Source organism: Podarcis bocagei (genome assembly GCF_964188305.1).
Source record: "Podarcis bocagei genome assembly, chromosome: 15".
Lineage (NCBI taxonomy): Eukaryota > Metazoa > Chordata > Lepidosauria > Squamata > Lacertidae > Podarcis > Podarcis bocagei.
In genome coordinates, this window is record NC_138141.1 from 7,502,734 (window position 1) to 7,574,306 (window position 71,573).

General features: G+C 44.4%; 2 protein-coding genes across 3 annotated transcripts; one reads left to right on the top strand and one right to left on the bottom strand.

Annotated features, from left to right (window-relative positions):
* Nucleotides 1-7,712: 7,712 nt before the first annotated feature.
* Nucleotides 7,713-23,550, bottom strand: EIF4EBP1 (eukaryotic translation initiation factor 4E binding protein 1). The gene is made up of 3 exons (XM_081171892.1): nt 23,347-23,550; nt 9,740-9,913; nt 7,713-8,732 (listed from the first exon to the last, which is right to left on the bottom strand). The coding sequence occupies exons 1-3, from the start codon at nt 23,504-23,506 to the stop codon at nt 8,701-8,703; spliced, it is 366 nt and encodes a 121-aa protein (XP_081028018.1). The 5' UTR covers nt 23,507-23,550; the 3' UTR covers nt 7,713-8,700.
* On the top strand, nt 13,335-54,338 carry LOC308574184 (neuropeptide FF receptor 1-like). Of its 2 annotated transcripts, XM_081171754.1 has the most exons (6): nt 13,335-18,290; nt 41,229-41,315; nt 47,292-47,638; nt 47,841-48,163; nt 49,348-49,447; nt 50,930-54,338. In XM_081171754.1, exons 4-6 carry the CDS (start codon nt 47,866-47,868, stop codon nt 51,819-51,821), a joined length of 1,290 nt encoding a protein of 429 aa, XP_081027880.1. In that variant the 5' UTR covers nt 13,335-18,290; nt 41,229-41,315; nt 47,292-47,638; nt 47,841-47,865; the 3' UTR covers nt 51,822-54,338. The 2 variants fall into 2 exon arrangements, with proteins under 2 accessions (XP_081027880.1, XP_081027879.1); XM_081171753.1 differs by lacking the exon at nt 13,335-18,290 and having other exon boundaries at nt 41,111-41,315; nt 47,292-47,460.
* The last annotated feature ends 17,235 nt before the right edge of the window (nt 54,339-71,573 follow it).

A 71,573-nucleotide genomic window follows, 5' to 3' on the forward strand; every position in this document is an offset into this window, starting at 1 on the left:
GAAGTAGGTTTCATTGAATTCATTGGGGGCTTACTCCCAGGTAATTAGAGTAAGGATTGCAGCAGCCTAAAGTTGCAACTGCAGCTCCTTCCAAAGGCATAGATGTATCAAAATGTCTTCAACTTCTGCTGGAATTGGTTGATTTTCACTGCACTGTTGCAATTTGCTAAACTATAGCCTTGCTCATCTCAACCACATTGAGTCAACAGCATTTGGATTTAAGCCCTGTTAAGTCCCGTTGAATCGGAATAATCCAGTTAAGCTAGTTTGTGGTTCGGATTGATAGTAAATCCCCAGTTTATTGACCAATCCATGCTTAAATCCCAGTGAAATGAATGGAAGGCGCCTATCAGCCATGATTGGGTGGAAAACACTTCACGAGGGACAAAGGAGTCCCATCCTAATGTAACACAAGCATTGTTGGTTTGGGGTAAAGCCATTAGCTTGGTGGTAGAACATCTGCTTTGTACACAGAAGGTCCCAGATTCAGTCCCCAGCAGCCCTTGATAGGGGTAGGGAACACCCCTGCCTGAAATCATGGACAGCTAGAGCCAGCCAGTGCTTTGGTTTTTTTAAAAAAAATATTTTATTGATTTTTCAAAAATAACAGAAATAAATAAAAACAAACAAACAAAATAACACAATACAAAAACAAAACAAAACAAATTGACTTCCCTCTAATCCCTTCCCTGGTTCCATTATTTGTCAACATACTGCATGCCCATTGTTACGTCTGTAACATATTTAAATCACCTATTATCCATTCATTGTAAAATTACAAGTACTTTTAAAACCCTGCTAATGTATTAACCTGTTAATAATAATAATAACAAACTATTTATATCCCGCCCTCCCCAGCCAAAGCCGGGCTCAGAGCAGTTAACAACAGTAAAAATAGTACAGTTTACATAAAATCACAATCAATTAATTGAAATACATTCTAAAATCAATTCAGAATCAAATTACAGTGGTGCCCCGCAAGACGAATGCCTCGCAAGACGAAAAACTCGCTAGACGAAAGGGTTTTGCGGTTTTTGAGCTCCTTCGCAAGACGAATTTCCCTATGGGCTTGCTTCGCAAGACGAAAACGTCTTGCGTTTTTTGCAAGTTTGTTTCCTTTTTCTTAACACCGTTAATACAGTTGCGACTTGACTTCGAGGAGCAACTCATAGAACGCGGTGTGGTAGCCTTTTTTGAGGTTTTTGGTGATTTTTGAAGCTTTTCCAAAACTTTTCCGACACTGTGCTTCGCAAGACGAAAAATTCGCTAGACAAGAAAACTCGCGGAACGAATTAATTTCATCTTGCGAGGCACCACTGTAATGGCAACCATTGGGCTAGAGTTCCAAGAAGATTACAGAAGGAGACAATGCAATAAACACCTTCCATTCTTCCTTAAATTCTTTGTCATCTCTGCCTCTTAATTTCATTGTCAGTTTTGCCATTTCAGCATATTCCATTAATTTAACTTGCCAATCTTCTTTAGGAGCCAGCCAGTGTTGACAATCATAAGCTATAAAAGCCACTGGTTTGCCTTGATCATGTCGTCCTATAATACCTTGACTGGAACCAAACATTCATCAAGAAGACAGCAAGCTTCCCAGCTGATAAAACCTCTTCCTCCGGCTGGAAACCCACAAGCAGAAAACCACTTGTGAGAAGGAAATGGGGAGAGAGAGAAGAACCACATACAGCCCCCTTGGAGGACAGGGGAGATAGAAGTGGAGCAAAAAAACCAAACCTGAGCACATGCTCAGCGCATAAATTGGTATTCCAAAGCTTGCACACTAATCCTCCCAGATGGAAAGTGGTTGAATGAGCTGCTTATAAATGATGCTTAATATAAAGGTAAAGGGACCCCTGACCATTAGGTCCAGTCGTGGCCGACTCTGGGGTTGTGTCGCTCATCTCGCTTTATTGGCCGAGGGAGCCGGCGTACAGCTTCTGAGTCATGTGGCCAGCATGACTAAGCTGCTTCTGGCGAACCAGAGCAGCGCACGGAAACACCGTTTTACCTTCCTGCTAGAGTGGTACCTATTTATCTACTTGCACTTTGATGTGCTTGTGAACTGCTAGGTTGGCAGGAGCTGGGACTGAGCAACGGGAGCTCACCCCGCCACGGGGATTCGAACCACCGACCTTCTGATCAGCAAGCCCAAGAGGCTCAGTGGTTTAACCCACAGCGCCACCCACGTCCCTCCGATTCTTAATATACTGCTATGCAATTCTGCAGACTGTTTGCTTTGGATGCAGAGGAGAGGAAACCGTCACAGGGGGTGAGTGTGGGGGCAGTTTCCACTGATTCTGTTCAGTTATTATGGCATTTTGAGATAATTGTATTTTGAAAATGACTTTTGTCCATAATTTTTTATGTTTAAGAGAATTTTTGTTTTCCTGTTAATTAAATCCTGCTTTAAATGTGGGTTTCTCATCTGACCATTATCTGGAATCTTTTATTTTGATACAGTGGTACCTCAGGCTACATACGCTTCAGGTTACAGACTCCGCTAACCCAGAAATAGTGCTTCAGGTTAAAAACTTTGCTTCAGGATGAGAACAGAAATCGGGCTCTGGCGGCGCAGCAGCAGCAGGAGGCCCCATTAGCTAAAGTGGTGCTTCAGGTTAAGCACAGTTTCAGGTTAAGTACGGACCTCCGGAATGAATTAAGTACTTAACCTGAGTTACCACTGTATTATGTAATGCTTTTTGGATGCTTTAATTTAGGTCATAAACTGTTTTGAGGTATTTTTCTTCTTCTAAAAAATATAAAGCAGAGTCAAAATTCTATCTATCTATCATCTATCTATCTATTCCTGTTTCTCACCAACCTTGTTGATTGAAGCAGCCTCATTTAGAAGGGGAGGCAAGCTTTGTTTTTGTTGCCATTGTTAAAACATAGGGAGCTGGAAACCTTTGCAAATCATCCTAGAGTTCTCCCAGTAGATCCCTGATCTGCCTTCTGACCTCCCCTGATTTAGCATACCAACTGGAGCCCTGCATATCTTAGTGTGTGTCTCCCTTCCTCATCATCTTAACCCTTTATATCCCTGCCAGATCACTTTGGGGGAGTCTCTTTGGGTGATCCCCCATGGCTCAGGCGCACAGGTTGTAACTACTAGAAACTGTGCGTTCAGTGTTGTGGGCCCAAGCCTGTGGAACTTCCTCCCACTTGAACCTAGGCAGGCACACTCCTTGATGAACTTCCTATTGCAGCTTGCATTTTAAGTTAGCATTTGGTGTGGCTTTGTGACTAATTTTTATTGCTCTTATTCTCTTTCTCTTTCTCTGTGTGTTTGTAGTTTTATATACATTGCTTAGAAATGTTAATGGAGCTAATGAAGTTCTAACAGTGGAGAAGGGTCCATGTGGGTGAATGGAGCCCTGCGCCACCAAACTCAGTCTGCCTTCAGCCAGTGCCCATCTGCCTGTCTTACCAGTCCAAAGAGCGGAGGGTTGCCTTCCTTCTCCTTTGCCTCAGTGTCGCCCTTGTAGACTTCAGCAGGGAGGGGCTCAAAAATAGAAATAGTTGGTTCCACTTGCATCAGTTCCACTTCTCATTAGCTCTGGCTCCCCCTGCTGTTGGCCTCCCTCCTTTCCGCTCTACCAGACCCAATGGGCACCAGTCACCACTGATATAACACATGATTTATACTAAGTCAGGGGTCAGCAAACGTTTTCAGCAGGGGGGCGGTCCACTGTCCCTCAGACCTTGTGGGGGGCCGGACTATATTTTGGGGGGGAAATGAACGAATTCCTATGCCCCACAAATAACCCAGAGATGCATTTTAAATAAAAGGACACATTATACTCATGTAAAAACATACCGATTCTCTGACCGTCCGTGGGCTGGATTTAGAAGGGGATTGGGCCGCATCCAGCCCACAGGGCCTTAGTTTGCCTACCCACTAAGTGGTCTCCCAATCCTCAAATCCATCTGTAGGGACCATCATCTTGGAACCTTTCCTAAACTGAAAGAGGAAAGGGATAAGAGAACACATGCAAAAAAAAAGAAAGGGGGGGGGAATAAATAGAGAAAAGACATAAAGGAAGATTTCACAGACAGAGGGAAAGAAATGCCAGCATGTTTAAGCTACCAGCCTGTAGTAAATGACTTGGGCATTATAAAATTGCATTTGATGGCTCTTTCGGACAAGAATATGTGAAGTGCAGTGTTGGAGATTTTATGGAGGTTCTTGCAACTTGCAAGCTGTTATGTTGGCATTCATCTGTCTCAAGAGATAATGGACTTCCAGGGGTGGGCAGCGTGTATGGAGATCCTGGGCTGCCCAGATCCCTCTCTCAGCCTCACTAATGTGGTCCGGAGGAAAGGAAATACATTTAGCACCAGTCTGACCATTTATAATCATTCATACTGGCTTAGCTGGCTACACCATGTGAGCATAGCCCAGGGTTGCCATATTCCGAAGAGCAAAAAGGAGCACATGTAGGTGGGCAGAGGGGGGAGGGAGAAAAATAGTTGTAATAGTGTGTGTGAAGTAAAAGATAAAAGGTGCATTGAAATATTTAATAATGGTAATAAAAAATGAAAATAAAAAATAAAAATGGGTGATAATTAAAAGATGTCAGTGAAAGTATAAGAGATGTCAGAAAAGTAGAGTAGAAAGAGAAGGGGAGATATAATTAAAAGAAGGGGATCCCCCCCTTTCCCTGGAGAAAAGGGGGAAAAAACCCAGTTTCTTTAATTTTAAGTGATGGTTGTATTACAGAAATCTAATACACTGGATTGATGCCTGTCTTTATTGAGATTGATGCTAATATTTTATTGTTGCAGCTGCACTGGAGTCTTTGGGCAAAGGGCAGAATATCAGTTTTAAAAATAAGTAACTGAATCATCCAGGATTTTGCTGCTAAATTCTTCACACTCATTTACAAATAGCATCTTACTCTATTGTCTTGACAGCTATTCAAGTGTTAACGTTGGAAGGTTTCAATCTGCCCTTTGGGCAACTGAAATTCAGGACATTTTCAGGAGAGAATGCACAAAGGCAGATAGCTCACCTAAAGCACACACACATATAGTGCTCTTTTTCTAAAAAAACATTTATGGGCACATTTTCCTGCTCATATTGAAATATTGCCCCTCAGTGAGGCCAAACTTAGATTCACAAAATGTTTAGGGGTATGCCTACCCCTGCATCCCCCCAGAAAAAAGCACTGTACATATATACAGTGGTACCCCGCAAGACGAACGCCTCGCGAGACGAAAAACTCGCAAAACGAAAGGTTTTTTCGTTTTCGAGTTGCCTCGCAAGACGAATTTCCCTATGGGCTTGCTTCGCAAAACGAAGCTTGCCCCGGGGACAGCGGGTCTTCTCTTTTGAAGCAAGCGGCGGCGGGGAGAAGCGATCTTCTCCCTGCAGCCCCAGGTCTGGGGACAGCGGGAAGCGCTTCCCGCTGCCCCCGGACCTCTTTTGAAGCAAGGGGCTGCGGGGAGATCGCTTCTCCCGGTGCTCTGAAGCCGGGCGGGGGGGAGGGAACACCTGCCCCCACCGCACGGCTTCGGAACGCTGCTCCGAAGCGGGGCGGGCGGGAACACCTTCTGAAGGTGGGCGGGGGGCGAAAGTCTTTGTCCCCCCTGCCTGCCTTCCCAGGGGCTTTTAAATCGCCCCGGACAGCGGAGAAGTCCTCCGCTGTCCCGGGGCAATTTTAAAATGCCGCCCGCCAGCATTTTAAGATCGCCCGGACAGCGGAGAAGTCCTCCGCTGTCCCGGGGTTTTTTAAAATGCTGGGGGTGGGAAGAAAAGCCCTTGTCCCCCCCCCAGCCTTCAGAAGAGGTCCGGGGACAGACTGTCCCCGGACCTGGTCTGAAGGCGGTTTCCCTAGGAACGCATTAATTGATTTTCAATGCATTCCTATGGGAAACCGTGCATCGCAAGACGAAAAACTCGCAAGACGAAGAGACTTGCGGAACGAATTAATTTCGTCTTGCGAGGCACCACTGTATCTGAAAGTTTTGTCAACTGTTGCTTTTTATGCCATTAGCAGATTAGCCTTTCTAAACTCCTTGAAATCTCTTTATTAGACTCTCTCCATTTTTGCTTTTAACAAAGAAAAAAAACAGATCACTAAAGTTCCATCTCTCATCAGTTACAGGAAACACAATCTATGGTAGCAGAATCATTTTTAAAAATGGCTTATAGAATTGTGCCATTTATAGTGTAGAGTGTGTGTGTGTGAAACTTATACGTACATTTTCCAAGGAAAGATTGATATATTCTAATTCAGGGATGGGGAAGCACATTGGGCAAAAACAGTGTTCGAAACTCCCATTGTTCTAGGTGCATTTTGGGACAGGGAATTTCATTAGCACAAGCAGTTTCTGAGCACTGAGCGCAGTACTGCACCGAAGATTTCAGATTAAAACTGCAGTGGAAGGAAAGGAGGACCTTTTTCTGTCTCCCCACTTCCAGCTACTCTCTGAAGACTGAAAAAGAGACCCTCTTAAGAATATTGGGGGGGGGGAGGGAGGGCAGAGGAAGGACTAGACCATGTGAAAAATGAACATAATATTTTAGTTGAGTTCATTCATTTTTTGCTTTGTTTTCCTGTTCTATAAAAAAAGTGCGCCCAGACAGTCCGTTGTTATGCCCATAACCTAGGTTTAAGGTGCCATTTACTGTAGCTCTTAGCTTTCATATCTCAGTTTCTAACACTGGACAAAATATTCCTGCATTGCATAGGTGACCCTCATGATCCCTACCAACTTAACAATTCCATGATCTACTATTGTAATGGGTATGGGGTTGCTCGTGCATAAGTTGCTGCCTCTCCTGGTTATGTTGCCTTGTTAAACCTTTCTGTCTGGACAGCCCTTCAATTCGTGGCTGCCTCAGTCGCTAGCAGAATCCGTCAGTGGGCGTTTCTTAAATCTTTTCCAACATAAAAGTTGTTTGACACCCAGTCTCCTCCTTCTCTCTCTGCGCGGAAGTCTTCTGCGCAGGGTGGGCGTGGGTAGCAGAGGACCCGTGCTCTCCCCGCTGGTGTCCGGTGAAGAGTCCTGGAGCCCTCTCGCCGATTCCCCCATCAGCCCCTCTATATCCCTGGTGTTGCGCTGATTTGCTTCCCCATCTGCAGAGCTGCCTCTCTCCCTGCTGGGCCGTTCTCCAGCATCATTTGAGAGCCTTCCCTCCGCCTCTAGCTCCAATGTCTTTTTTTTTTTTTTTTGCATTTTAAAATTTTATTAGTATTCCATATATGTACATTATATTCATATTGCATACATCTCATACATTTTAGACTTCCTTCAGCGTCGTTGACATTCATTCGTATTTGTTTCTTTATAGCACAGTCCAATCGTTCATACTGCCATTTATACCTCCCTTCATACATTATATCCAATAAGCAGTACCTCTTAATGCTTTACAGTGCCTCTTTAAATCCCACTAGCGTTGTGTTTACAAAACATTTGTTCTCCAGATATCCCACAAATTTCCCCCAATTTTCTCCAATGTCAGTTCCCTGACATCCATCTATGATCCTGTTACCTCCAGATGCTGACAGACTACACCTCTCACAATTCCCAAGCACTGGCCTGGGCTGATGGGAACTGTAGTCCACAGCATCTGGAGGGAACCAATTCAGAAAAGGCTCTTTCTTATGTTTTCTTTGACAGTGTATGATTAGCCCAGGCGCCCATTGGATTGGATAGTTTGTGCAACATTACTAATAATGGGAAACCATTTCCTCCAAAGCTTAGAGCAATTGTAAAGTTTTATTTCTTTATTTTTAAAGTACAGTGAATAATGTGTACATATTTCCATGAACGTGTATGCAGCCCTTTAAAAAGTAAGAAAGATAGCAGGCTACCCCCTTTCCCACAGCAATACTTTCTCATTCCAATAATTTTTGAAAATCCACGTCTCCTTGAAGCAAGTGATCTTGCCCTCTCCAACACATTCAGGATTATTTTTTTAAAAGAAGTGTTTCTACCAGAGTGAAATTGACCAGAACCTGCTGATAATGTCTTAATTAATTTCAGCATGCCATTGATTTGTATGGTACTAGGAAACGTTTCTACAGATAAGACAACAGGAAAACCGATTTAACAAGCATGGCTCTCTCTTTTTTCACTCTATTTGTAGAAGTTTATCAAGATACCAATGCTGGACTGGTGCTTGTGCTGCAAAAAAGCTTAAGGCAGAAAGTTGTTCTGTCAATTTAGAAAAACAACTCATTTGTGCACCGCATCCGTTGATCTCATTTCTTGTGAACAGTGATGAGATAACAATTGTAGAGCACGTTGCATAGACAAGTGATGTGATTTGAAGAGTGACCCACCACTGTATTAATCCCCCAGATCCGGCATAATTTTTTATCTGTCCTTGCATCCAATGCCTTGCTTGGCAGCACAGACATTCACGAACAAAGGCACTGGAACTCAAGGGCCAGAATTACACAGAGCGTTCCACCTCTCCATGCCAATGCTCTTCATTGGCCACCTTCCCACCACCACCACCACACAGAGAGGCTCTGCCAAGTGTTTTCAGTCCTTATGTAACAGGAAATCTCCTCTTCCTCCCAGAAAAGTAATAATAATTAATGGACCTTCCATCTTGGAAAGCTTTGCAAAGCGTGGGCTATTCTACGAGCCCCACTTGTTTTGGAAGCATCACCGATTTCGCGTCTTCACTGGAAAAGTGTGTCTATCTATATGCATAGATATATTTCAGGGGGCAGGTTTTCAGATATCCATGTCAAACTGGGCTTCCTCACCTGCAAAAGAAAAAGAAATTGCTGATGAATTCCAAGTTTTGCATATATTAACTTGATGTTACCTACTGCTTAAGTGTCCAAAGATTTAAGACACCTAGTTCTGGACACAATGTGTTCCTTGAGACAGCTGGAAAAAGGAATGACTTCAAAGGTTGGCAGCCTATAATCCATTTAATATTTTCAGCGTGACTATGAACAAACAAATGGCATTGCCACCTTTGATAAGGATGGTCAGGTGGTAGAAAAAGTTTTCAATGTTCTTTGCCTGCAACGGAGAACAATGTGTTCTCTCAAAAGCTGATATTCATTTGGCTTGAGCAATATTGTGCTACGGGAAAGCAACCTTGCAAGGTACCCTTAACCTTTGCATTTCCAGGCAGCTTTACCAGTTCTCATCTCGGTGTGCTGGACTACAGCTTCCCTTCATGCCTGACTGTTGGTCCTGCTTGCCTGGGATAATGAGAGTTGTAGTGCAACAATTCCCGGAATGTACTGCATTTGAAACCCCTGCTCTCACACATTTTAACACCTCTATCTCATTTTAATGCACAGTTTGAGACCCACTTGGCTCACTCAACACAGTCCACTGGCCACATATTTGGGGCCTTGCTTGATTCCAAAGCCCCCTGGACTAAGTGCTCGCTGGTGGGTTCCTTACACTGATAAGCCCCCTTACCTGACAGTGGTGGCAGCAACAGCACCCTGGAGCACTTGACACCGTTCTACTCTAGGGTACTGTGAACCATTAAAACTGGAGGCTCACAGACGTGGCTGCCCAATGTAGAGGGCTCCACTGGAGCTCTGAGAACTTTGCACTTGCCCTTGGATTCCAGGAGCTGACCCAGGCCTGGGCCTCCCTCGTTCTCCTATTTTGCAATCCTAGGCCGGCAACACCACACAGGGTTGATGGCGCTCCTGATGGACCACCATAACCGGCTGCTGGGTAAGATCTGTGCAACCTGTGATTAAAACGATGGCACTTTAGGACACAGCAAGAGATCACTCACCTGAGCCTGGTTGCTTCTCCTCCTCAGCGTGGATGAGAGTGGTCTCGGTCCCAAGGATTTCGACAGCTGGGCTTGTAACACCTGGAATGTCTGGAAGGTCACAAGGTGGTGTTTTGGCAACTGGAGAATTCCGACACTCCATTAAAAATTTGCGGTCGTATATAATGCGTGTGCCTAGGAAAGAGAGACAACCACAAATCACTGCTTTCATCCTGGGGAGGAGGTAAGGAAGGACTTTTTGGTCTGGAAACAAATTCCAGAGGGGTAGGCATGTTAAAGTGTGTTCATCATCCAAGTGCTATAGGCTATACTACACTCTTGCATTTCACGGCATCAGGTTTGCACACACTCCTCTCAAGCACCTATTTTGGCCCACCATGTTCAAAACCATTGCTTATACCAAGTATGGGCATTAATAATAATAGTAAAAAAAAAATTATTTATATCCCGCCCTCCCCAGCCGAAGCCAGGCTCAGAGCAGCTAACAACAATAAAAGTAACACAACATTCTAAAATCAATTCATTTTAAACTCAATTACAGGGAACTGTGGTTAATTTAAAACTGGAAGGAAAGGAGGAGAGGGGTGGGGAACCTTTTTCAGAAGGATGGCCACTTTCCCTTCTGGGGGCCTCTGATTCAGAGGTAAAAGTGGGCAGAACAACAAATGTAAAATATACCTTTTTACTTCTACACAAACTCTATTCAAGCTGGCATGGGGCATTATCAGAGTTCTGTCTTCACCCTTGGACAGCTTAGTGGCATTTAACAGAGGGGTCAGTTGCCAATGTGAAGTCATGAGCTGAGTTAAAAAATGAATAAATATATCCAATAAGTTGGCTGATTCATATGGTGCAAATGAGATATTTCCCCCATCTCTGACACAAATGCAATTAAATGTTTATCTTCTGCCATGTGGTTGCTTCCAGAGAGAATTAAAAGGAAGTATATTTATAAAAAGCAGCCAAATCTCAAAACGTGTGCTTAGGATTGGATGGAAGAAAGACGACCCCAAATAGTTTTAAAGAACAAAACACACTCTCCAAAAGCCACCGTCAGTCAATGAAATCTTGTTTCTGGATTGACTGTCAATACCTAGCAACAATTCGTGTAAAAATTGTAAATGTGAGCCTTGAAGAGCCCAATTCAAGTCTCACTTTGGTTCTAGCTACACTCCAAATAAGCGAATAAAGGCAAAGACGACAGGCAGGAGTTGAAGCAATTGGAGCAGGCGAAACTCAGCGTCTTTTCTTCCTTCTCGCTTCTCCATTCAACCCCCCCCCCCCGCCCCACTGAAGCAGCTTTCCCCTTTACTAAAAGAATAAAAAAGATCATCAGGGTTTTATTACACACATTTGCATTCAACGTGCCAGAAACGCTCTCAGCCAGAAACCTACACAGTGGGCTTTAGGCAATCTGCCACCTGCTCCTCTTGTGAACTGCAGGCTGTGAGAGCCAAGAATTTTAGACTATTAAGGGGGTGCAACCCTCCAAAAATGGAGGCCTGAGTGTGCTCAGTAGCTATGGAATGTTGACAGTCAGCTGGAGAAGAAAAACAGAGAAGTGGGGTAGAGACTGGCTACCCTGAACATCCCATTTGGGGATAAGGATAAGGAAGTAAGAGAAGCCCTGCTGGATCGGACAAAGGCCCATCTAGTTCCACATCCTGTTCTCAGTGGTCAAATAGATGCCCATGGGAAACACCACATACAATAGGTGATAGGATATAATGCAATGCTTTGTTGCAAGTTTCACTTGCCAGGAAAATACTGCCGTACTTTGCAGCGCTGTTGCAAGGATTATTGATGTAATGAACATGAAGTGCTCCGAACATTATAAAGCACCATGTGTCTGCTTTAGCCTGCTCAAAGCATAGTGTGTGGGCTAGGTCCTGGGAGAGCTGGGTTCAAAAGCCAATTCAGCCATGAAGATCAGTGGATCTCAGCCTAGCCTACCTCAGAGGGCTGTTGTGAGCATGAAATGGTCCATTTGTAGTCCATTTGGAAGAAAGGAGGCCTATAAACGTCACTTCTGCAATTCACTGAGCCGAGTGAAACAGACCTCTTCAAACAAAACAGAGGCTCTATGTGTATGTGTGGTGAGGAAAGGCTTTTCGAAACTCAGCATGGAAGAACTGGTGCTAAATAATCTTCCAACACAGTAGCAGTATTTCGAAATCCGGCTAGTATCCGCAGATCACGGGCAGAGTCACCCGTTGAGACTACGCCCCACATTAAACAGCCGTTAATCAAGGTCCTGGAGCCAAGCCTTGTCAGTTATTACAGCTGCCAACCGATGGAACACTTGCAGAACAACACCAGTTTTCCTAGAAGTGTTGTCAGTGTACCAGTTACCGCAGGGACATTTCATAACGGGTTCACTGGAGGACTCCCATCCCTGAGTTTACAGTCAAGTCACATATCTAAAGATCTAGTCTGCTAAAGCAAATACGGGACAGGGAGCACAACAGGCTTGTGCCATTATACAAACGGGATTGGCAGAAACCCAGAGGTTGTGTTTTGCCATGTCTGAATGTTTTCATTTTTGAAGTGGTCAATAGCACCCCCTCCCACTTAGCCCATTAAGTTTTCAGCTGTTTTCTAGGGCCAAATTTCACTGGGCATACCTGGTGGGATTTTTGACCTTTCCCCTTTGAACAACTGCTGCCACATTGGAACTGTGCTTGAAACCCACCCCCTGCCCCAGTGCCACGTGATTGGGATGTAAGCTCATACATATAGCTCAAGTCAGCCTCATCTTTGCCTAAGCTGTAAAAACTGCTTTGCTGGTGGTTTGCATGTGCTTTTACTAAATAATAAATACTCTGCCAGATAGCGTGTCTCAGGGTTACCAGGCAAGGGTCCATCAAATTTACCTGCTAACCCAGCCTTTCTCAAACTTGGGTCCCCATATGTTGTTGGACTACAACTCTCATCACCAATGACCACTGGTCCTGGTCGCTAGGGATGATGGGAGTTGTAGTCCAACATCTGGGGAAACAAGTTTGAAAGAGGCAGTCTAACAAATTATTTTGGCTGGAGATGCCAGAGATCGAACCAGGGATTTTCTTTATGTAAGGCAAATGCTCGGCAGATCAGCCTTCATTTAACAGAGAATTCTCATTTGTGGTGACTGTTTTTCTGCAAAGTGTACACCGCCCTGAAGGTATATAATGATAAGAGGGAACCCTTTTACATGAATATACAGTTGCATGAGCTTGTATGCACATGCTGGTGTGTGCATTGCAGGGAAGGGCTAATATGCTTTTCTCATTGAACAATTTAATTCTGAAACCATGTAATGGAGGTAGTATTTTTTAGTACTTGGAAGTAAGCCCCATTTAACTCAACAGGACTTACTTCTGTGTAATCAAGTACAGGGTTGCCCTTCTAAATCTCCCCCTGCCCCCAATTACTCCCTGGTCATAAAATAACTTAAGAAGAGTTTGGATTTGATATCCCACTTTATCACTACCCGAAGGAGTCTCGAAGCGGCTAACATTCTCCTTTCCCTTCCTCCCCCACAACAAACACTCTGTGAGGTGAGTGGGGCTGAGAGACTTCAGAGAAGTGTGACTGGCCCAGGTCACCCAGCAGCGAACCCGGTTAATCAGATTACGAGTCTACCGCTCTTAACCACTACACCACACTGGCTCAAGAGTTTAAGAGCTGAATAGTCCAGCATCCTGTTTTCACAGTGGCCAACCAAAAGCAGGAGTCCAGGGTAGCAGCACACTCTCCGCACCTGCCATTCCTAGCAACTGGGAGGCAGAGATGGACTGTTTCCAACAAAAGAGACAGAACCTAGCCATTGTGGCTAGTAGCAACTGATAGCTTTTATCCTCCGTGAATTTGTCTAATCCTCTTTTAGAGGCATCCCACTTTGTGGCCATCACTGTCTCCTGTGGAACTCAACAGTTTAGCTCTGTGATGTGTGAAGAAGGTGCCCTTACAATCATAAGTGGTAGCAAACTGGATGATCTCAGACTTTTAAACAATGGCATATTATCAAAACACACACACACACACACACACACACACACACACACACACACACACTGCACCATCAGTTAAAAATAGGGCTGCAAAATCTAGATACTTAAGCAGCAAGCCAATATTTTGACTTTAAAAAACAAAAAGCAACTACATTTAAAATAAACATATTTATAAAAACTGCAGAAAAGCAAACACCATTCTGAGGAATTCGCTCTTGTATGTGAAATACAAGAAGCCTGGTGCATTATATGCACACCTAAAACAAAACTTTTACTTCTTTAAAACTGCTTTCATTTTATGTGCAAATTTATATAGTTTTAATTGCTCAGATAAACCCCACACATATAATTTACTAGGATTTTTTTTACAAAACAGTATCCAAAAGCCATTCAAACAATCTGCTTTGTGACTCTTGTATGTTCCTATGGCATAATGATGCTTGTGTGCCATGATTTAACGTCAGAAACTCTCACTCTACAACAGGTGTGGGGAACTTGTGGTTCTCTGAATGTTACTGGACTCCAACTCCCATGAGACCCAGCGATCCTCCCTGACCACTGGCCATGGTGGCTGGGTCTCGTGAGAGCTAGAATCCAAGAATGTCTGGAAAATCACAGGCTCCACATCACTGATGGACAAGAACGGTGCACCATGGGCTTTCCCAACCTGGTGCCCCCAGATGTCCCAGACAACAACTCACAAGGTGCTGGGGGGCTCCAGATTGGAAAAGCTGATCTACGAGATCTCGACCTGACCCAATGGCCTTTTCCAACACAGCAAGCACTGGGGGCCTATTTCCATTAGCATTGTGTGGTGGAAGTGAGGAAAACACTTGTCCATTTCAATGCCCCTTTGCTACTTCAGCCCAAGAACAGGCTGTCATGCACACCCATCACCATGCCCAGTTTTTAGCCTTTCACTCGGTATGCTGTTTTTCAAGCGTTTGTGACCGATTGCCAAAAGCTGAAGCTGCCCTTTCCCAGAGACCGCCATGTGCTGAGATTCTGCTCTAAGGAGGCACGTCATTCAGTTACCACTTATGCAGGAACACCTTCGATGCTGGCAAGCCTCTCAACAGCAATCCGAGACAGTTAAAAACAAGCCACGAATAGGACCGTCGGCCACTCACTTGTTGCTCAGCAGCAATAAGATTTATTTTGGACTTTTGATGGGCCAAGGCCTGTTGATGTGCAACACATCTGCAGAGCTGGGGGGTCACGGAGGTAACTAAAGCCATGGAATCTAAAAGCTGCATTGGCAGGACATTGCCACAGCATTAGTTTACACCAGGCATGCCCAAAATCCGTTTCGGGGGCCTAATCCGGCCCGCTGGTCGGTGTAATCTGGCCCCTGTGGCAGTTAATTTCCTGGGGTAAAATCCTAAAAAAACCTCAACAGTTTCAACCCTAAAAAAAGGATCAACAACTTTGGTTGGCCCTTCAAAACTAGCCCTCTTTGAAAAAAGTCTGGACACTTTACACAAACCAGAATTAAACGTGCTCCCTTCCCTGACATATCAAGGGAGCCACGTACTTAGGTCAGCTTCTTGTTCTCACTTCCCCATACTGAGCTCTGCCGCAATCGACAAACAACAGTTTTGATCAGGTCAGCTGTTCTGTTTGTCCCTCTCAGTTCTCTCTCTCCCTCCCACTCTCTATAAGCCTCGGTTAGAAAGTCAAAGGTCAGAGCTATTGACACCAGCGTGACTAAACCCCTTAGTCCAGGTTACAATTTAGAGGAGTGAGAGAAGTGTTGGTCAAGGTGACATTTCTGGACTTGGCTGTAGACTTGCAAGCAACTCAGTAGATGCACTATGGCCAGCCACACTCCACGTCCCAATTTATAGTTGCAGTTCGCCTACACAACAATGGGGTGTGTGTGGAAAAGGGGGCTGTTGCTAGACTCCCATCGTCCCTGACCAGTTACCGTGTTAGTTGGGGTTGATCAGGGTTGGAGCGTAACATCTTCCCCACCCTCGCAGCAGATGAGAGCTTTCTCAACTTTTCACGTTGGCATGCATCATTTTGCAACATGGTAATTCAGTTCTATTAGCAAACAGGAGGTTAAACTAACCCCTTTCCGGCCCTGGGAGGAGCACGGGGAGTATTCGCGTGACACACAGTTTGGAAAGCTCTGCAGTACACCATCACCTCTCCTCTCCTTCCCAGCAAAGCTTTCAGGTGAATTCTGCCTTTTCCACGCTTACTCCCCAACAGCACAGCTAACAAAGGAAACAAGCAGCATTGACATAAGCACACACTTTCAGATTTAACGGTTTCTGGCCATATTCTAGGAAGGATCCAGGTGCTGGTTTGCTGGGTTTAGATGTAATGGCAGACTACCATTTGCCACCAAGTCAAAAGCAAAGCATGCAAAGATAATAGGGAGAAAAGTGTGTCATCTATCACAGGGTTTCCCCACCCAATGCCAAGCCATGCCTTGGCATAAGATTTTGAGAACTTCAATTTTAGAACCAGGGCTTGCATGTAGGTTTGATTTTATACCTAGTTCCTATTCCTTGAGAATAACAACTTCAAACCTTCCTCCAAGAAGCAACTGCAGGCAATTCATTGTATTGTATTATTTTAATTTTTTAATTTTATTTTACAAGGTTGTTATTGTACTTCACAAGATCTTAACCTATTACACTATTTGTAAGAATGGATTCCGAATATCAATTCAATTTGTCCATGGCATGTCTGCATTTATATGCACGTTGTTCATACGTTGCGAGTTTGTAAAAGTCTACAATCCAACCGTAGAAGGGAGATGCATTTTTATTTTTCCAATTCATCAGCATCAGGCTTTTTGCTGTGGTAAGGGCACGTAATGTACTGTATTATTTTAATTTAATACCAGCTCTTTATCCTCAGATCCCAGGATGAGTTACAACAATTTAAAATACAACAATAAACACAGTTAAAAAAAACTTATAATTGCAAAAGCTACTAGGGCCAAGCAAGAGACTACTAGGGTAACTCTCATCTACTTTCACAGTACATATTATTCAGCAAAACTCATTTTACCCTGTAGTCAACGCCTCAGATCAGTAGCCAGCTGCCAAACTTCACACAAGATGGCAAAGCTCAGTTTGTATGCAAAACTAAGCGTGAATGAGCAAGTGTTGTGGCTATACAGAGCAAAACTCGCAGCCACTCCTCCTCTGGTCCTGCTGCTGCTGTGCTGCCTGGAGCAAAACGATGGCTTGGCTTAGCATTATGTGCAAACTCAGGCTCATGGTGTGTTTTCTGCAAATAAACCATGTGCAGTTAGCAAGGAACAATTCTTGGCTGCAGCTCATGGTTGGTTTGGAGAAAGGCAAACTGCAAGTCCAGGTTCACATGCAATGTTAAGTCAAACCATGGCTTAGCGCTGCTGTTTGTGGCAAACTAGGATGTAGAACGCTTTTGAAGTACAGTGGTACCGCCGGTTATGAACTTAATTTGTTCCGGAGGTCCGTTCTTAACCTGAGGCGTGCTTTCGCTAGTGGGGCCTTGCGGTGCTGGCATGCGACTTCTGCTCACATCCTGGGGCAAAGTTTGCTACCAGGAGCACCTGCTTCCGGATTAGCGGAGCTTGTTACCCGAAGCATTCGTAAGGAGGATGGTACATAACCTGGGGTTCCACTGTAGCCAGAAGAGCAGTTTTGACTTTGCTGGATGTGCCACAAACATTTACAGTCGTACCTTGGATCCCAAACACCCTGGAACTCGGATGTTTTGGCTTCCAAACGTACCAAACCCGGAAGTGATTGTTCCTGTTTGTGAACGTTCTTTTGGAACTCAAATGTCCGACCGGGCTTCTGCGACTTCAGTTTCTGAACATTTTGGAAGCTGAACGGACTTTTGGAATGGATCCTGTTCGACTTCCAAGGTACAACTGCATTTCCTTTAGCCTCCAGGCTTCTAAATAACCATAAACCTGGTCACCTGAAGGGAATAAGAGTCACGTCCAGGCAACCAAGATGGATAGCCTTTGTATACAGCAATTTCCAAAGTGCTTTCCATGATGGAATCCACAGTGCACGAAGCAACTGAGTTTCTCATAGATAGAAGACAGCATTGTTGCCGTCTGCTGAAATACAGCTGAGCTGCTAATGACGCAAGCCTACGCACAATTGCTACAGAGCGAGTACCATTGAACTTACTGTGCTAGACGAATATGGGAAGGATTGCACTACAAGAAAATGTCAGATTTGTGCAGAAAGGCTGCAGAGTTATTAACTTTAAAGACTAGTTAAATTCAAGTCAAATACTTAAATCAAAAATGAGACAATTGTGCATTTAGTTTCAAATAATAATAATCCGCATAGCACTGATTAAATCAAGAACATAACTTCATGACCTCAGCACAACCACTGGGCATCTTATCTAACCTGACACTATAAAAGATAGACAAAAATAATTTGGTACTAACGTGAAGTATCTGTCACTTAACAGCAGCCATTCTATCAGGCTGAGGGACAGAAAGGAAGCAGAACTATCCCATATGGTCTTCGGAGACACCAGATGCCTTTGGCTCTCCCTCAACTCTTACCTTGCAGCAGCTGTACCAGCAGGTACCTGAATCGTTTATACGCCAACTAATTGTTCTAAGAATGCTGCAACTTTAAAAACTAGTGCCTGAATTTACTTTCTCTCCCCCCCCCCATTCCTTCTGCCTTTTTGTTGTGCTTTTTAGACTGCAAACACAAGGGCAGAGAATGTCCTTTTTTTTATTGACCCATAAGCTACTCTGTCAGGATTTTCTGCAGAAAAATGGGGTAAAAGGGCTTTAAATAAAGTAAAATTATAGTGGTGCAGTAAAATATTCTAGGTTCTAGGACTTCTGACTCTGAGCAGAGAACCCAAGGCTCTCATTTCAGGTTTCTACTAATTAGCAGACAGCAATAACTTGTTAAGTATGTTTAATTCCCAGCTTACAAACTCCAGAAGAATAGCCATGCATTTTGTAGCACCTAAAGCAGGCACCCCCAAACTCGGCCCTCCAGATGTTTTGGGACTACAACTCCCATCATCCCTAGCTAACAGGACCAGTGGTCAGAGATCATGGGAACTGTAGTTCCAAAACAATTGGAGGGCCGAGTTTGGGGATGCCTGACCTAAAGAGTAACAGATGCAGAAGGTCATTATGGCATAAGATTATGTCCAATACAGCCCACTTAGTCAGTTGCATGAAGCACCACCCTGCTCTGAATTTGAATATTTGAATTTTGCATAGAAATGTCACGAACTGTACCCGTATCTCATATTTTTTGCTTACTATTTCCCCCCTCTATGTGTACATAAGAGGTATGTACAAGTACACAGCCTGCCAATCAAGGGGTAATAGTTCATGCCTCTGACAACGTGGTCTCTACTATGACACAACAATGTGGTTTCTGGTCCACAACAACCTTTCAGTCTAGAGCAACAAGACTGTTTAAACACATTTCCAACAAGTTAAACACTGTAAGCGATGCTAACACCCAGGAAGTTTATGCACAGTCTGGAGCCTTCCACGAACCGTCACAGAAGCTTTTACATTGCTCACTAAGCAAACCACTTCTGTTCTTTGCAAGACACCTGCTCCATTATATTTGTGCGTTGCTACATGCTACAAAACAGTTAATGTTATGAAGCAGTCTGGGTGGCTGCCAAGGAATCATGCTTCACACAAAAACAAACAAAGCCAGGCATGCCTCTTCCACGCCCCATGTCCCTGGTGCGTGGATTCAGCTTGCTGATTCTTGCAAGGCCACGGCACCTGTGCATATCTCACACCAATCCTTGACCTGTGTGCTTAGCAGGTGTGGGGCAACCAAACTTGGGTGTACCATGCTGTATTTTCTCAGGCATTGCTTCCTGCCAAGTTTTGCATAAAAGCGCTAAAGCAGAGATAGGGAACATGTGGCTGTCCATGTTGGCCTACAACTCCCATAATTCCTGTCTGTTGGCCCCTCTGGCTGGGACTGATGGGAGCTGGGGTCCAATAACATCTTGAGAGCCACAAGTTCTCTATGAGCTATAGCAGGGTTTCCCAAATTTGGGTCTTCAGCTGTTTTCGGACTCCAATGCCTATCATCCCTAGCTAGCAGGAGCAATGGTCAGGGATGATGGGAATTGTAGTCCAAAAAAACTGCTGGGGACCCAAGTTTGGGAAACCCTGAACTACAGGGATGCAGGAAGCTTCACCAGTTGATCACATTTTCAGGTGCACAAGGCTATTCTAGCTACTTTACCCTCTGGTCCTCAACTACTCATATCAACAGTAAGACTTTCAGACAGAAAAGGACATGCCCAAAGAATTAAATTTTGCCTTTGCATGTCTGCCACACAGTTTAATTCGGTTCAAACAATCTATTAAAAAAACAACAATTGCTTTTAGTTGACAACAGCGTACAGATTTTAAAGCCTGGCAACATTTCTGCATGGGGAACCAGAGAAGTTTGCACACAGATGGATATTAGTCAAATAAAAGAAATTACTAGCATTCCTCAGCACGGCTCGTTCTCTTGGACTGATATAACAATAAAGCTACTGAACAGTTTTTATTCAAAAACAACCCATTAGAATTACTACATCGGCGCTTATAACAGAATGTTCTCCACACTGGAAGGATCTCTGCATTTTTTACTTCCAGTAATTTATGAACACGTATTGCTGTGGACATTTGCTCAGCAATGTTAATAAATTGGAAGGGGCAATGGACTAAAGGCTGCTCATTATCTTTTATTCTTATCATTCTGGGGACGTTTCGGCAGCCTTTGATTAAACCATTGTACACAGATAAACTCTGGAAAAAGTTATACACATGACAGCTTAGAGGACTATGGCCGTCCTTTATGTAGGCAAACATAATTTGCTGTTCACAATTTTGTATGCTGTTTTATAAACTCTGATGGTGCTCTGATGGTGTTTCCTGCTTGGCAGGGGGTTGGACTCGATGGCCCTTGTGGTCTATTCCAACTCTATGATTCTATGATTTCTATGAAACTGGAATTTAAGTCCTCTGCACTGTGCTAGGCGACTTAAGGCTGGCTTTCTAACCACGTCTACTCAGAAGTAAGTCCCATTGAATTCCACAGGTATTCCATGGTATTAGGATTGTAGCCTAAGCAAACAAATACACTTGAGCCTCCAGAACTGCTCTCCGCTAATGCCAATATAATCACTTAATATCAACTGTCTCATGCCTGACAGAAAGCGACAGCTTTTTTTCTGACAGACCCGTAGACATAATTCCACAAATCATGCCCTGCTCAGCCATCACCCAGTTCCAGAAAGTCACATTCTTTTCAAGAGATTTACTACTGTCTGACATAACAGTAAACACAGCAGTGGCGTAGCGTGGGTTGTCAGCACCCGGGGCAAGGCAAGTAATTTGCGCCCCCTAACCCGTGGATTTGCGCCCCCTAACCCGTGGATTTGCGCCCCCTAACCCGTGGATTTGCGCCCCCTAACCCTAACCCCCAGATGTTGTGCCCGGTGCGGACAGCCCCCCCTGCACCCCCCACGCTACGCCACTGAAACACAGAGAAGGCAGAAACAGTCTTTAACTGAATCATAGTGCTGGTTCAGACAAATAAGTGCTGCCTCAGCTGTTGCTTCCTTATTATTTCGAGATGTAGCCTCTTCTACTTTCAGTGCATGGTCTTGAGCAAGCCCCCAATATGAAACACAATGCCAAATTATGTGCCCTGTGTTCAGGCATTTTCACTGGTGCCTTAAGTCACTCCAAGTTAAATTCCTCACCTAAGTGCATTTCCTAGCATCTAAGAAATTCACTACTTTGTTCTCAACATCAGGGGTGGCAAAAAGCCTAATAATCTGCATGGAGTGCTGCAGGACCTGTGTAAATTGAGAGTCGCCTGAACTATGCACATGATCCCTAGCCCAAATACTTCCAAAGAACAAATATGTTCCACTCTCGTATTCTCCGGCAGTCCCTCCCCACTCCCCAACCTGGGGGTACCCATTCTCTGCCCCAAAACACAAAGCCTCTTTGAAGGCACGCACCAACCAGGCTTAATCTGCACTGTTTGCAATCAGTTGTTTTGGTTTCAGCCATTTGTGCAGTTTCCTGCACTGAAGCCAAGGACAGAAAGCTTTTAAACCAAAGACTTGTTTCACAGCATAAAGACAAAACATTTCTCCACACAATGAAGATCATTTCTGACGTTTTAGGCTTGCTCTCTTGTGTTAGGTAATTAGTTCCACGACCTCAAATTAACAGAATTATACACTATCTTCCCCTGCCCACCTTCTAAACTCAATATTTATTCCTAATTAGTTATTATAATTCTAAAACAGGCAGTATCATGATTCAAGCCTGACCATAACTATTGTCCCCTACCCCAAAATCCCCATAACCAAGGATCCTCCATTTACTGTTGGCACGAAGTGGCAGTTCATCGTTTCAGGGAATGGTTGATTTCCAATAGGAAAATGCCACGTCTCTGTGTGGGTAATCTTAGCAAAAGGACACCAGCATATTCAATCATTTCTCCCCATGTAAGGAATAGTTTGGCCTTTAGTGCTGTGGTTAAGGCAGCACTCTGAATTTCACGGCTTTTACACCCTCTGGCTCCCTATACTTACTGGCCAATCTGTTAACGGAGAATCACACTTCATGCATGTGTGACCAAGGAAATCTTGTCTCCCTCTTTCTCCGCCCGCCCCCGACTTGAATATTACAGTGGTGCCCCGCAAGACGAAATTAATTCGTTCCGCAATTTTTGTCGTCTAGCGAATTTTTCGTCTTGCGAAGCACGAAATCCCATAGGAATGCATTGAAAATCAATTAATGCGTTCCTATGGTCAAAAAAAGTCCAAACAAAGCCAAATTTGGTACAACAACAGTTTATTAACTGCTCTTTAAAGTCACACATACTGTAAAGAGCAGTTCAAAAATTGAAGGGAAAATAAATTAACTTTATAAACAAAACATGTCTTTGTTTTTAGACAAAGGAAACAAAGCCGCGAGACGTTTTCGTCTTGCGAAGCAAGCCCATAGGGAAATTTCGTCTTGCGAGGCAAATCGCGAACGGAAAAACCTTTCGTCTAGCGAGTTTTTTGTCTTGCGAGGCATTCGTCTTGCGGGGCACTACTGTACTTATGGGGTATTTTAAAGAGGGGGATGACCCAGGTCTGGCTGAAGTTCACCTTCATATTCTCCACACCTATTCTCCAGTTCTTTCCCAGGAACAGACCCTGCCCCTCCGAGGATGCCCTGGGGATCCCAGTGCTTATTGCAAAAAGGAAGTGGAGTGGCAGGGGAGCCTCGGCCCCCAATCCTTTCCCACCACCCCACTTCCCTCAAGAGCTCACACTGATAAGGCTGCTCAGAGGCGCTCTTGCTTCCCTCTGATCAAGCCGCCTGCTTACCCGCCCGCAGCTGTCACTCTGCACATGTTAAGAGGCACTACTAGAGCTTGGTCTGAAGGGGGACCGCCACACCGAGCCCTCCCTGGGAACGAGACTCTGCACATGCCCAGAGGCACTCCAGAGCTGCTTCCCACTGGAAGTGAGGGGGTGGGCGGAGGGGAGTCCCAAGAGCCAACGCCCGCCGGGGGGGGGCTGCTCAGGGGCGCTCTGCACATGCTCAGGGGCGCTCCCTCCCTCTCTCCCGCTCACCGCCCGGCGTGGTCCCGAAGAGGGTTCCTCCGGGCGTGGTGCTGTAGTCGCCGGGAGGCAGCGCGGCTCCGTCGGGCAGGATCAGCCGCTTGGCGGGGATATCCCTGCCCAGCGTCGGGCCCTGAGGCGGGTGAGGGCGGCAGCAGCTGGCGGCGGACATGGCGGAGGCGCTCGCGGAGCAGAAGACGCGCGACCAGGCGCTCGCTCTCCCTCTCGGTCCCAGCGCCCACGGCCACGCCCACCTGGCTTACGGCGCCGCGCAAAGCACGGCGGGAAGCGTAGTCCTCAGGGGCGGAGGGACGCAGGGAGCGGGCGCCGGCCCCCGCCCCTTTGCCCCACGTCACGGCGGGAAGCGCAGGCCTCAGGGAGCGGCCTCTGGTCCCGCCCCTTGGTTTACGGCGCCGCGCAAAGCACGGCGGGAAGCGTAGTCCTCCAGGGAGGGAAGGGCGCAGGGAGCGCCTTTGCCCACCTAGCACGGTGTCGTTTGCACCAGAATGGTCTCAAACTGGCATAGACTCAGGACTCGCCTCTGGCTTCCAGCGTGCAACTTTTAAAAAATTATTATTATTATTCAAAAAAATTAATTAATTTTCAAAAAAAATTAAAACAAATAAACACACACACATACCTACATCCTGTTTATAATTAAACCAATCTTGGTAACATTGTTAAGTGACTTCCTCAAATCCCCCTGGTTGAATTCCATTATATATCATTTTAACAGTTTTCTCGCTCGTTTTCCATTTTTGGGCTAACAAAACACGAGCCGCAGTAGTAACATACCTAAATGACCTTTTTTGACACATGAGAATTTCAGTCTGAATTATCCCCGACAGAAAAGACTCTGGTTTTTTTGTTTTTTGTTTTTTTGGAAAGTACTTTTAGACCCCCCCCCCAATTCATTATGGATTATTTCCCAATACTCTTTCACCCTTTTACAAGTTCACCACATATGAAAAAAACATTTCCTCTGCCTCTTTGAATCTCCAGGACTTATCTGATTCGGACTTATATATCTTAGCAAGCCTACTCAGAGTTAAATACCATCTGTGAATCATTTTCAGGTAGTTCTCCTTCAAAGAATAACAAAACTTTTATGCACATCTGAGTCCTCTACTGCTCTCAATTTTTTGGTAATGCATTCCTCCATGTCCCTTGTAATTTCCCCTTTCTTTCACGTTTTTAGACATTTCCATTCTCCTGCCCCTCCCCTGCACCAACCCTCCCCCCTCAATTCATCTCATTCTCTTATTGCTGCTTCTTTGTTCCAGGTCTTTGGTCTGTTCCGTCCCCTTGTGGCCCAGCTCACTTTCCCTGTGTTCTCCTAAGAAAAGTTTGGGTGGCCTTTGGAACCACTTGTGAACCCCATGCGGTGTCAGATTTTGCAGCTTTCCCTTCTTCTCACCATTCTTTTGCTCCACCTCTCCCCCCCCATCTCCCATTCTTTGCTCTCTGTGTGACCTTGCCATTGTGTCAAACTTCACCTGTTGGGGTGACGATCAAGGGCGTGTGGAAGAATCAAATCCTTACATATGGCCGTTCCCCAAGTCTCTCTCACACAAGAAGAGCCAAGAATGGAGGAAATATAGTATAGGGTTGGCTCACTAGTGCAGAGGTGGGGAACCTGGGGCCTTCCAGATACTTTTGGACTTCATCTCCCATCAGCCCCAGCTGGCACAGCCAGTGGTCAGGATGGATGGGAGTTACAGTCCCAAAACATCTGGAGAGTCACATGTTCTCCAATCCTGCACTAGCCTTCACATTCAAACATTAAGAATGTAGAAGCTGTTAGTTGCCACTGTTAGCTTAAGCTTTTATGAATTTGTCAAATCCTCTTTTGAAGCCATCCAAGTTGGTGCCTGTCGATGCTTCTTGCGGGAGGATCAAATGCCACCATTTAACTCTGTGCTATGTCAAGAAGTATGGGGTTTTTTGGTACCTCTCATGTACCTAGAAAAAGAAGACTCCCAAGACCCAAACCAGTTAAGAGGGGTGTGGTGATCCCCTGGGTCTGTTATACTATTTGGAAATACCTCAGGAGTGTAATTGGGTAACCGACAGAAAGTACCACCTTGTTTAAGAACCAGAGTACGGTGGTACCACGGGTTAAGAACTTAATTCGTTCTGGAGGTCTGTTCTTAACCTGAAACTGTTCTTAACCTGAGGTACCACTTTAGCTAATGGGGCCTCTTGCTGCTGCTGCGCCACTGCTGCATGATTTCTGTTTTCATCCCGAAGCAAAGTTCTTAACCCGAGGTACTATTTCTGGGTTAGCAGAGTCTGTAACCTGAAGCGTCTGTAACCTGAAATGTCTGTAACCCGAGGTACCACCCGAGGACCTGAAGTAAAATAACTCCAAATAAGCTGAGCGTTTTCCATTTAGTGTGGAAACCTGTAACAACTACCTGAAGTGTAATAATTGAATTTAAGCAACTGAAGTTTGAAAGAAGCTATGCATTTACTACCTTGTTTAGAAGCCTGTAACATCCTTTAGCTTTAGTATAATTATTAATAAGTTAACCATTTCCCGAAAGAACATTACTTCCTGATAACATCCTTTGTTTTATCTACTTTGTTCTGTAAAATATTTTTTTCTTATTTGTTCTGCTTTTGCCTGAGTTTCCAAGTATCTAAGAATTCCCTCACACAAAATCCAGAAGATAACCTGTGGTGGTTAGAAATGTATTTATGGAGGGGGGGAGTTTGTTGCAGCATCCAAGGGCCTGGTGAGGAGGGCAGTGAATCTCAGCTGGGTTGTTCCCATGAAGAGCCCTTCCAAGTCTTTGGGACCTTCAGCCAGTGCTCAAACTGGCTAACTGCTGGTGTTGGGACTAGTCTCTCCCCCACCCTTTGGCTCTTAACATCAAGAAAACCAGTGTGTTGTAGTGACTGGAGTGTTGGAAAAGGACTTGGAACACCCTAGTTAAAATCCCCACTTAGTCTGGAAGCTTACTTGGTGATCTTTGGCCAGTCACAGTCTCTCAGCTTAACCTCCCTGGCAGGGTTGTTGTGGAGAGAAGAACCATGCTCACCTTGAACTCCTTGGAGGAAAGCTGTGATATGCATGCAATTCTAAGTAAAAATAGACACTTGAGGTGCAGAAAATGGGAGTAACAAAGTTTTGTTTACTGGCTGAGGAATGTTTCCTGGCTTAATTTCTAATTTCTTTGTCCCAGACTATAGTTAAAGGCAGATGAACAGGGATGGCTAAAAAAGAAAAGAAAAAAAGTTGACAACACTGGTAAGAAATGTATGTTCTTAGCTTGGGTGGTATAAAAGAAGATCTTCATTATGGCAGTTGGCAAGCTAAATGCTGCAGCGTCCAAACACATTTAGGAGTGAGCGAGTCCAACTGGACACAATGGGACTTACTGTAGCTCCAAGTAAACGTTAACCAGATCGCACTGTAAATATGCAAAGTATATGGTAATATGCATGTGGTTGTATCTGCTTCATGAGCATGACACAAACTCTCTTTCCACTGAGATACGCATGTGCATGCTCCATTGCTGTGCAAAGGGTATTCAGGGTACCAGCGCAAACTTACAGTTTGGCTGACTCAATGTTTCTGTGAATGACGTTCTCTCTGCTGTTCCTAATAGCTGGGCAATGCTAACCTAAAAAAGAAAGAAAGAAAGAGATTTATTGCCTAGGGGATGAATTGAAGTGGGTGGTCAGCAAGACCACCTAACTGCTCTGAATCCAGTGTGGTCCATGCCTAGCCATCTGTAGGTGTGCCCCACTGTGCCTTTGGCACATCAGTTGGCTGATGAAAGCAGGGCCACATGTTTGCATTCATATCTGAAAGGTAATTGTTATATCTCTGTGACTCCGCTAGCCCCATGCTCTGCTCTGCCTCTTTCTGCCAACTTGAGTGTAAACTTCCACTGGGTAAAATGTCACTAATAGAGAAGGGAAGAGGAAACTGCCTAAGCAGTGTGTCAACTCAAAAGGATCTGTCACTGTCATTCGCTGTTGGGAAATGTCCTGACATTTTCAATGGCTATGGTTCTTGAGTACTTACTTTATTTTTATTTTTGCAGAAGGTCTGTTTATTATTGGAACAGGAAATAAGGTCAGAGTAGTTCTTTAGAAGCATTATGACGCTGACGAGTGTGAAATAACATCAGCACGAATTGCATATTTTGCTTCATTATCACATATATTGCTGCAGCTATCTATCCAACATACACATTGGTATATTTCTGCTTTTCTGATTGGTTATCCACTGGGACATGCAGATGTAGCATTAAAGTGTGAAAACTCTCTCTCTCTCCCTCATTTCTAAATTTATTTTGATATTCAATTTTACAAGGGGAAGCTTTAGATTATGCTAGTACATCAGCAGAAATATGTATCAAAAACAGTACAGTCTTCAACCACACACTGATTAAAAGCTTGGGTATTTAACAAAGTACATTACACTGCATAGATGGAGGGTGCAATTTGTGTGGATTGCCAGACAAGAAAGTAAAAAAAGGACAGTCTATTTCCATAAAATTGTTGGCGTCTTGAGTTCCATTTAAAGCTTTCATATATTTTGTAAGTTTCGCCCTTAATACCGCTGTCCATTTTGCCTTTTGTCTCCATGGAGAAAGTTGCATGTTTGACGAGCTTTTCCAGTTTTGTGCCACCAGTTTCTACTAATAGGCTGCCATGCGTAGAAATGTAATTAATTCCTTAGAATGCAGCTCCTTTTGTTCCTCATGGAAGACAGTCGGCAAAGCTGTTCGGCAAAGCTGAACTGAACTGAACTGTGAACTGTCTGTTTTGTAAAGAGACTTATTTCATTGAATATATTTCTGCTCAGAATGTTTGAACTTTATCACCACATATGAAATACTCTCCTGATCTCTGTGCCTCCTCGCCAAGAGAGGTGTGAAGAAAATGGATTAATATGATTACAGTTTTGTGGTGTGAAGCGTGGTGTGAAGTGAAGTGAAAATATTTTCCTGGCTTTTTGTGGAGGCGAATTACATGGTTTTTTGCAAGTTGCATCAGTTGGCCTTGATGGGCACTTGTAGCAGCAGGTTTCCTGCACCAGCCTTTCCTTGATGGAATCACACCCATAGCAAGTAAAACGGCAAAGAATTTCACCCAATTATTAGCTTATAGAAGCAGAAATGAGTGCCTATCTAGTTGCACTGGATCATTACAAGTGGTGCTGTGGTCTAAACAACTAAGCCTCTTGGGCTCGCTGATCAGAAGATCGGCGGTTCGAATCCCTGCAATGGAGTGAGCTCCCGTTGCTCTGTCCCAGCTCATGGCAACCTAGCAGTTTGAAAGCACGCCAAAGTGCAAGTAGATAAATAGGTATCGCTGTGGTGGGGTGGTAAACAGCATTTCTGTGCGCTCTGGCACTCATCACGGCCCTCTGTGCACCAGTAGCAGTTTAGTCATGCTGGCCACATGACCCAGAAAACTTTCTGTGGACAAACACCGGCTCCTTGGGCCAGTAAACGAGATGAGCACCTCAACCCCATACAGTAGTCACCTTTGACTGAACTTAACCATCGAGGGTTCCTGTACCTTTTACCTTTACAGCAATTGATCATTTATATTCCTGCAAAGCTTGTGTGAAAAAAAAAGAAGTGGAAGAAAAAAGACTGGTAACATTTTCTTCTAAACTGATCTTCATTTTTCAGAATCCAGAGGTGTTTACATAGCATGCTGGTGCCCTCTGCTGACCTTCCATGTGAATGCTACTTGGGCAGTCTTGTGCATTCAAGCTCATGGCCCTATAATAGTGAATAATCAAGAAATTGTGTTATAAGTGAGGACCCTCCCCCGCTTTTGGTGTCTCTTGAAAACAGGTTGTAGGGGCTGAGCTGGACTTATTCCTTCAGGCTTCAGTCCACAAGGCAAACTCACCTGGGAGCAAGTCCCATTGAACTCAGTGGGACTTAATTCTGAGTACACATGCATAAGATTGCACTGCACACCCCAGATTGTCCTGACTATGAATGCTAACTGTGAATATTCCAATTATTTATGTCTTGATTTGCACCAGCTGGTCCTCCTGGTAGTCCTCCTGGTCTTCCTGACTAGCCTTCACCTTGGCTAGAATCCAGATCTCTGTGCAAAAAGGTGTCACATGATAGTCTGTTAACAACAGAGTTATTTGTGCATGCCTTTCATGGGATTTATGGAGACATAGAATCAATCCAGAGCAGTCAGAACTTAAGGACTGCCAGGTACATCTAAAATAATTTGGACTGAGCAATTGGGCAAAATACTATTTACATGCTTCCTTGCCTTATAGCTTATTCCTTAAGCCTGTAGGAATATAGGAAGCTGCCTAACACTGAGTCTGATGCATGGTCCACCTGCTCAGTATTGCCTACAATAAGTGGCAATGACCTCCCAGGATTTCCCGCAGGGTTCTCTCCCAGAGAGATGCCAGGGATTGAACCTAGACCTACTCCATGAAAAACTGGAGTTCCTTCAATGGGCTAAAGCCCACACTTCAGCTGTAGTGCTGTGGCCTGGCAGTGCCCAACTGGCAACAAGTTCCATAACTGTGGAGGGGATATAGAGAATGTCACCCTTTTAGCTTCCTGAGATGATGGCCTCATTCTGCCTCACAGCAGGGATGGCCCTATGGCCTTGGTTAGTACATGCTGTAATCACAATGCATTGTTCCTGAGTGAAATCAAGAATCATCCCTTGGTGGAAGTTCTGGCACTGGTTCAATGGGACTTGAGGGAGTAGGCTGCATTCAGATGTCATGATAAACCATGGTTTGGTGTTACAAGAAAGAACCACAGCAAACTCTCATGCTCACAAGATTTCAAGAAGTCCTGAAGGTATCACTTCAGCTTGCCATTTCTCCTGAACTTGATCTTAACCATGAAACAAATGATGGTAGTTTTTTTAATAAAAAAACACCACAATTTGCAAATGTTTTTCATTTAATTTACAGTATATGCCACTTTTCCAGGCAAAGTCAATCCAAAGCTGTTTGCAGATGACACCAAACTGGGAGGGGTGGCTAACACCCCAGAGGACAGGATCACACTTCAAAACGACCTTGACAGATTAGAGAACTGGGCAAAAACAAACAAGATGAATTTTAACAGGGAGAAATGTAAAGTATTGCACTTGGGGGAAAAAAATGAGAGGCACAAATACAAGATGGGTGACACCTGGCTTGAGAGCAGTACATGTGAAAAGGATCTAGGAGTCTTGGTTGACCACAGGCACAGGACATTGGTCATAACATTATGTTCGCTGACTGGGAATGGTTGTGGAACACCGGTATAAAATTTACGGCATGTAATGCCTTAAAGGAAAATATCATGAAAATGATCTATAGGTGGTACATGACCCCAGTCAAGCTAGCAAAAATTTATCATTTGCCTGACAATAAGTGCTGGAAGTGTAAAGAAACTGAAGGTACTTTTTACCACCTTTGGTGGACGTGCCCGAAGATTAAGGCTTTCTGGGAAATGATATATAACGAAATGAAAAAGGTACTTAAATGTACTTTCCCTAAGAAACCAGAGGCCTTTCTCTTGGGCATTGTTGGTCAATTGGTGTCAAAGAAAGATAGAATCTTTTTTATGTATGCCACGACAGCAGCAAGAATACTTATCGCAAAGTATTGGAAGACACAAGATCTACCCACCCTGGAAGAATGGCAGATGAAAGTGATGGACTACATGACATTGGCTGAGATGACTGGCAGAATCCGTGATCAGGGGAAGGAGACGGCGGAAGAAGAATGGAAGAAGTTTAAAGTCTACCTTAAGGACTATTATAAACTGTATAAATGTTAGAATGTCGAGGTTTTGGGAAAGAAAGGGCTACAGCGATATAAGATTAGAATGAAGGAAAGTTTAAGAGGACAGAGGTTTCACAGAACCATTTAGAAGTTGCTGAAAAACTTTGGACATTGGGATACAGAAGGGGGAGGTATGGGGGAGTCCGAGAAACAAGGTTTATGAAAAAAAAGGGTATGAAACTATACATGTTTGTATGTCTTTTTATATGTTTGTATTGTTTTAAATTTTTTTTGTAAAACTAATAAAAATCTTTAAAAAAAAAAAAAGGAGTCTTGGTTGACCACAAACTTGACATGAGCCAACAGTGTGACGCGGCAGCTAAAAAAGCCAATGCAATTCTGGGCTGCATCAATAGGAGTATAGCATCTAGATCAAGGGAAGTAATAGTGCCACTGTATTCTGCTCTGGTCAGACCTCACCTGGAGTACTGTGTCCAGTTCTGGGCACCACAATTCAAGAAGGACACTGACAAACTGGAACGTGTCCAGAGGAGGGCAACCAAAATGGTCAAAGGCATGGAAACGATGCCTTATGAGGAACGGCTAAGGGAGCTGGGCATGTTTAGCCTGGAGAAGTGGAGGTTAAGGGGTGATATGATAGCCATGTTCAAATATATAAAAGGATGTCACATAGAGGAGGGAGAAAGGTTGTTTTCTGCTGCTCCAGAGAAGCGGACACGGAGCAATGGATCCAAACTACAAGAAAGAAGATTCCACCTAAACATTAGGAAGAACTTCCTGACAGTAAGAGCTGTTCGACAGTGGAATTTGCTGCGAAGGAGTGTGGTGAAGTCTCCTTCTTTGGAGGTCTTTAAGCAGAGGCTTGACAACCATATGTCAGGAGTGCTCTGATGGTGTTTTCTGCTTGGCAGGGGGTTGGACTCGATGGCCCTTGTGGTCTCTTCCAACTCTATGATTCTATGATTCTATGAACTACAGGTGTGTGTGTGTGTGTGTGTGTGTGTGTGTGTGTGTGTGTGTAACCTTGGTATTACCAAAGCAAAGAATAAAATAGATTCACAATGTTGAAAACAAACTCAGAACTCCAATAATGGTAAATAAAGAATGGGAACAAAAGGTTTTTATCTCCTTGCAGCCACACTGAACAAAAAAAAGGGGGAAAGGGAGCCTGCAGTCCCAAAGCTCTCTGTGGCTCATTTCTATGCTGTTCAGATGTCTATTTCTGTGGCATCTGGACCCAGCCTTTGCCTTTCTCTGCATAGGGTTAAGCATTAAAGGTTAAGGGCACCCAGAACTTGCCAGGGGTGCTTCTGTGGGTACCATTATACAGAGAGGAAAGTCTGACAATTGCATGCACACAAAAGTTTAACTTTGCTCAGGGTACTAACTGATGGTGTGGTGTGTCCAATGCCTCACTTATCCACATTCTAAAATGTCACATTCTGTCTTGGGATAAACTTTGATTAAATCTTTTAATAGGAAAAGTGCAAATGGAACCACCAAGGACATTATGAAACCCTGATGCTTCATTAAGATTCTGATCAACGTTGCCTGAGGATAAGCTGCTGGGGAAGATTTTAGATCATTGCTGCACCAGAGCATCATGGACCAGCCAATGCTATTTTGCAGCAGTAAGAATACCTGGCCAGGTAGAAAATTCCAGGAATGAATTATCAGAAGCAAAGACTGGCGAACGGTCCTCATTTCCAACTGAGATTGTACGGCAGCCTATTTTCTATGGTTCTGCGTGTCAGGGGGCCTTGGAGAACACTGTCTTGCACTATCTAAATCTGGCTCTGTAAATTAGTTATAATAACATGCTTGGAGAAGCTGAGATTGAATAATAATATCATCTATATTATGAAGCCTCACCAGAAGACAAAATGTCATTTTGCAGCCTGCCCACTAGGTGAAGGGGGGAATGAATAGAATAGTTCTATTGTGCAGACACCCCAAATATTCCGCTGAATACTGAAACGGTAGCAAAAATCCGAGTTAAGGACAAAAGGCACAATAAATTTACATAAATCTGTTATTATGGCTGTAATACTGGAGTATTTGTATTGACAAAAAAATATTGTTTTGCAGTAATTATCCTCCAATATTCTGTCATTAATAGGCCAAATTCTAGGCAGCAGCATGCTTCAACACATTTTGACCCAAATGTCTTCATCAGTGGCCTAAGATAACATCAGAGAAGCAAAGCATGACAAATGCTTTGTTTTTTTTAAAAAATCATTAACAGTTCGGCACATCTGGAATAAAAAACAGCCATACATAGTAACCACCAGAAGTAGCTGCTACACACCAATAATTTTCTATTCACTGTATGGAGGATAATTATTTGGTAAGTTTTAGGATGATTAATGTTGATGTTTGGGGTTTTATTGTTTTATTTAAAAACCCAGTTTATTTATATTTTGTTCTATTAAAAAATACCATTAACAATAGCAGCAAAGAGCAATGATGTACCGGTACCTATTTTTGCATACATTGTAAATTAGCTGTACACTACCCTTGATAATCTTAATACTTTTTGTTACACAACAAGAAAATTTAACTAGTATAACATTCTTTACTTATCCCAAAGATCCATGAGTAGCCAGAATTATATTTTGTCCAAGGAACAAATCTGTACCTTTGACTACAAAAGTCATCCACAGTGTTTACTTGTCTTGTTGATTTTATGTGTGTAGTCAGTTTTTCCAGTAAATCAATTTGCCAAATCACATTTGTTCATTCCTATAGTCAACCTTCCTCATCTGACTTCCAATTTCATGCTGTCACTTCCCTAGTTGCTGCCAAAAGAAATGACAGCAAGTCTTTGTCAGGGAGATCTCTGTTTTGTCCATCAAAGATAGTTAAAAGTTCCACTGAAGTCTTATTGCAATGCACTGACCTCTCATTTTGCTATATTCTAGTCCCCTCCCCTCAGAATTTTTAAAATAGCCTTACAACTTCACCATGCATGGATGAAATAACCTTTCCCGTTACATTATTTTCTCCAAGATAGTTGCTTCCAAATGCTTTGGTGTTATGTTGAAACATATGGTTGGTGTTATGTCCAAACAGGATTTGGACTATTCATAATAATAATAATATTATAATAATAATAACATAAAAATAACAACATAAAAATAATTTATTAATTGTACCCCGCCCATCTGGCTGGGTTTCTTCAGCCACTCTGGGTGGCTTTCTTTTTTTTTTTTTGCAAATATTTTTTATTACATTTTCTATAAAAACTTCCATCTTTCCATTTTCCACATCACGTATTTTAGTTTGTTGAACCTCCCTCCACTCCTCTGACAGTCATCCATAATAATTCTCCTATTTACACATTTCTTAATATATAGTATCACCTTTAAGTAATTTCTTTATATCCTTATTTACATTTTTGCGATATTCCTCACTTTTCACAAAGCCTCTTTAAAACACACTAGCGTTGTATTCTCCTCACATATAGTTTTCAAATACTCTCTAAATTTTCCCCAATCCTCCAAAAACTTATGGTCTCTTTGAAGTCTAATTTTCCCCGTTAGTTTGTCTAATTCCGCATAATCAATTAGTTTATTTCTCCATTCGTCCAGAGTCGGTACTTGTTCTTGTTTCCACCTTTGAGCTATCAGCGTCCTCGCGGCAGTTATTGCATATTGGAAAAGTTTGAAATCCTTCCTTTTAATTTCCCTTCTGGTTATCCCTAGTAGAAAGGTCTCTGGTTTCTTAACAAAGCTATATTGTAGCATTTTCCTTACTTCATCATATATTTTTCCCCAGAAACCCTTCACTTTCTCGCATTCCCACCACATATGCATAAACGTGCCCTCTTTCTCTCTACACCTCCAGCATTTATTACAGATCTTATACATTTTGGCCAATTTAACCGGTGTTAAGTACCATCTATATACCATCTTCATGGCATTTTCTTTTAGTGTTATGCATGCTGTGAATTTCAGATTTTGATTCCATATCTTTTGCCACTCTTCCAGCTCTATACTGTACCCTAGATCTCTGGCCCAGTGGATCATTGCCTCTTTCACCTCCTCATCCATCGTATGCCATTCTAGTAGGATTTTATACATTTTTGATATGATTTTACGATCATTATTAACAATTTCTGTTTGGAACGTCGAATCCTTTTCCTCATACCCTTTTTCTTTCACCTCCTTTTTAAACATATTACTTATCTGCCAATAGTGCAGCCAGTCCCGTACATGTTCTTTCACTTGTTCATATGGTTTAACTGTCCATTTGTCCCCTTCTTTGAATATCAGGTCTCCATATGTGACCCAGTTACTTCTCATATTGAGTTGCTTAATTCCCATCATCTCTAAAGGGGATAGCCAATGTGGTACCCCCCTTTCTAATATATTTTTATATCTGATCCATACTTCGATTAGCGATTTCCGGAATATATGATTTCCAAAAGATTGATGACCTTTTTTACCCTCCTGCCATAAATAAGCGTGCCACCCACTCTGGGTGGCTTTCAACAAAGATTAAAAATACATTAAAATGTCACACATTAAAAGCTTCCCTGAACAGGGCTGCCTTCAGATGTCTTCTAAATGTCAGGTAGTTGTTTATCTCATTGACATCTGGTGGGAGGGCGTTCCACAGGGCAGTCACCACTACCGAGAAGGCCCTCTGCCTGGTTCCCCAGAGCTTTGCTTCTTGCAGGGAGGGAACAGCCAGAAGGCCCTCGGCGCTGGATCTCAGCGTCCGGGTAGAATGATGGGGGTGGAGACGCTCCTTCAGGTATACTCAGGGTGTATCACTGAGCACTTGTAAATATTATAATTTTGTTGTTGTTTAGTCGTTTAGTCATGTCCGACTCTTTGTGACCCCATGGACCAGAGCACACCAGGCACTCCTGTCTTCCACTGCCTCCCGCAGTTTGGTCAAACTCATGCTGGTAGCTTCGAGAACACTGTCCAACCATCTCGTCCTCTGTCGTCCCCTTCTCCTTGTGCCCTCCATCTTTCCCAACATCAGGGTCTTTTCCAGCGAGTCTTCTCTTCTCATGAGGTGGCCAAAGTATTGGAGCCTCAGCTTCAGGATCTGTCCTTCCAGTGAGCACTCAGGGCTGATTTCCAATACAGAATTGTATTTATTAATGCCTATCCAAACTTTTCACTCAAAGGAGCCAAGGGAAGCAGTTGCATTTTTAAAATACCTTTCCCCTAACCTGCTTTAATGCTGATTTTGGTTGCTAGGATTTCTTTTTTTTTTGTTAAGGACCATTTGTGGCTCAGTCGTTTGAATATTGAAACTGCTATGTGAATTACCATCTCTCACAATGTTTTGTGAATTAATTCACTGGAGCTGTGCTGAAACGGGGGAAGGGGGCCCCTCCCCATTGTTCATTTCCCCCCTGGGTTCTAAGAAAGGAGAGAAAAATGTTCACACCCATCATTTGCGGGCGACCCTAGCTTTGAAAGGAAATGCAACCCTGTTGCTGAGACAACCAAAGTGATGCTCTCACCTTGGCTGTGCTGTACGGTGGCAATTAAACTGCCATAGCACACAATGGAAAACAGAGACTCTCAGCCCTGTTGCTTTGACAATGGGGATGAGTTCCTCTCATTACCCCTTAATTCAGCAGCAACCAAGATGCAGAGACAGAGGCACCAGTTAAGGAGATGGATCAAGTCCAGGGCTCTAGGCTGACTACTGGCTGTCAGACAGGAGCCCTCAGAATAATCCTCTGGACTATGAGGGCCAGAGCTTAGATTCTCACAGGTGCCAAGACCGGAGCTCTGAGCATGAGCCGGAGGAACCAGATGCCTCCCACCACACTTCACTAGCCCAGAAGCACAGAGAGCGCACTAGGAGGGAGGCAGTGGAGTGGAAGAGGAGTGTCTGTCTGCTGGCCAGGTCCTTGGCCCTTTAAAGCTCTGCATTTCTCCATGAGGTGGTGGCGCTTGGAGGAGGTAGTCTTGAGACAGAGGGTTAAGCCGCAGGCTGCTCCCAACCCTTGTTGGAGTAACTTGCTCATATGGAGTTATCCATGGTCCTGCAACTTTTGACCAGCCTCACCTCCTTCTCTGTGGGATCCAGCATTGGACTGGAACAGTGACAGTTTCCCCTCCCCTTCTGATTCAGAATGAGAGTAGTACAACTTGTCTTTAGTTTCCCCCAAAGCATTCTTCAAAGTGGATTTTCATATAATCATAGAACCAGAAGGGATCTCAATGGCCGTGTAATCCAACCCTGTGCCAATGCAGGGAATTCATTAGTGCAGCATCTCATATAGGTGAACTCGGTTTCAGAACTTTTAAGGAAGGAGAATCCACCACTTTCCAAGGAAGTCTTTCCCACTGTCAAGCAGCTCATAACATCAGGAAGCTCTTAAAATTGTTAGTCTCTTGTAATTTGAACCCATTGATTTGGATCTTATCCTCCGGAGCAGTGCAAAAATAATAATTGCCCATCTGATATGTGACAACCCTTCAAATATTTCCAGATAGCTACCATGTTGCATCATAATGGTATCTTCTTGAGGTCAAACGTACTCAGTTCTTCCAATGATTCCTCACAGAACTTGGTTCTCAGGTATCTCATCACCTTTGCCACTCTGTTGTAGACTTATTTCCAGTTTGTCAAGTACTTTCTTAAACAGTGGTTCCCAGGACACACCTCACTGGTCTCACTGGTCTTGCCTTACATCCACCTTGAGTTATTTTGTCTGGCTGGATGATGTCCTTGAACTCTGGTATTGATTCTTGCTAATCTGAATGGAGGATAGCAAGAGCTGTGTGTAGGAAATAGCCAGTTGCCTAGAAGGTAAAATTTATATTCATCCTTCCACCCACTTTTGCCTCTGAACCTTCCCACCTGTACCAGAGCTGCATATGGTCCTTGGATTGTAGCCCAGTAAGGAAGAAAAGACCACCCACACGGTATACAGAAATAAATATCGACATCCATCTAATGTGTTTCCCCCCCTGCATAACAAACAAAATGAAGCTTAGAGTGAACTGCAGGATGGACAGGAGGGGAGGTGGAAAAGCAGGGTGATTTAATTTCTAAAGCCGTAAACTGTCTTACTCTTAAGAAACATGCCCCTTTGTGTGTGAAGTGTTTAGCGTGGGTGAATCTACCCATCCTGTGAGGACAGCCAAGAATAAACTCTGACAGCCTCTGTGTACCTTCCTAGCTGGAGGCCTGAATTGATTAGCATTCTGACTTGGAAAACAAACCAGGCTTACAGAGAACTTGACTGGGCTTTGCTGACAATTGCAAGTTGCTGTTTCGGAGCTGCTTTGTTTATGCACGGTGAACACCTGGTGTCTATTTGGTATCAGAACTTCAGTTTGCAGCATTGCTTGTCTTGAGAAGCAGGGATATCTCTGTCTTATAGAGTTAATTCATTATAGAATTTAGTCTTTTCCAGAATTTCTGAAAGTAAACATGTGAAGAAAGATCATGCCAGCTGTCTTTGTCCCTTAAATGATTGGTTTAGTATGCACAGAAGCTATGCCTGTTGTCTCTGTCTTGCTGTGTAACTGTGGGACTCTGCTTTTGGAAGGAATCTCAGCTGCATACAGCCTGCTTATCTGTAGATTCTCTGCACAGAAAGTTAATTAATGGTGGAGATTGCAGAGACTGCAGGCATAATCTCTTTCTGTCTATTCACTACTGTATATGCATTTTTAGAAGGACTGGAAAAGTAGCCCAAATTGTATCTTCCAGATGTTGCTGAACTACAACTCCCATTAGCCAGATAATAGTTTGGAAGAGAGTTGAAAGTTGCATTTGTCCACTCCTGATGAAGCAGAACCTGCAGGTAAATTAGGAGGGTGTAAATCTGGTGAATACTCTGGGGCAGAGGGCAGACAGGAGTCAGGCTCAGGATTCCCTAGAATAAGAGTGGTTAGCCTTTCAGGACCCTGGACAGAGCCCAAGAAGCTTGTAAAACGTTTAACATTTGTGCTAAGCAATTTCTGCCTCTTCTGCTATTCGACTATGCTTCCACACTGTCAATATTTTGTGGGAGGGATTCAAGCACATACTGGAACTTTAGATTTTCACAATGAGAGAATAAGAAATACGTATTTTAAAAGGCGAAATTGACCCTTGGTGGTTTGGAAAGTGACGAGGAATTACCTTGAAAAGTGTGGGGTAGGGACAAATGATTAATGGGAAAATGAGTTAAGCACTGTACTGGCAAATCAGGGTGAATGTTCATTGTCATATAACCTCTCCATAATAAAATCAGGATAAAGGCTCAATAAGGACCAGCCATAATTTAACCAAAGTGTAACATCACCTTGCCAACAAAGGTCCATATAGTAAAAGCTATGGTTTCCCCAGTAGTGATGTATGGAAGTGAGAACTGGACCATAAAGAAGGTTGATCACTGAAGAATTTATGCTTTTGAATTATGGTGCTGGAGGAGACTCTTGAGAGTCCCATGGACTGCAAGAAGATCAAACCTCTCCATTCTTCAGGAAATCAACCCTGAGTGCTCACTAGAAGGACGGATCCTGAAGCTGAGGCTCCAATACTTTGGTCACCTCATAAGAAGAGAAGACTCCCTGGAAAAGACCCTGATGCTGGGAAAGATGGAGGGCACAAGGAGAAGGGGACGACAGAGGACGAGATGGTTGGACAGTGTTCTCGAAGCTACCAGCATGAGTTTGACCAAACTGCGGGAGGCAGTGGAAGACAGGAGTGCCTGGCGTGCTCTGGTCCAGGGAGTCACGAAGAATCGGACACGACTAAACGACTAAACAACAACAACCTTGGTGCAAGAAAAACAGGAGGAATACTCAGTAAACACCCGAAGGAGCCCGTAAATGGTTTTACATCTCCCTCCTCATTTTTCCTTTACAACCAACCTGGTTTAATGTCCTTTATTTATTGGTGCTTTATGTTAATATTACATTTATTTTTGTATCTTAAAGGACTGGGTGTATATGACAAAGAACAAACTACTATATTTGTTTCTGCAGCCCTACTTCTTCACAGGGATTGAGTCTCGCTAAAATCAGTGCAACTTGGTTGGGACAAACTTACTTAGGACTGCAGGTATGCTTAGGGATGCTAGGCTGCAATGCCAGAATATAACCATGTGAGCCTTTTTATTGACGTTAATGGAATGTGGAACACACTTTCTGTCTGGATTCAGTTTTGCAGGGTAGAATGGCAGCAAGCAGTTTCAGGGAGGCCAGGGGTGGCAACTTGAATAATTTTTTTGTGGTGGTGGTGGGGGTGAAGAATCAATCACAAGACATGGTGTGCACACACACCATCTGAATGGCAGTGCCCTTTAATGGGGGGGGGGCTCAAATATTTTATGGGGGGGGAGGACAAGGGACCTTGGCCCCTAGGAGTTGGCTCCTGTGAGGGAGGCTAAACGGATTTACTGTTTTAACAGAGCAAATTTTTGGTTTCAGCTGTGAAACAAAACCATAAATGGCACACTTTGCACATGTTGCAGATCAGTTCTCAAATCACGGCAATGTCAAAACTGAAGTGGGTGTCCCATCTGCTGATGCTAACAGTGCACCGACAGCAGTCTCATTTCAGTGCCAAGCTGAGACCTGTCTCTTTATGGAGGCATTTGATTCATGCTAACTATCATCTGTATAGGGGTTGCCTAGCAGTTTGGTGATGCGTTGCTTGATGTATTGTGATTTTATGCTGTTATTGTATATTAGGGGTGGGGGCACTTTTTAAGTATGAGGGCTGGATTCCATTAGAGGAGAGCCTTCCAAATTAAAAAAAAGAAGGGAAGGGTTAAGGCTTGCAATATGTTTAAAGAAAGTGGGGGAAGAAGAAAAGTGAGGAATTGGCTGTACCAAATAATGTCAACAACAGCAATGCAACAAATACTATTTTTTTGTGAATGGAAAGCAAGGTACAGTGCAGTAGCAGATAGTATTAATGTTTCCCTTTTGCACATATGTGTTATGAAGCTTTGTAGTGACATCACTGTTCTTGCCTTTTATTATAAAGGGACTGTATATTCTCTTGTATTCAGTCGGAGCTGAGGTGGATTAGATAGGCATGGGAGCTGGGAGCACAGCACCTCCTTCTGTCTCCAGACTGTTCTTCTCTTGACTAAAACAGACTAGGCATGATTAGATCCCTGGTGCTGCTGCTGTGTGTTTAAACCTATCTGTTGTTCCAGTGATGGAAGCATAGAATGTTAGAAGCAAAGTTGATTCCTCTCTCTGCCAGCCACAAAGGAAGATCCCTAGATCACTGCAGGATGCAGGTAAGGGGGGAAATGTTGTGGAAATATATTCTAAATTTTACATTTCATGTCAGGAAAATTGGGTCTGTCTTGCAGATGAGTAGTTATTGAAAGTGATGCAAAATTAACAGTTGTCTCTCCAGAAGCAAAGAAGAAGGAAAGGGGACAACAAACCTTGTAATATTTATATACAGGGAGTGTATGGTATATTCCTTGGCTCCATTAACTGTTTTTGCCTACTCTCATACCTTTGGGATATAACAGTCAGTCTTTAGTTTCTATACTTCCCTTCTTCCCCCAGCCTTGGGTAAATCCCATTCCATGGACCATGAAACACATTTTCAGATCAATGTAGGGCTGCTTTAGACCAATTCGTGGGTTGGATAGAGAACACACTCTAATGGCTATTTTCTTTTTTAAAAGAGAGCTCACTCATATTGTTTATTTGCTTATGGCTGAATCCTGGGCTCTGTTACAGCATCAGCACCATCCCTGTTATTGTCGTACTCTAGCCATGTGAATGGTGCTTTACAGAATATAAGAGGATAGGTGGTGATCAAGGAGCTTACAGTCTAAAATGGAACATGGAGGGATCAATGGAGGAAATGAAGGAGTAGCTGGGGTAAAGAGCGGAATGGATCTGCCAAGTAAGCCCCATTTTTAATATCAGATGTATGGGACTATGCTGGAATTACTCAGTAAGAAGGAAAATTAACTCTGCACACTTATTCATAGTGCTTTGCAATCATCGTCTTAACAATCCTTACAACACCCCTATAAGACAGATCAGCATTAGAATCCTCATATTGCAGATGGGCAGAGAGTTTCAGACTGTTGCTCTTTCAGGGTGAGATTCAATCACATACCAGCAAATTCAATTAAAGTTGACTTGGTGCTCTTGTGCAACAAACCACACCCTACATGGGAAAATAAACTAGAAAATGTGGAATAACACTTGCCTTATGCAAAATCATATAACTTCAACACAAACAAATCAGCTTGAATGCTCAGCAAATATCTGACGGTTGCCTGCCCTCCTTGCAAACTTTGTGCAAACAATTAAGCATAAATCACCCATCAACACATCATATGGATGTAGCCTTAGTGGCTGATATATTGCAGCAGTGGCCTATTCTAGGAAATCTGGTACTTGCAGGAGGGCAAATAAATGAGCAGAAAGGAAATTTCTACCCATACTGATGATCACTCAAGAACGCCCATGGAGTGAGGCAGAAGCCTCAGTCAGAACTGCAAGCATGCAGTCTCTGACTGCCTAGCCACTGTGTCAACATCAGCAGCCTGCACTTGGATCATCTAGCCAGTCAACAACACTGAGCTTCCATGGTACTTACTGGCGAGAATGTCCTCTGCCTGCATCTCTGCATCCTGGGCAGTTGCTGTTAGTTAGTTCATGGCTAGGGGATAGGAGAGATTTCAGTCAAGGGCTCCCCACCCTACCTGACAACTTACCTTTATCCACTACATCAGAGATGAGGCACCTGTGACCCTCCAGATGTTGCTGGGACTCCAACTCCCATTGGCCCCAGCCTGCATTGCCAGTGGTAAGGGATGATGGGAGATCCAAAAGCACATGGAGGACTACTGATCCCTCACCCCTGCACTGCTGCCTTATGCCTGCTCTCAGACTTTTAAACCACTTAGCGGTTTGGCAAAAGGAACTTTGCACCCACCCACTGGAACCATTAAAAAAAATTAATATCCCTGATGCTTCAAGCTGGAGAGCTGGCAGCAAATATAAATCCAGGGCCTGGATCCCCAATAGCTCAGTTTCTGCCTTGTATGACATCTGATTGCTTTTAGCACTTGTTTCCTTTCCCCACTTGACTTAGTGCCTTGGCTGCTTTGGTTTGGTGCTTTATCTGCTATTTTGTTGTTGTTTACAGGGCTTCCAATCCTGCTGTTGCTTTGTTTCACGTTTTTTAAAATATTTATCTTTGTTAGCCACCCTGAGGCTTCAGTGATTAGTCGCAATATAAATCTTGACACGAATAAAAATAAATCAATGGAATAAAATGTGCTCCAAATGATGAGTCACTGTTAAGACTCTTCCAGCTGCCTTTGGGGGCCAGGCAGGGTTTCTGGAGGCTCTTCAAAGGCATGCAGGGACCTCATCTGGACACTGCCAAGGCATGTGTGAACGTGGCCAGGGTGGAGCTCTGCCATAAAGGGTGAGGATAAGGTACCAACCTAAAGTCAGGAAACCCACTTCAAGCCATCTTTACCAAAGGTGCCTTCAGACCATTGCTATTGTTCAGGAAGGATTACAGGACATACCTGAAATTTTGTTGTTTAGTTGTCTTAGTCGTGTCCGACTCTCCATGACCCCATGAACCAGAGCTTGCCCTGGAAACTCTCACTTTCTTCTCAAAGCTTTTCCTTTTTTATGTCCATGGAGTTTTCCTGGCAAAATACTGGAGTGGTTTGCCAGTTCCTTCTCCAGGTGGATCACATTTAGTCTAATACTACTACTACTACCACCACTAATTTTTATTTATATCCCACCCTCCATGGCTAGAGCCATGCTCAGGGCAGCTAACAACAGTAAAAATTACAGTAAAAATATAATGGGGGAAAAAACCCAATTTAAAACACAGGTTAAAATGCAATTTAAAATGCAGCCTCATTTTAAAAGCAGCCCATAGAGCAAAACCATAAGGGGAGGGAAACATAAGGGTCAGACTGAGTCCAAACCAAAGGCCAGGCAGAACAGATCTGTCTTGCAGGCCCTGTGGAAAGATGTCAAGTCCCGCAGGGCCCTAGTCTCTTGTGACAGAGCGTTCCACCACATCGGGGCCAGTACTGAAAAGGCCCTGGTTCTCGCTGAGACCAATCTAACCACCTTGTGACTTTGGACCTCTAAACTCTCTGCTATCACCTGTCCGTCTTGGGTGGCCCTGCACGGCATAGCTCATAGTTTCTTGGAGTTATTCAAGCCCCTTCGCCACAACAAGGCAGTGATTCATGAAGGGGACCAGAAATTTAGGTTTGCACAATTGAAATGGAATGAAGGGCTCTGTTGTCCTAGTGCAGGAGGAGTGAGCATGAGGTCAACAGGCCAATGTTGACCTGCCAGTGGTTCCATTTAGGCCCATGAGCCCGTTTTCCTGAAACCACACCTGGCTATTAATCAGCAGACATTACCCAAACCAGACAGAAAGCAGGATTGACATCCCTGGATGCCAATCCTGCCCTGTTTGGGTCCACAAGGTTCCCAGCTGGATTTTGAGTGCTTGGGAATCACTGCATGAGGGAATGTGGCAGGTGGATGGATTAGCTGTTTCTGAGGTTGTCTTTTTCTGCACCTTCTCCAGTTTGACACTATTCATGTCTATTTGCTGTAACCAGAACCATGTACCACATTCCATGTGGTGTTGCACTATGGAGTCAGAAAAAAACCCAATTTCCTTCCCACTGGAAACATACAGGGATAATAAAACAAACATATTGTGTCATGAGGAGCAGACTGCATGCTCTCACCCCAAAATTCCAGGCATACTCTTAGAGTTCCTTGGAACGCAGAGATCAATGATCTGGTGCATCATTCAGAAGTATGCTGAAGGGTCATTGGCAATGTTGCAAAAAATTGTGTAGAATAGTTGTTTGGGTTTCTGGCTGTCACTCAGCCACGGGTACATGCACGTGAAATGTTGCCATCAGTTTCCTCAGTGCGATTGTGAGGGGCCTGTGGGGTCTGCCGTTTAGAGTCTGTGATGGAACTGCCTGCATTTACAAAATGTCTAGGTTTGCTGCAACATCTTACTTGCTTACAAGAAATACAAAGATCACACAGAAAAGCACTGACTTTGCTTAAAGAGCAGTCAATGCATTTCAAAAATCTAAGGCAAAACATGGAATTGATTGGGGTTTATTATTATGGGTTGCATCCAACACTAGTCATATTCAGAGTAGACTCACTGAGATGAAATAGAGATGACTAAATTATATCCATCAATTTCAATAGGTTTACTCTGAGTCAGTCTTAACTGACTACAACTCTATGATACTTCTATCTCTAAAGCCTTCCTTCCATTTCATTCTATCCTATCACACAAAATATGGGAGTAATTAAATGCTTGTTTGGTTGGTTTTAAAGATCTGTACCTTGCTATTCAATCAAACTGATGCCTTGATGGTTTATAATAGATTCAAGAGTACAGTACAAAGCAATTAAGAGACAATTTAAATCAGCTCAACAAGACATTTGCTTAATAAGCAGCATGGCTATATTCCATTTAAACAGCCTGAGCAAAACAACATTATGTTAAATAAGCAAATCTATCCATGCTTAATCATTTTCTGATCTCAGAACATGCGCTTCCTTGACATGGAATTCAGGTTTATAGGTTCAAAATCTGGAGTGGGGGCAGCAGCTGGCATGCAGACAGCCCTATCTGGATAGAATATCTGGTCTTTTCACCTTGCCCTATAGGTCGCAGAAGTACAGGCTTCTTGGTAAATGCTTATATTGCCAGAAGAGCAAGGCTTTTGATTCTTCTATATGCTCCTGCTTCATCTCAGCTGCCTGTGTTCAGACTTGAGGAAAAGGAAAGTGCACTTGGTTGCTGGAGAAAAGCTTTTGTGCACTTTCAAAAATTAGTTTCCCTTGAAATACTAAGAAAGTGACCGACCACTGAGAAAGAGCACTCCTTTGACAAAGATGTGTTTTTCTAGACCTGGAAAAATGTGATGGGGAGATCTGATCTTTCCTTCCTTCCTTCCTTCCTTCCTTCCTTCCTTCCTTCCTTCCTTCCTTCCTTCCTTCCTTTCTTTCTTTCGACATTTGCTTATTAAACAGGAGAATAATTACAAGACTGAATGGCACCCACCCCCAGATAATTGTAGACCGGTTGTTTTCATTAGGTACTTAAGCTAATTAGACAAATAGAGCAGCAATGGAATGCCAGTTGTGGTGGGCATTAAGTCTTCACTCCTGGGTGCATTTCCTCTTGTTCTTGTTCTTCTCATTAAAATCTTGCCTGGTGATTAAAAAGCTGTTTACCTCATTTCAATGCATTCCAAATTAAGCTGTCCATATCGTGGCAGGTTTCCTGCAAGTGCCTCAGAGTATGCAGTCTCTGTCTTCAGGAACCATTTAAACATCACAGCAGTAGAAGCTCTCAGAAAAACCACTGCCCCATTTGCACTGCTTCATGGGTCAGGGTCAGCGGTGGGGTCAGAACCTTGGACAGCTGCCAGGGCTCCACTTGCTGAAGCAGGGCCATTTGCTCACATTTGCTCTGGGGGCTGGCTCTCGCTATATGGCCTAATCCTCAGAGTGGCTGGGTGCCATGTTGAGTTCCAAGAATGACCCCCATGTAGCATCACTTTGGAGGAATTATGGGAAATTAAAATGGCAGCTCCCAGCCACTCAGTGCTGCTTGGAGTGCTTCTGTGCCCATTGCTACTACCCGGTAAGCTTGTGAGGACCCACCGACAGAGTAAGGGGTTCACCAGAGGATGCTTTGCCCACTGCACTGTTAAACCTAGAGCCAGTCCTGGGTGGTGTAAAAATGAAAACCTATTACCAAAAACATTAGGCCTATTTACGTTTTTGTTTGCTTTTAATTATTCATTAAAATGTTTAAATATTGACTTCCATCAATACATGGGCTGGTTACAATAAGCAATTAAATGAACACCATAGTTTAATATGTAATAATAAAAAACAGAGGTGCACAGTAGATCCGGATGGATTCAGGTGGAATTAGGGGCTTGTCAGAGGTGATGCAGGATTGGTATGGAGCAGTATGAGTTGAATGCTTTAATCCAGAAAGCGAATCCCTTTTAGGTCTTCCCACCCAAACATCAACTTTAAAGGTGCCTAGTACAAAAGTCCCTGGGCCTATTTGTCTGCAATATGGCAGGTTTCTTACCCAGGGGCACCTCTCTTATGTCTGCAATTTTCAGATGCATTGATGACAGAATGACAAGGTGGATTTGGGCACAATGTTGCTGTGTTTGTTTGTTTGTTTTTAGCTGCAACAAGGCCATTCCTCTTCAAGATGGCACACAAGTTGTGGAGAAGATCGCGCTTCCCAGCAGCAATCACAGTAGAAGACCTGCAACTGATCTGCATGCCTGCAAGCACCCTGCAAGCCCTGTTCTGCAGTTATCCCCTCTGGAGAAAGAGAAGGAGCCTCATCAGGTGTTGGATGGGATGGGCAAAACAGGAAGTGACATAATGGGTTCCCTACGTATGTGTACTGTATGTCTCTGGTGCAGCCTTTTCAACATCAGTTGTGAAAAGCCTAAGGCAACCAATGTTCTGCTCTGCAGAATGGCAGGGCTTGGCCAGACAAGGGGAGGTTAAGGCTGGAAACAAGGTAAAATGGGACAATTTAAGGTTTGGCCCCAGGGCAGGATGTTGCCTATGCTTTGGGAAACACAGTTGTTTCAGCAATGAAAAAGCTGAAGCGGAGCCCTTTCATAATAGTAGCACCAGGTGCATGCTAATTTTGTACCTGCAAGGCTCCCCTTATTCAAACCATCCACATTAACTTGTGATTTCTCTTTCATGTTTCCCAGGTGAGAGCCAAATTCTTGCCACACTATGGAGACCCCTGAAGGCAGCACTAACCAAACAACCTACTCCTTGGGAAATGCCAAAAGGAACATGACTTATTCCCCATACTACTCACACTCACCACCTGTTGCCGCCATCTACATTGTCGCTTACCTGTTCATCTTTGCCTTGTGCATGGCTGGGAACAGCCTGGTTTGTTTCATTGTACTGAAAAATAGCCGAATGAGGACAGTCACCAACCTGTTCATTCTCAACCTGGCCATCAGTGATCTGCTGGTGGGCATCTTCTGTATTCCTACCACACTAGTTGACAATTTGATCACAGGTAAGCGAAAAGGTGTGTGTGGGGGCATAGGATGGCTAAGCTCAGCCTCTTGGTTTCTGGGGAAAAATTCACCTTCATGGCCCCTTGCAATCTTCCCAGAAGCACCCGCTTTGCTGTGGGTTACATGGACCTTTGGCTTCTTATGTTCTTATGGGGAAAGAGGGAAATGTTCCCAGATCATGTGTTGGACCCAGGCTAAGTTGGTTGCACTTACCTCCCACTGGATTCAAGGGGGCAAGGTTAGTCAGGGCTTAAATTCAGCCCCATTTATTCCAAATGAAACTAATTTCAATGGGTAACTTGTATCCAATATTAGTCATACTCAGAGAAGACCCACTGAAATTAATGCACATGACATAGGTTTAATGGGTCTACTCTACATAGAGCTTAGTTGGCTACAACCCAATTGGCCTTGATCCAACCCCATAACACAATGAAGGGTGGTTTAGAAATGTAATTATTATTCATGATGGTGATGAAGATGATGATGGTGTAAGAGCCGATTTGTACAACCCTCACTTTCATGCTGAATGTTGACTTGACATCATGATAAAACAGAAAGCAGCTTGGAAGGGTGGGACTTTGAGTAGAGAATAATAGTAATTATTATTTATTATTATATTTGCATATTGCCCTATACCCGCAGGTCTCAGGGAAGTTACAACATAAAATCACAATATAAAAACACAAAATAACATCATCCTCTTTGAAAGCCACCAAAGTTAGTGGCCATTGTGTGAGTGAATTTCCATAGTTTTTGGCCATGCAAAGTGTGAAGAAGACCTTATCTTTGTCTGCCATGAATGCTTCAACATTCAGCTGCATGGAGTCCACGAGGGTTATGAAAGGAGAAAAACTTTTCTCTTTCCACTTCTTGATGCCATGCATAATTTTTTACACCTCTGCCATGTTGTCTCTTGCCTGCCCTTTTTTCTAAATGGTCAGCAGGGAAAAGATTAAGCATCATTCTCTCCTGCTGCTGTGCAAATCATAACCTCCTCTAAGCTGCTTTTCACTTTTTGAAAAGCAGCTGAGCCATGCTGGAGATGTATTGGTGACGAGATTTTCACAGTGGAGAGAGACCTCCTGCATGTTAAATAGATAGAATCAGCTGGTAAAACTAGCCTCTCTCTAATGTCTGCTGAACTCTGTCTCATGGCCCCCAACTGCCTTCTTCCTCCTAGGATGGCCTTTCAGCAACAGCATCTGCAAGATGAGCGGGCTGGTGCAGGGCATGTCTGTTTCGTCATCTGTCTTCACTCTGGTGGCAATCGCTGTGGAGAGGTAAGAAGAAGGTGAGGTCCTAAAGCAGGAATGGGGAGCAGGTAGCCCTCCAGATGTTGGTCTCCAGCTCCCAACAGACCCAGCTAGCATGGCCAGTAGAAAGGGATGATGGGAGTTGGAGTCTAGCAACATCTGGAGGGCCACCGGTTCCCCACCCTTGCCAGAAAGGGAGAGTACACAGGTTTGCTGTGGGATCAAGCTCAGTTCCCATGCATGTTTTGGGGCCAAGGAAGGAGGAAACGGATGCCCATCACCCTTCTTTCAAACAAATGAGCAAAGTTCCACAGGTCAGATGCTTAATGTGTTATGAGGTGTCCGTTCTCAATTCAGTGGATAGGACTGGGTCAGCTCACCCACATGACCTGTCCATGGGGACTGTCACTTATCCCATGCAATCACTGAGTGTGTCACCCACCCCAGCAGCAGTGACCAGACAATCTGTGAGCCGTGGCGAAGGAGGCTTAGCAGGTGGAGATGCTGAAGACCTTGAGTCCTGATAAAAGGGTATTTGCTTGGCCCCTTCCTGGTCAGAGTCCTATCCTGAGGCCAAATGATGCTAAGCGGAAACAATAAGAGATGGAACACTTTATTAAAGGAAATACAGGTGTTTGGGACTGCCAAATTTATTGTGACAGCAGTCCTTCTGTGTTTTAAATAGTTGCATGACTGACACCAAAGTAGCAGGTCTTACCCATTTGCTCCATCCTCATGTTGGGCACAGTGTCAAGGAGCTTATAAAGCTGCAGGACTGAGAAGGAAAGTGCCAGTGACATGCTATGATGCGGGATGAGACCTTGTGGGTGGGAACTTGTGGTGGCACCCCATCTATGGAATACAACGTATTCGCTCTTCTGTGCTAAAGGTCAATGCATTCATTTGCCCAGTCATCTGATCAACACTCCATGGTACCTCATTTCACTAACATGGTACCCTCTAGCAGCTGTGAAGTTTCATTAGTCCCCAGCCAGCACAGATCTGGAGGGCATCAGATTGGTGAAGACTGGATTAGAGGATTCATCCACCATATCCTTTGCATGTAGATTAATATTGTTGAGCATGAGCGGTTGGGGGATAGAGATAATGTTTGAGGTAGCAAATGAGTGTTGTGGTTGCATAGAATGGATGGTGAATGAGACATGTGGGTTGAAATTTTACATTATGCTGCCTTGTAATGCTCTCCAATTTCACTGATATTAATAGTGTGTTTATGTATGAATATTTGTTTTGCAAAGTCTTTTCTGCATTTATATTTATTTACCTAGCGCAAACCACTTTAATATATCAGACAGGAAGCTGTCTATAAATGCAAATAATAAACAAATAATCTTAAATTATGGTGGTTGAGGCCAGCTCAGCCTCTTTATCTCCTTGCCCCTCAGAATGGCCCATTTTGGCCAGATAGAAAGAGTATCTTTTTGTTCCTCCCTTCTTGCATAGTAGTCATTCCCCTACTTGTATTCTTCCTCCCTTTTTCCTCTGCAGGTTCCGCTGCATTGTCTACCCATTTAAATCCAAGCTCAGCCTCTTCCAGGCACTCAATACCATTGCCATCATCTGGGTACTGGCTATTACCATCATGTGTCCCTCTGCTATCAAGCTCACAGTGGCTCAGCAGGAGGACAGCTACATGGTATACAATGGCAATCAGAGCATGACCTACCCCTTGTATTCATGCTACGAGGCTTGGCCCAATAGTGAAATGCGCAAAGTCTACACCACTGTGCTTTTTGCCCACATCTATGTTGTCCCGCTGACCCTCATCACATTCATGTATGGCCGAATTGGGCTCAAGCTGTATAGGTCCTCAGGCCCAGTAAGTCAGCACCAGGTCGTTCATGAAGGTCAGTGCAACATGGCGGTTTCTAGAAGGAAGGTGAAGGTCATCAAAATGCTTGTGCTTGTGGCTCTGCTCTTCATGCTCTCCTGGTTACCTTTGTGGACACTGATGCTGCTCACAGACTATGCCAAGCTGGATGAGCAGCACATAAATCTGCTTGCAAGTTACGTTTTCCCCTTTGCGCACTGGCTGGCATTCTCCAACAGTAGTGTCAACCCCATCATCTATGGCTACTTCAATGAGAACTTCAAGAAGGGCTTCCAGGCAGCCTTCAAACTCCAAACCTGCTCTGATGAAATGGTCCATCAAGGGGTCTATGCTGAGCAGACAACCGTCAGCACCAGTGGCTTTGGTACCCGGAATAAAATCTTCACTGATGGGGAGTCCTCCAATTCAATGTGCTTGAAGAACATGCCCCCTCAAGCTCCCTGTGGCCCACAGGCTGGACATGGCCAGGGACAAGGACCAGGAATACTGCTGCAGGATGTCAACGACATCACACCCCTGAGCAAAGTTTGCAAAGCTTGGGATGCCTGAGGAGGGTTGAATCAGCAGAGATTTTTCTGGGATTATTCCGTTCCTGCATCTGCATTTGCCTCACATGAATGGATGGGGATATTTTGGTGGCCACTCATTCGTATTTTCTGTGAACTGAGCATGCTGTGGGAGTTCTTTCTACAATTATTAGAAAAAAACATATGGAGGGAGTTTGTCTTCCCTTGCCTGCCCCCAAATCCTGTATTGGAAGCCCAAACAAATATGGATTTAAAAAGAGAACAGAATTTTTCATTTATTATTTCCCCTGCTCAGTCTGTTGTTTTATTTTTCTTTCTACGTACATACCTTTAAAGCATATTCAAAGCACATTCTTTCTCTCAAAGAATTCCAGGCATTGTAGTTTTTAAGGGTTGATGGGAATTGTCAATTCTGTGAGGGGTAAAAAACAGTGCCCAGAATTCTTTGAGGGAACGAAAGTGCTTTAAAGGTACAAAATGTACGCAGCCTTCTAGCTTCAAATCTGGCATTCTTTTCCACTTTTTCTGGGTGCATATTGGGTGAAAAAGGAGGATTTGGATACGGAACATCCAAGCTCTTCTCATCTGCCCTGATATGCACTGGTATGTCATTTTTAACCCCCCTATGGAGCACTGCTGGTGGTACATCTACACTGGTGGACTTGTTTTGCCAGTGTGTGATGGGGGCTTCATTTGGAGTTCAAGTGCCACTCTAGTGGTGTGACAGCATGTCTTAAAGATCCCATGACCCACCAAAGGCTGGCTGATGAGCTGCAGGATAGTAGTCCAAGTGGTTTTGTAAATATTTTTCTGCCCAGTTTTGGACATTCCAAGTGTATAACACCAGAGATGTTGCTAGATATTGAAAGGATTTTGAGCAGAGCGCAAATTTGCAGAAAACAAGTGATAATTTATATGCGCAGGTGTAAATTTCTGAGCAACTTTCAGAGAAAAACCAACAACTTTCAATGGAGAGTATTCCAAAGAATGAAAGCGGCTGTTGTTGTGTGAAGAAGCTAAGAGGTTCATGTTGTGGTAACCTTAGTGCCAATGCTTAGCAATGTCAAGAACAACACTGTGCTTTCATGTTTCCAAGGAAGCAGAAAAAGAATCTCAGTTACTTGTACAGTCTACAACACAGGGAAGTTAAGAGTACTAGGAACTGGAGGCTATGGCTGTCTGGAAGGGGCTGGGACCCTTGTACCACTGAGAACTGGTTGTCCAGCATCCCGTTCCCAGCTGGCATCCTGGGCTCTGTCTCAGCCTTGATATACAGTCTTCAGAGATAACTCCCTGATGCTGTCCTTGTAGGCTCATGCTGGTGCAATGGGGATACTTGGATAGGTTTTGCATGCAATCTCCCCCCCCCAATTTTTTTAATCGATTTTCCAATATTATAACAAATACAAATTACAATATCAAAAAACAAGCAAACAAGAAAAGCATTTATCTTAACTGCTATAACCCCACTTTTGTTATCATTGTTGAGTGACTTCCTCAAATCCCCCTGGCTGAGTTTCCATATAGCTCATTGCAGCAGTTTTCCAACACTATTTTCATATAAGATTTACTTGTTCAATTAACATCTTTCTTTCTTTTCATTTTGACGTCTACCCGTGATATTATACAATTTCACATATTTAAATCCTAGGCCGCTTTGTTACTCACAAGTAATTCTATTTAAGTTATCTTAACATTTAAGTTATCTTAACATATTTAGCTAAATAGTCTTTAAATTTCTTCCATTCCTCTTGATTCTCCTCCTCCTTCTGGTCGCGGACTCTTCCGGTCAGGTCGGCTAGCTTCCAAAAGTCCATCATCTTCATTTGCCATTCTTCCACTGTTGGTACTTCTTGCAAGTTTTGCATGCAATCTTGCCAGCCCCAAATACGGTACCCACCAAATTATGTTTGTACAAACACACACACACACACACTTGTGCAAAAGGAGTTGTGAAAATGCAAGGCACCACATTTTAACTCAAACACTGAACTCGTGTCAAAACTACGCAAACTTCATTTTATCCTCCCAGATGGGAAGTCAGGAGGAACTTTCTCAAGACAGATCATAGAATCATAGAACGGTAGAGTTGGAAGAGACCCCAAGGGAAATCTAGTCCAACCCCCTGCAATGCAGAAATCACAACTAGATTATACATGGCAGATGGCCATCCAACCTCTGCTTAAAAACCTCCAAGGAAGATAGTCCACTGCTTTTGTTGTAATGCACATGCTCTGCCAATATTTTTATCTGATGCCATTTTGGGAAATATATTGTTAGCTACTGTAGTGCATCGTTTAATACTTTTTCAGTATTCATTTGTACTGTGACTGTGACACAAAGGTGGGATATAAACAACTCATTCGTATAAATAAAAAAGTCATTCCTAGCAAGATGGGCTAATAATTACATGGAAATTGGACATTCTCATAGAATGGGGGATGGCTCACACTTTGTCAACTGAAGGGTGTATATGTGTCTGTCTACAAGTCATGACATAATTGTAGCTGGTAACTCATTAAAATAAGAGTATAAAATCTCATTGCATATCTTGCGTGTTTTATTTGTTTTCGGCTAGAATAAGTAACACCTCTATCCCCCCCCCATTCCTTGTCTACAGATCCCTTTTAGACTTTCATTGCACTTTGATTAGTTTTACTTCACCTCAGAAGATGATGTTTTTTACACTTAAAGCAGACAGTGCCCAAGAATCGTGGGAACTGTAGTGTGTTAAGGGTGCTGGGAATTGTAGCTCTGTGAGGGGTAAACTACAGTTCCTAGGATTCTCTCTCTCTCCCCCCCCCCAATTTGGCAAATGGAGCTTTAAATGTATGGTGTATATGCATCTACAGAAGCAAACATTTAGCTGTGCCAGTTCAACAGCAACAACAGTTCTGTATGCTCCTTGCCTTCTCTCTCTCCCCCCCCCCCAGTCCCAATGAGCAACAGTCACCATTGATGGAGTGGAAATCAGAAAGGAGGGAGAGAGAATTGTGAGAGGGATTCAGAGATGCCCGTGAAGTGTGTGTGTGTGTGTGTGTGAGAGAGAGAGAGAGAGAGAGGGTGTGTGTGTGACAGTGAGAGAGAGTGTTCTGGGATATACATGTTAGAATTCCTGCTCCGTGATTGCAGTCATGGGATTTTTGTCTATCATATGATGGTATATGTTTTGACTCCACAGAGTGGGAAGTGACTGAGACAGGATGTTTGTGTTACTGTGTTCCGTGAAGTGGGACTATTGTCCTTTGTTCTTTTTCTCTTTGCTGTCTGATGCTAGAGAGAGAGGGAGCCATGTTGCAATGCTCCGTGTGTGTTTATATGTAAATAAAGTAGATTAGCTAAAATGCTGAGTTGCTGAGGTCTGTTACGCAACTGCGCAAACTCTGCAGATCCCTAAGTGTGCTGGTGTCGGTTGGCATCGGTCGCTGTGATGTTCATGCAGAAGAAAGCTTTTGAAGCTCCCGAACGAAAGACCAGGAGGGAGAGAACATGCCAGTCAGGCATCTGTCTCTGCCAGGGTCCTACTCGAGTGTAGGCTGAACTCCTGACAATACAGAGAAAATGTGGTTAACAGTTAAAAAGAAAACGGCGAGTTTAAATTGAAGCAGGAGTGCTTTTCCACAGCTAAAATGTGATTTGGCCTCTTGTTTTAAATACGAATGTCAGAGTGGTCCTCAGAGTGATTTGAGAGTTGCATGCCCTTGCAATGCCTTAATCAGCTTGCATTAGTTACTCAAGTGAAAGGAAATTGGCTCCAACCAGTTCCTAATCATGCCAGTGGTGCTTCAAACACACTGCAAATCAGTTCCTCCTCTGGGCTCCACTCCTTCCTTCTGCTGCTCACAGCTCTTTAGGGATGTGTCTGATTACCTTTTGTGCTGAGTCTTCTTGAAATTCACACCCTTGATCAACGAACTCTGAACAAGGGGAGGGAGGGAGGGAGATGGGTGTTGGGATCAGAGCCGTGGACATGTAAGAGACAGAAAGAATGTTATATGGAAAACATCTGGATATGGCTACTGGATAAAAAAAAAAATCCATGCAGGATTACAACCTGTTCTAACCAGCTTGCAGAGACTATCAGAGGTCACAAAGAGAAAGGAAAAATACAGTGGTGCCTCGCAAGACGAAATTAATTCGTTCCGCAAGTCTCTTCGTCTTGCGAGTTTTTCGTCTTGCGATGCACGGTTTCCCATAGGAATGCATTGAAAATCAATTAATGCATTCCTAGGGAAACCGCCTTCAGACCAGGTCCGGGGACAGTCTGTCCCCCAACCTCTTCTGAAGGCTGGGGGGGGGGACAAGGGCTTTTCTTCCCACCCCCAGCATTTTAAAAAACCCCGAGACAGCGGAGGACTTCTCCCCTGTCCGGGCGATCTTAAAATGCTGGCGGGCGGCATTTTAAAATCGCCCCGGGACAGCGGAGGACTTCTCCGCTGTCCGGGGCGATTTAAAAGCCCCTGGGAAGGCAGGCAGGCAGGGGGGACAAAGACTTTTGCCCCCCGCCCGCCTTCAGAAGGTGTTCCCTCCCCGCCGCCCGGCTTCGGAACGATGCTCCGAAGCCGGGCGGCGGGGGCGGGTGTTCCCTCCCCGCCGCCCGGCTTCGGAGCATCGTTCCGAAGCCCGGCGGCGGCGGGAGGAGGCGTTCCCGCCCCACCGCCCGGCTTCGGAGGAGGTCCGAGGACAGTGGGGAAGACGCGCTGCGCTTCCCCGCTGTCCCGGATATTTCCCTATGGGCTGTCATCTTGCGAAGCAAGCCCATAGGGAAATTCGTCTTGCGAAGCGCCTCCAAAACGGAAAACCCTTTCGTCTAGCGGGTTTTCCGTCTTGCGAGGCGTTCGTCTTGCGAGGTACCACTGTATATGAAAATAACAACAAGAGATGTGGAAAAATAATAAGAAAAGACTGGATAGTACTGTGAACATCATAAGGTTAGATTTGTGGGCATTAAAACAGCAGTAAGAAGCAATAAGTTGATTGGATCCCTTTGGAACTTGAAATATGGGTACCCCCAACAAAAATTTAAAATTCGGCTGTGTAATTTGGAATTTATGTAATTTGGTTTGATTTGATGTGATTGGTCGGTTAATAAAAAAATATTCTTAAATTAAAAAAAGAGACAGAAAGAATGAGGAAAACACTCAAACTCGCTTTTTGGCCATGCAATTGATCCATGTTAAATTCGGCTCAAGGGAAATATGCACTAATGTGTACTATTGGGGGGGGGGGAGAGAAGTGACCTTAGGCTCAGGGTTCAAATGTGGCAATCCAGGCCTCTCTATCTGCTATCCGTCAGCATAGGCAATACTTAGCTAGACCAATAATCTGACTCAGTGCAAGGAAGCTTCCTAAGTTTCTAAATTCTTTTTCATACAACACAAAACGAATTGGTAGGATTTGCTGCCTCCAGTGGTAGAGATGCCAACTGGCTTGGATGGCTTGAAAAGAGGTCTTGATTATCAGCTTTGGGGATGGGCAAAAATGGTACTGGGACGAAAGGGTTGATCTCCTACCCCTCCAGACCCAATCAGGAATGTGCTCTCTCCCTATGGCTGCTGTTTGAAGGAGATTTGTTCACACTTTGCTGTGGCTGTCATGTCTAGTTCAGCCTTGAGCAAAGGGTGAGAGAGTGAGCCATACTACTTTCAGGACCTTAGTCATACTGCAGTCAGCAGGATTAAATTGTGTGGGCCTGTGCACACACCATGCATTTAAAGCAGACCCACCCAAGAACCCTGGGAACTGTCTCAACAGAGTGATACACACACTCTGGTTATCTCCTGCTTGGACTACTGCAATATGCTCTATTGAAGGTGACTTGGAAACTACAATTAATCCAGAATGTGGCTGCTAGACTGGGGACTGGGAGTGGCTGCCGGGACCATATAACACCAGTCATAAAAGATCTACATTGGCTCCCGGTATGTTTCCAAGCACCATTCAAAGTGTTGGTGCAGACCTTCAAAGCCCTAAACAGCTTTGGTCCTGTATACCTGAAGGAGCACCTCCACCCTCAACACTCAGCCCAGACACTGAGGTCCAGCTCCGAGGGCCTTGTGGCAGTCCCCTCATTGCAAAAAGTGAAGATACAGGGAACCAGGCAGAGGGTCTACTAGGTTTTGGTGTCCGCCCTGTGGAACACCCTCCTATCAGATGTCAAAGAGAAAAACAATTATAGGATTTTTTGTAGACATCTGCTTTGGGAAACTTTTAATGTTTGATGTTTCATTGTGTACATTTATATTTTGTTGGAAGCTGCCCAGAGTGGCTGGGGCAACCCAGTCAAAAGGGTGGGGTACAAGAAATAAATTATTAGTATTATTTGAGGAGATTTCACACCTCCCATTCCAAGAATCTGCTGATGTTCTCTGCTGATTCTCCAGAGAGGAGGGGGGCGGTTTCTGCTCTCTACTTATTCCGCTCCAGCCTCACAAGAGAGAGAGAGAGAATGAGTGTTAGAGAGAGATCGTGTGTATAGATAAGGTTGCTGCTAAGAGCAGCTGCAGACACTCAGTGCAGTTCAGCATTTTCGCTTAGACCTCATTTAGCTCTGTACATAGTTGTGTATTATAGTTGTAGATAGAATAAAAGAAGATATTCTACAGAGCTGCTCTCCAAGTTGTTTATGCTCTGCTAGACTTTGCTGTACTCTGCTGTGTGACGACTGTCTTCTTGTTGGAGTGAATCCGGTGCTCACAACTCTAAGCTGTGAGTCCACAGCACTTGGACCTGTTCCTGTGCAGAAGGTGGTCTCTGGAAGTGCTACCTAGCTCGCCTAGCCCAGTTGGGGCTGAAGTGTATGAGTCCAGTTAGTTAGTGGCACTGGCTCAAGGGCGATGCTGACATTATTATGATTATTACTACTATTAATATAGCTCACCCCCCACAGAGCTGCAATTTCAAGCCTCCTTAACAGACTACACTTCCCAAGATTCTGGGGGGGGGGGGGCGTTATGCTTTCCAGCAAAACTCTGCCATTTTCCATGGATGATCGGTTGGTGGGTATCATATGACTTTCTTCCACCTTCCTGTCTCCATCATCCACAGAATAATAGGCTTGCTGGCTTGCGCTGTGCTATTGTCAAAAAGTCTATGTCAAAAATGCATGCAATTATGGACCTCATTTGCTACTTGAAAATTGGCAGTAGGAGACATCGGAAGCCCCAGGCAGTGGGGCAATGAGCACCAGTGGTGTAGCGTGGGTTGTCAGCACCCGGGGCAAGGCAAGTAATTTGCGCCCCCTAACCCGTGGATTTGCGCCCCCTAACCCATGGATTTCTGCCCCCTAACCCTAACCCCAGATGTTGTGCCCGGTGCAGCCGGCCCCCCCTGCACCCCCCACGCTACGCCACTGATGAGCACAAAAGCTTTGTGGAGCAGAGAGCCAGGAACTGGTTGCATTTAGGATGCTCCTCGAGGGCCACCTTAACCTCAGCATGAGTTGCATAAGAAGAGTCTGTGCCTTTGCTGAAAACCTCCTTTATTTCTTCCTGTTGACAAATTGGCAAATACAGGATTATGCTAGTGCCTAAGGAAAGGGAAGCATTAGCACCAGAAGCAAAGCAGGGGCATAGCGCTGTTTGCCAGTGGCCGGGGCGGGAGAGTGTTCTTCCCCTCTGCTCCCTGCTTTTGCCAGGTGGTCGCTCACGTGCTGGGCAGGGCATGATGGACATGCGATGGGGATCTTTGTGTGTGGGGGGGTGCCTGGTTCACGCCCTCCCCGATTGTGCAGCCGGCACCCCCCAGGCTACACCACTGAAGCAAAGCACAAGGCACGTGGTCAGTGGAAGGTGCACTTGTGGCAAGGATGAGTGGTTCTACTCTGATTGAAAGTTTCTTTTTAGAAGTACACAGGTGTTCTAAAAGGTAAAGGTAAAGGGACCCCTGACCATTAGGTCCAGTCGACTATGGGGTTGCGGCGCTCATCTCTACTGGCCGAGGGAGCCGGCGTACAGCTTCCGGGTCATGTGGCCAGCATGACTAAGCCGCTTCTGGCGAACCAGAGCAACACACGGAAACGCCATTTACCTTCCCGCCGGAGCAGTACCTATTTATCTACTTGCACTTTGGCGTGCTTTCGAACTGCTAGGTTGGCAGGAGCTGGGACCGAGCCACGGGAGCTCACCCCGTTGCAGGGATTCAAACTGCCAACCTTCTGATCGGCAAGTCCTAGGCTCTGTGGTTTAACCCACAGCGCCACCTGCGTCACAGGTGTTCTAGTTCACTTTAAATGTTGTTTTTGGCATCGGTCTGTCTTGGAAGACAATGGAGGAAAGTGCCTTTGTGGGTGAGGCCAAGCTGTTGGCAGGTTGCAGTGCCTGCTGTGGCTACAGAAGCCGATACAGGAGAGGTGCATTTCATTGCAGCTGGGGCAGATGAAGGCGTCCGGTTGTGCTGCTGCAAATGCACAATGGCATTTAATTGTACAAACCCAGTGCTTTTTTTCCCTTTGGGGGACAGAGGGGGACACACGCCCCTAAACATTTTGTGATTCTAAGGTTGGCCTCATTGAGGGGCAGTATTTCAATATGAGTAGGAAAATGAGAGTGCCCCTAAACATTTTTAAAGAAAAAAAGCATGTACTGTAAAGGTAAAGGTACCCCTGACCATTAGGTCCAGTGATGGCCGATTCTGGGGTTGCGGCGCTCATCTCGCTTTACTGGCCGAGGGAGCCGGCGTACAGCTTCCGGGTCATGTGGCCAGCAAGACTAAGCCGCTTCTGGCAAACCAGAGCAGTGGACAGAAATGATGTTTACCTTCCCGCCGGAGCGGTACCTATTTATCTACTTGTACTTGAAGTGCTTTCGAACTGCTAGGTTGGCAGGAGCAGGGAACGAGCAATGGGAGCTCACCACATTGCGGGGATTTGAACCACCAACCTTCTGATCGGCAAGTCCTAGGCTCTGTGGTTTAACTGTACAAACCTAAAATTCCAGGCATGTACACAAATCCCTCCCACAGTATGGAAGCACCCTAAGTGGACACCCTAATAATATTGCCCATGATGGAATGTGACCTTTGAGCACATAAGGTTCCCTATCCCTGGCCTAGTGATTGTCAGTTATCCTAGTGCCTTGGCACTCATTGGCCAGAACACTGGAAGGCGGAAGCAAGTTTTCTTCCAGTTAAGCCAATGGATAGAAAGCTTTGACCATTTTATCCTCATAACATTCCTGTGAGGTAGATTAGGCCCTGAGAGGGTAACTGGCCTCAGGTCATACCATTAGCTTCATGGATGAGTGGGACTTGAATCTGGATCCTCCTCATAGCCTCTAACCACTACACCAAACTGCCTCTCCTTTTACAATGCAAGGTGTACCCCCCCCATGCCTACAGCCTTGGGTCAATTTTACATTTGCCAGTCTTATACTGATGAGTCACAAGACAAGCAATATTCAGCAGCTGATACTTTCAGATGTAGTGCAAGTTTTGAATAAGGATCGGAGCTGGAAATAGCTCTTGCACAGTTAGAAGTATATGAACAATTGCTCATTCACAAATGCTGCTACCATTCTGGGAAATACATTATTGGGTGTTCTATAGATAGGAGAGCAGACCAGTGATGTGTTTAAACTTCCCTTGGAAGCCAGAAAATTGTGTCAGTTAAAACAAGGCAAAAGTGGGTCAGGTCTCACATCAGCCTGTTCACTTCAGGCTTTTTCCTGCACAAATGAGGTTGGGGCAGGTGCAGAGGTGATGTCTTGCTGAATCCCCTGCAGAACATTTTATGAACTAGCAACAGGGACGGCCCAACCATGAGGCAAAGTGAGGCAGCGGATTCAGTCTCCAAGGGATTCATTTCCCGCTGCTGCTGCTAAACAGTGCCAGATTTACGTATAAGCTAAACAAGCTATAGCTTAGGGCCCCACTCTCTTGGAGGCCCCCTGAAAATTTAAAGGAAAAGAAAACTGGATGTACATTTCCAAAATATAAGATAATAATAATAATAATAATAATAATAATAATAATAATAATAATAATAATATTTTTTATTTATACCCCACCCTCCCCAGCCAAGGCCGGGCTCAGAGCGGCTTACAAGTAATAATAAAAACAAGTTGAATGATTACAACTTAAAAACAAAATTAAAATACAACATTAAAATATTGAAACATTAAAATATTAAAATGTAGCCTCCTTGCAGGAGGAGAAGGAAAAGAAAAAAGAAAGAGGGGGAGGGAATCAAATTGGCTCCAAGCCAAAGGCCAGGCAGAACAACTCTGTCTTACAGGCCCTGCGGAAAGAAATCAGATCCCGCAGGGCCCTGGTCTCATGAGACAGAGCGTTCCACCTGGCCGGAGCCAGAGTTGAAAACAAATTAAAAAAAACAACAGATAAAAAACAAATAAAATAAAACCTACGTACAGCAACAGTGATTTAATGTACTTCTTCTTAATTGTATTTCAGTTCAACAATTACTTTGATAAAATACATATTTTGTTATGTGCAAATGGCTTTAGATACCTATTAGGTCCATAAATTACCATATAGCATATATTCAACACAAAAAACAGCGACAATTTGTTGTTGACAAAGGACAGCTGGACATATAAAGGGCCCCATTACCTTCAGTAGCTTAGGGCCTCATCAAACCTAAATCCAGCTCTGCTGCTAAGACACACTCCTTGGAGCAGGGGTCCCCAAACTAAGGCCCACCGGCCAGATAAGGCCCGAGGGACTCGTTTATCTGGCCCGCAGCGACCCCCGCCGCCCACTGCCCACTCTTACTGGTGCTGCGCTGCGCGGCTGCCCACTTTGGGGTCAGAGGAACACCGGAAATAGCTTGTGCACATGCGCAAGCGTTATTTGCACATGTGGAAGCGTTATTTGCGCATGCGCAAGCGTTATTTCCGGTGCACATCTGGGTCGGAGGAGGCCCATGCTCATAAGCTATTTCTGGTGCTCCTCCGACCCGGACGTATGCCGGAAATAGTGTGTGCGCATGTGTATGGGCATGGGCTCCCCTGTCCTCTGGCCCACCACGCGATCGGCGCTGGAGACACCGCCCGAGGCGCGGTAAGTTTGCTGACCCCTGCCTTGGAGGCTGGCTCTGCTGCCACCTCAACAGCCCCAGCCCATAGCTGTCAACTTTTCTCTTTTCTTACGAGGAATCCTATTCGGAATAAGGGAATTTCCCTTTAAAAAAGGGAAACGTTGACAGCTATGCCCCAGCCATGCTGCCTTTACAGTAGCCTCTTGAAGAATAGGAGGTGCTGCTGGCCACCTGCCACCCCTAGGGAGGAAATGCCAGGGGTTGCCCTCTGTAAAGTCCTGTGCTCTGCACTGGCCATGATTCAGAGCGCCTCCCCAGTGGCCTTTGATCCCCATTTCAACCTTCAGGTAAGATTCCCCCCTTGTTCCTGGTGTAGATCTTTCCTTACCCCTTCTTCCCTAGCTGGTGGGGGAAGGCACCATTTTGTGGTTTGCCTCAGGTTCCAAAGGTATCAAGTCAGCCCTGACTAGCAAGATGCATGTTCAGTGCTGTGCAAAAAGAAAACTTCCCTTCAATTCCCTAATTCTTTTTCTTTCCCTGTGATAAAGGCAACCAGTGTTCTGCCTATGTTTTTCTTTCCACTAAATATTTCACCAGCATTGCAACTTCCCTGGGTGTCTGTAACTTCCTGGCAGGAGTTATCTCATGCTGTCTACCCCTGGGTTTGAACTGGGGAGGGTGACTATGGAGATTGGTGCACATAAGAGTCTTATTTTCAAGGGAAGTCCTTCCTTTTACCTATAAAAATAATTCTACACAATTCCTTTCAAAGCAAAAAAAAAGTCTCCTCACAAACAACAGTTGTCAAATAGGCAGCAGGCAGGCCCTGTCCGCCCTTCCTTCTGCATTTACATGAATGCCTAGCCAAGAATTCAGGAGATTTGAGGGTGTGGGCACCTGGGAAGGCTGCAGAGTGCATACCAGCAGAGAGATGATTTGCAGGATGAAAGAAAGGATATTCACAAACATCTCTTGGCCACCTGAAAAGTCAGGTGAATGAAAGAATGATGGACAAAAAGAAAGAGAAAAACAATGAAGGTAAATTTTCTTGCAGAAATACAAATGAATGTGTTTGAGATATTTTGCTAATATTCTCCACGCTGAAAATTATAATTGCACTGCAAACCGACAAGGGATCATAATCACCATTGGGTGTCATAGACCCTTATTAAGTGACACAGCAATTAACATTTATAATTGCCACAGTATATCTATAGGCCTTTAGTCACATCATTTTAATTATTTTAAGAGATGGAGGCTGTTGATTACACTGAGGTTACAAAAAGCTTGTGTCTTTAATTACCTGAGCACTGCCTCTGGCTCTGGAAACTGATGTCCAAAGGAAAACATTAATTTTCGTTTCAGATTTGGAGGAGAGAGGAGAGATCACTTCTTGGATGATTCACACCAAACACTATAAAAGAGAAGCAGGGGAAAGAATTGGAAAGGTCCATCAATAGCTATTAGCCACTACAGCTAAAAACAGAACTTCTATAGATAGAATAAAGGTCTCTTTCAGAGTGTGGGAGGCTGGATGCTGCTACCAACCTGCTGTGCACTGGGTCCCTTGCCTGGAGCATTAGTTATGAATGAATGACAGAAACAGAGAACTGGGATAATGGGTGTCCTTCTGGGGGCTCACTCAGCATGGCAAGTCGTGTTTTTCAAGCTAATGTTACATCCTGTTTTTGTGGCGCAGCACCTGTGCAGAAACACTCCTGTGCTCAGATTCTCACGTCTCCTCAGTTATTTGTAAAGCGCTGATTACGTGGTTGGATAGCACAGGAAGAAAAGAAGATGGGACATTTCAGGTCACCAGCTCAGGGGCAGCCAATGCATGTAGCATTACAGAAGAGAATTGTATCATGAGGAGCTAGGATGGCTCTGTCATCAGTTCTCTTTTGAAGGCCTAAAATGCCCAGACCTCGCACTGCTTGCTATTAATATCCCATACTTGCAGGAGTTAATGTGAATCTGTATATTCAAGCATTTATTCAATAGAAAATAGCAGTATGTCACATGGTTGGTAAAGTATGAGAAATAGTACACTAACTGGGAAGATCAAAGTCTGAAACCAGCTGGCCAGTTATCTTTCATAGATAAGGCATCAGTTTGGCTCACGCTGTTGCCTTCGGTTCAAAGCCATGAGAATACTTACAGGAGACAGCCCTTTCCCCCAGAAATGCATAGGGAACGTTACAGTGATGTATAGTCCATGTGGATGCGACAAATGTGCCAGGCAGCCTTGTCAGCATAGTGCAACGCTATATAAGAGGGAATCAGGGAGCTAGAGGGGAAAACACACCTCCAGCCAGCTGGAGGCAAGACCCAGAGCTGAGGGACCATGTCCTTTGCTGTCCAAGAGTCTGAACAATTAAAGCAATATGAGCAGCAGGGCCTTGCTTGACATCCTGTTGCTTGGCTTGTAAGCTAAGCTGGCACAGTGTGCTGTTTTGTGCATTTATAGAAGCCAGGTCTAGTAATTGCGGTTTCCTAACGGCTAGCTTTGCCCCAGCCACACTGGGCAGCTTCCAACATATCTAAAAACAAACAAAAATAAAATAGACAATAAAAACTTCACAAACAGGGCTGCCTTCAGATGTCCTCTAAAGGTTTTTAAGTTATCTCCTTGGCTTGGGGCTTGCATAACTCCGTACCCTCCAACATTTCTCCGATGAAAACAGGGATGTCCTAAGGAAAAGCGGGACATTCCAGGATCAAATCAGAAACTGGGATGGCTTCTGTAAATCTGGAAAATAGGGGCACTTGGAGGTTTGAGATACAACTTTCATTGACCCTGCATTGCACCCTCCTGGAGAGTTTTTGCCTGGTTGAGCCTGCATTCTTGAACTCTGATGATGCCTTTTGGTTTCCTGAATAGAGGCCAGAGAGTGGTGGTCAGGCACCTGTAGAAGCTAGCCAGCTGTACCAAGGTAAGATTTACAGGCATTGCTCTGTCCACTTTGGCCTCTGACACCAGCCACTACTGGCAAGCCCAGGAGGGAATGTCGCCCTCAGGCTGAAAAATGGTTCTCTGTCCCTATCTATATAATCTCTTTTTGTCTGAAAATTCCATAAGTCACTGCAGGAAAGGGTGAATTGAAAACCAATGCATGTCATTTTCTCTGCTCAGAGATGGCTATGGAATATTTAGGGCTGGGCTAAGTTTTGAATGTGCAGGCCCCTTTCCAAGAAGGAGGATGAAGATGAATCTAATGACTGACATAGCTAAGTTAAGATCAGATGCCGGCACAAGGTGTCACCATGACAATAAGAACCATTGCCTTTGGTTTGCCTTAAACATGGGATTGACATGAATCACACCATCATCCACAGTCTTGTATGGCTCCTACCATGTGGCTGCCAAGTGCAGAACTGAGGCAGGATGGGGGGGCAGGAGGAGAATGTCACCCAGCCTTTAGCTGTTCAGACTTCCACTGAGCATCTCCCTTGTCCTGGGCTCTCCTTTCATCCCAAAGTGAGAAGCTAATAAATGTCACCATGTCCAAGTTTAAGCTGATGAGTTCACTAAGGAAGTAAAATGCCAGGTATTGCTCATGGTACTGTCAATTAACCCACAATATTGTGGGCTTAAGAAAAAAAGTGCTTAGAACAGATATAGATCTATTTTATCTTCTTTCTTGATTTTGTCAAGGAAGGCCTTGGAGAAAGAGTCATCCAGAAATTGTAGCTCCAAGGGGGAGGTGGATTTCCAAACTGGTCTGTCCCGTGAGGGTTCATCAGCACATGAGCCTCTGCCACCAAACTCTGATGGCTGGGGCAAAAAACTCTTTAGGAGACCAAGAGAACCCTGATGAGAGATCACCGCAGCTGTAATACACTTGACCACTTCATTAGAAACAGCAAAACAAACCATGGTGCTGGGTTCACATGTGATGCCAAACCACAATTGAAGCAGGCCAGCTATTAATGCGGAGTCAAGTCACAGTAATATACAGTAACATTTGTGGTCTCCAACTGCTGTCTTGCAGCAGATCTGCCTGCCACTGTCAGTTCTCCTGAGAAAGGCATTCACCACCCTAAAATGTTTCCAAACATTCTAGAGATTCCAGCATGAATAAGCCATCTTCTAACAACTTGCTACCATATTGGTTATTGTAGCCATTCATGGACAACAACATTTTTATCCAATGTCCAGACTCTAATGAAGGCCAAACAAACCGTGGTGTTGGACTCAGACATAATGCCAAACCATAGTTGAAACAAATCAAGCTAACAGCAGACCATGGTTTGTTAGGAGTAAACCAAAGAAACTGCTGGGCATGGTTCAAATATAACACTGGCCATGGCATTATGTGCAAACAAGGCCAGTAACAGAGCAGATGGGTTCACAGGTGCAGTACAAAGCATCTCTTGTCTTCATTCTTATAGGACTTTTTAAAGTTGAAACCTGCCTATCTCACATCAACAGACAGTTAGCATTAGACCAAACAGAAAGGAAACAAAGAATGCCAACTATCTGAAAGACATTCTTCTCCCAGAAGCCTTTTCCTTTCACACACAAATCCTGCCTGGGCCTGTGATCTTGACTGGAAATCAGCGATAACTTCCCCTACCTCCCAAGGGAGCTGAAACTAGTATGATAGAGGCATTGTGGAATGTAGTAGGCAAGTGCCCTATTGGACCTGGTGGATTGCAGATTTGTGCAGTACTTCTGAAAGTTTGCAAAGCCTGTCTGATCAAAGAAAACAGTAGGGCAAAAATATGTGTGTGCACAAATCCTGGGCAACAGTAACTCCAATCATATATCATAACATTTTTTTTACTATAACATTTTTAAAGAAGCTATGGGCTAGTCAGCAGTCACTTTGAAGCTTGCTTTGGGGCTGAAACTTCAGTACTGTTTGAATTTCTGGAATTTTATTATCCATATCACCCCACCCCCCTTTTCTTTACTGTGTGTGTGTTTGTAACTGCCTTTAAGCCAACTCAAATTCCATACTGCATGCTAAAATTGTCCTTTTGGAACTTGAAAAGGATTTCATTCCTTACGCTGCAAGATTCAAGCAGCCTGGTCTGGAGGACTGGTATCTGCAGGGCCTGCAAATCTCAGTTCTTTTCTAAACCCTGCTTTGTGAGATGTGCAGCATGCCACCAGAAGGGCCAGTTCAGGGTTGGTGGGGTGGGGGGAATGTATGCTGAGGTAAAAAGAACGCCAGATTTGCATAAAATGTGCCAGATTTGCATAAAATGTGCATAACAGTGGTAACTCTGGATGCGAATGGGATCCGTTCCGGAGCCCCATTCGCATCCTGAAGTGAACGTAACACACAACTGCGCATCTGCGGGTTGCATTTTGCTGCTTCTGCACATGCGCATGATGCCATTTTGAGCGTCTGGACATGCACGAGTGGCGAAACCAGGAAGTAATGCGTTCCGTTATGTCCAAGTCGCCACGGAGCTCAACCCGAAAATGCTCAACCTGAAGCGTATTCATCCCGAGGTATGACTGTATGTTAATTGATATGTACAGATGCAAATTTAGAACTACAACCTCAACCTCACTGCAGTGGGGAAGACTATGGCCAGGTGGCCTGTGGCCCTGCTCAGTATGATGTCCAGGTGCTAAATGCTGAGGAGCAACTTCAAGGTCCCTCCTGCTCTTTGTTCTTAGGGGTCTTTATCTTTAAACCAGACTTTGCTCACCAAGCAAAGGACAGCCTTTGATGAATAGTATACATGAACACACAACTAAAGACCCCTCTATTCCAGAAAGCTGCTTCCCACAGAGGCCAACGTGATGCCTCTTGGAGGTCCACAAGTGGGACACAAAGGGAGCAACCTGTCGTACTATTTCCCTCCCTGCAACTGATATTTCATGGCATACTGAGGTGTTGTGTTGCATCCTCGTAAATACCCTGATGGTACTCCTGGTTTTGCACGTGTTAGTTACTGAATGAATTGCTGCTGTATAATACTAGATAAGAATCACCAGCTCCTATGGAGAAGGTACCATTGATGCAGGTGTAAACAAGGAGCAAAGCACACCTTGTGTTCATTAGGGTTTGTTTAAGCGTGGGGTACCTGGAGGGGGGGATTTGTGCAGTTGGAAAATCTGCTTTTTAAAAACCCAGTGGCTTGCCACTTCTGTACATCAAAATGCCATTTAGCCACCATGACTAAAAGCCACTGACAGACTCCATGAATTAGTCTAATCTTATTTTAAAGCCATCTGATCAGATCTCCCAGCAGTGAATTTCATAAATTTCATAAATTAATTACACCAGATAACCCCAAGGGTTAGTGTATGTGCATGTGTGTATATCTGCTACACATTTTGGAAAGTGCTTTGTCTGTCCATTTGTCTGTTTGTTGTCTATACATTTGAACACCTCTTCGGATAGGGTCACCAAACTTGGCATGTGGGTTCCCAAGGGGTGGGGGTGGCACTCTTCTTAAAGTTTGAGTTCTGGCTGCCATTTTGAATCAAGATGGTGTATTGAAATGTGACTTTGCCTACTTTTTGGGTATAGGGTTAGCAGCCTCTCCAGATATCATCACTGAACCTGGCATGAGGGTTCCCATTTTGAATCAAGATGATGGACCAAAATGTGACTTTGGCATGACTTTGCCTGCTTTTGGACACATATATTTGAGGGTGGGGGAGAGCTTTCTAACCAGCCAGCCATTTCCCCACAACCTGCAACAGGTCTGGGGAGCGTCTGGGCATCCCTATGTTACTGCAACTGCACTGCAACTATTCCTACCATCCCAGACAGTTGGCTGGGGCTGATGGGAGTTGGAGTCCAACAACTTCTGGAGGAGTACAAGTTCCCCATCTTCCCAGATAGGTCTACAAGGAAGCAATGTTGTGCCTGCTTCATCAGGTTTCCATCTTGCAGTGTAAATACTATTCTGGTCATGAGAACACACATCAGAATGTAAGGGAGAGAGGTTGTGTATATGGCAATTTTGTCCTCTCTGGGCATGAATGTGCATGGGAGGAGGATGTCCCCAAAAGACACAAATCTTCTGTGAAAGGAGAAATGATGTGAAATGTTCCAGTTGGACAATGTGCGGGTCATACGGATCAACTGCAATTTTCATGTGGAATTACTATCTTCCATTAGGGACCATCTTGTCAATTTCACATATTCCCATCGAACAGGGGTGGCCAGCTCCTAAGAGATTGCGATCTACTCACAGAGTTAAAAACTGGCAGTGCTCTACCCCCTTTTTAGGGGTTCAGGTCAAAGTTGTTGAGCTTTTTGGGGGGAGGAGGGAGGCCTGCTTTTTAAGGGCTTTTTGGGGAGCCAAAGTTTTATATCTTCCTGGGGGGGGGGAGGGGCAGTGATCTACCAGTAGATCACAATCTACCTGTTGGGCATGCCTGCCATAGAAGAAAAGCAGTGGGTGGATGTGTGGACTGTTATGAAAAATATGTGTATTGTTAACATTCTTTTTTCCACGTTTCACTGCTGTACTGCTATACTAACTGTTAGGGGTGCTTTGCAGATTACAAAGAGAACAGGTCCTTTCCCTGACGAGCTTACAACCTAACATTAAAAACAGAGAAAGGGAAGGCAAGTGGAGACAAGACCAAGCATGAAAAAAATGTGCTGAGGGATGCTTGCAGGCCTAGGGCCCCTCCAGACTGTTCTCCCTCCTGGATCTATTCTGCAACATTGATTGATTGATTAAACTTATATCCCTTCCTTTCTGCCAAAGGAGCCCAGGGCAGTGAACAACAAGCAAGAATACAGGTACAGTACTCTGTTTAAAAACCACCCATGAAGGAGCGTCCACACCTTCTGAGGTATTCCTTTCCACTGCCCAGCAGTCCTTACTATCGGAAAGTTCTTCCAAATGTTTAGCTGAAATCTCCTCTCTTGCATTTTGAATACAGTGGTTTGGGTCTTATGCTCTAGAGCAGGAGAAAACAAGCTTGCTCTCTCTTCCATGTGGCAGCCCTTCAGATATCTGAAGATGGCTCTCGCATTGCCTTCAACGGAGTTCCCTGCTATGTACACATAACAGCATCCTCATTTTGGCCAATAGATGGTGGTGGTTTGCTGCTTGTCTCAGAAGGACAGGAGACTCTGAAGGTGCCACTCTCTTTAGAGTTTGGCAGTTGGGGTCAGTTTCTTAATGAAGTGGGAATAGTGTTAATGCTTTGGCAGTGGCAGAAGAAAGTATGGGGTGGGGTGGAAGAGAGAGGGAGAGAGCGCTTGAAAAAAACATTTTTAAAGAACTATGAAACAGTTCAAACATGCAAAATCACCGGAGATGTTGAAAGGAGGTCTTTGTAAAGATAGAAACAGGGGGACATGGACACTGTTAGATGAGTATTACTGCAATAAATGAGTAAAAGGGGTGGAAAACAGGGTGGAAGGAGTTGCACAATATTTGTCTACACATTTTCTAACTTGCCTAATGCAAAATAATATTGTGATGAGCATGGCACTAGAGTCAGTGCTAAAAACAAATTAAGGCAGGGCACATCTTGTGGGAGTGTTGACACACAGAAATAAGCCAACCCATATGTGTGTATGTGCTCGTGTTTTCTTCCTATGTGCATAAAAATGTATGGTTGGCACCACGCTGCCATTCACATGGTTGCCAGAATGCGGCTAACCAACTCCACTGTGATGGAGTTGGCTCAGGTGGCTTAGGCAAGCTGTTTAACAAGGGCAGAGGGAGCGCTTCACAGAGCAATTGGGGCAACTGTTCTATGAAGAACCCCCTCCCCATGTAAAATGCAGTGTGGCTTAACGGAGGCTTTCTTTCTCCTTTAAAAGGTTGGGAGGGGTGGAGAGCTGT

What these genes read in the sequence shown, in the direction of transcription:
- EIF4EBP1 (XM_081171892.1), bottom strand. Translation starts at nt 23,506, where the DNA reads ATGTCCGCCGCCAGCTGCTGCCGCCCTCACCCGCCTCAGGGCCCGACG. An exon ending in CTTCGGGACCACGCCGGGCG is followed by an intron (nt 9,914 to 23,346) that starts GTGAGCGGGAGA and finishes TCTCTTTCCTAG; the next exon opens with GCACACGCATTATATACGAC. An exon ending in GGAGAAGCAACCAGGCTCAG is followed by an intron (nt 8,733 to 9,739) that starts GTGAGTGATCTC and finishes TTTCTTTTGCAG; the next exon opens with GTGAGGAAGCCCAGTTTGAC.
- LOC308574184 (XM_081171754.1), top strand. Translation starts at nt 47,866, where the DNA reads ATGGAGACCCCTGAAGGCAGCACTAACCAAACAACCTACTCCTTGGGA. An exon ending in AGTTGACAATTTGATCACAG is followed by an intron (nt 48,164 to 49,347) that starts GTAAGCGAAAAG and finishes TCTTCCTCCTAG; the next exon opens with GATGGCCTTTCAGCAACAGC. An exon ending in GTGGCAATCGCTGTGGAGAG is followed by an intron (nt 49,448 to 50,929) that starts GTAAGAAGAAGG and finishes TTTCCTCTGCAG; the next exon opens with GTTCCGCTGCATTGTCTACC.